At 43.7% G+C, this 71,354-nt stretch overlaps 2 protein-coding genes and 1 pseudogene across 7 annotated transcripts; 1 reads left to right on the plus strand and 2 right to left on the minus strand.

Annotated features, from left to right (window-relative positions):
• Nucleotides 1-16,232: 16,232 nt before the first annotated feature.
• On the minus strand, nt 16,233-50,391 carry HEXA (hexosaminidase subunit alpha). Of its 6 annotated transcripts, XM_027123533.1 has the most exons (15): nt 50,190-50,293; nt 37,957-38,153; nt 27,618-27,710; nt 25,835-25,900; nt 24,173-24,219; nt 23,510-23,620; nt 22,542-22,643; nt 21,923-22,055; nt 20,834-21,014; nt 19,806-19,892; nt 19,475-19,547; nt 18,628-18,811; nt 18,370-18,460; nt 17,569-17,673; nt 16,233-16,482 (listed from the first exon to the last, which is right to left on the minus strand). In XM_027123533.1, the coding sequence occupies exons 2-15, from the start codon at nt 38,111-38,113 to the stop codon at nt 16,419-16,421; spliced, it is 1,494 nt and encodes a 497-aa protein (XP_026979334.1). In that variant the 5' UTR covers nt 38,114-38,153; nt 50,190-50,293; the 3' UTR covers nt 16,233-16,418. The 6 variants fall into 6 exon arrangements, 5 of the variants coding, with proteins under 5 accessions (XP_026979334.1, XP_026979332.1, XP_026979335.1 ...); XM_027123531.1 differs by lacking the exon at nt 37,957-38,153 and having other exon boundaries at nt 50,102-50,391; XM_027123534.1 differs by lacking the exon at nt 37,957-38,153 and having other exon boundaries at nt 50,190-50,380.
• A 9,149-nt stretch (nt 50,392-59,540) lies between these two features.
• LOC113629356 (NADH dehydrogenase (ubiquinone) complex I, assembly factor 6-like) lies at nt 59,541-60,528 on the minus strand (annotated as a pseudogene).
• A 300-nt stretch (nt 60,529-60,828) lies between these two features.
• Nucleotides 60,829-70,440, plus strand: TMEM202 (transmembrane protein 202). Its single transcript, XM_027123537.1, has 5 exons — nt 60,829-62,818; nt 63,069-63,324; nt 68,644-68,793; nt 69,359-69,490; nt 70,096-70,440. Exons 1-5 carry the CDS (start codon nt 62,690-62,692, stop codon nt 70,290-70,292), a joined length of 864 nt encoding a protein of 287 aa, XP_026979338.1. The 5' UTR covers nt 60,829-62,689; the 3' UTR covers nt 70,293-70,440.
• The last annotated feature ends 914 nt before the right edge of the window (nt 70,441-71,354 follow it).

Genomic DNA, 71,354 nt, shown 5'->3' on the forward strand with positions numbered 1-71,354 from the left:
AACTTTTAGTTGCAGCATGTGGGATCTAGTTCCCTAACCAGGGATCAAAACCGGGCCCCCTGCATTGGGAGAGTGGCATCTTAGCCACTGGACCACCAGGAAAGTCCCAGGATTCTGGCTTGACAGTTATTTTCTTTCAGCACATAAAAAAATGTGCCACTTCTTTATGGCTTCCACAGTTTCTGAGGAGAAATCTATTATCATTCGAATTGTTTTTCTCTGATAGGTAAGGTGTCATTTCTTTCTCACTGCTTTTGCAATTCTACTCTTTGTCTTTAGTTTCAGAAGTTTGACTATGAGGTGTCTTGAAGTGGATTTCTTTGCCTTTATCCTGTTTGGGGTTTGCTAAATTTGGGTAGTGTTCAGCCATTCAAGTACTTTTTCATCTCTTTTACCTTTTTCTCCAGGACTATGATGACAAGAATGTTAGATCTTTTGTTAGAATCCCATAGGTCCCTGAGGCTCTGTTAAATTTTTCTTTTTAGATTTTTATTCATTTATTTATTTTTTGGATGAATTGGGTCTTCATTGCTGCGTGCAGGCTTTCTCTAGTTGCAGAGAGTGGGGGCTACTCTTCACTGCAGTGCACAGGCTTCTCATTGCAGTGGCTTCTCTTGTTGTGGAGAATGGGCTCTAGGAACGCGGGCTTCAGTAGTCATGGCATGGGCTCAGTAGTTGTGGCTTGTGGGCTCTAGAGTGCAGGCTCAGTAGTTGTGGCACACGGGCTCAGTTTTTCCACAGTATGTGGGATCTTCCTGGACCAGGGATCGAACCCATGTCCCCTGCATTGACAGGAGGATTCCTAACCACTGCACCACCAAGGAAGCCCCCATTCTAGTTTACTTTTCATTTCAGAAATAACTTTTAGTTTATTCTTTTTCCTGAGTTTTGTAAGCTTACTTTTTAAAATCTTATTTTTTTCCAATTATCACATTTCTGAATTTTTCTAATTCTTATTTATACTGATTTTTTAAGAGCTTCTTTTATTTTCTTAATGGTTTTCTTCTGTTTTTTTATTTTATATAATTTTTAAAAAATTTTTTGTCTCTGCTGGGTCTTCATTGTTGTGCTTAGGCTTTCTTTATGTGTGGAGAGCGGGGGTTACTCTTCATTGTGGTGCGTGGGCTTCTCATTGTGGTGGCTTCTCTTGTTGTGGAGCACGGGCTCTAGGTGTGTGGGCTTCAGTAGTTGTGGCACACAGGCTCAGTAGTTGTGGCTCGCGGGCTCTAGAGCACAGGCTCAGTAGTTGTGGTGCATGGGCTTATTTGCTCCATGGCATGTGGGATCTTCCCGGACCAGGGCTTGAACCCATGTCCCCTGCATTGGCAGGCAGATTCTTAACCACTGCACAACCAGGGAAGTCCCAGAAATTCTTTAGATATTGTAGTTCCAAGTTCTTTGTCAGTTATACTTTGTAAAGATTTTTCTCCCAGTCTGTGGCTTGTATTTTCATTTTCTTAACAGTGACTTTTCAATAGTAGTTTTTAGTTTTAATTTTTATGATGACCAAGTTATCAATTTGTTATTTAATGGGTTTGGTAGCATATCTAAAAACTGTTGCCTAAACCAAGGACACAAGGATTTTTCCCTTATGTTTTCTTCTAGAAGTTTTTATAGTATCAGGTTTTACATTTAGTTTTATGAATCATTTTTAGTTAAATAATTTTTTTGTATGGCATGAGGTATGGATCAAGTTAACTAAGAAAAATTTTTTTACATACGGATATCCATTTGTTCCAGCAGCATTTATTGAGAAAGGCTACCCCTTCTTTACTGAACTGCCTTTGTCAAAAATTAATTGTATGTTTATGTTATGTGATTACTTCCGGACTCTATTTCATTCCATTGACCCATTTCTTTCTTCTTTCTTTCTTTCTAATTTAATTTTATTTATATTTTTATACAGCAGGTTCATATTAGTTATCTATTTTATACATATTAGTGTATATATGTCAATCCCCATCTTGCAATTCATCCCACCACGACCACCACCCGTCCCCCCACCATTTTCCACCATTGGTGTCCATACGTTTGTTTTCTACATCTGTCTCTATTTCTGCCCTGTAAACCAGTTCATCTGTACCATTTTTCTAGGTTCCACATATATGCGTTAATATACAATATTTGTTTTTCTCTTTCTGACTTACTTCACTCTGTATGACAGTCTCTAGGTCCATTCATGTCTCTACAAATGACCCAATTTTGTTCCTTTTTATGGTTGAGTAATATTCCATTGTATATATGTACCACATCTTCTTTATCCATTCTTCTGTCGATGGGCATTCAGGTCGCTTACATGACCTGGCTATTGTAAATAGTGCTGCAATGAATATTGGGGTGCATGTGTCTTTTTTGTTGTTGTTGTTCTTTTTTGAGTACGCGGGCCTCTCAGTGTTGTGGCCTCTCCCGTTGTGGAGCACAGGCTCCGGACGCACATTTAGGAATCAGGCTCAGCGGCCATGGCTCATGGGCCCAGCCGCTCCGCGGCATGTGGGATCCTCCCAGACCGGGGCACGAACCAGTGTCCCCTGCATCGGCAGGCGGACTCTCTACCACTGCTCCACCAGGGAGGCTCCATGTGTCTTTTTAAATTATGGATTTCTCTGCGTATATGCCCAGTAGTGGGATTCCTGGGTCATATGGTAATTCTATTTTTAGTTTTTTAAGGAACCTTCATACTGTTCTCCATAGTGGCTGTATCAATTTACATTACCACCAACAGTGCAAAAGGGTTCCCTTTTCTCCACACCCTCTCCAGCATTTGTTATTTGTAGATTTTCTGATGATGCCCATTCTAACTGGTGTGAGGTGATACCTCATTGTAGTTTTGATTTGCATTTCTCTAATAATTAGTGATGTTGAGCAGCTTTTCATGTGCTTTTGGCCATCCGTATGTCTTCTTTGGAGAAATGTCTATTTAGGTCTTCTGCCCAGTTTTGGACTGGGTTTTTTTTTTTTTTGCGGTACGCGGGCCTCTCACTGTTGTGGCCTCTCCCGTTGCAGAGCACAGGCTCCGGAAGTGCAGGCTCAGCGGCCATGGCTCACGGGCCTAGCCACTCCACGGCATGTGGGATCCTCTCGGACCGGGGCACGAACCTGTGTCCCCTGCATCGGCAGGCAGACTTTCAACAAGTGCACCACCAGGGAAGCCCCGGGTTGTTTGTTTTTTTAATATTGAGCTACATGCGCTGTTTATATATTTTGGGGATTAATCCTTTGTCCGATGATTCGTTTGCAAATATTTTCTCCCATTCTAAGGGTTGTCTTTTCATCTTGTTTGTAGTTTCCTTTGCTTTGCAAAAGCTTTTAAGTTTCATTAAGTCCCACTTGTATATTTTTGTTTTTATTTCCATTACTGTAAGAGGTGGATCAAAAAAGATTTTTCTGTGATTTATGTCAAAGAGTGTTCTTCCTATGTCTTCCTCTAAGGGTTTTATAGTGTCTGGTCTTACATTTAGGTCTCTAATCCATTTTTAGTTTATTTTTGTGTATGGCGTTAAGGAGTGTTCTAATTTCATTCTTTTTCATGTAGCTGTCCAGTTTTCCCAGCACCACTTATTGAAGAGACTGTCTTTTCTCCATTGTATATCCTTGCCTCCTTTGTTATACATTAGTCGACCATAGGTGCATGGGTTTATCTCTGGGCTTTCTATCCTGTTCCATTGATCTATGTTTCTGTTTTTGTGTCAGTACCATATTGTCCTGATTACTGTAGCTTTGTAGTATAGTCTGAAGTCAGGGAGTCTGATTCCTCCAGCTCCGTTTTTTTTTCCTTCAAGGCTGCTTTGGTTATTCGGGGTCTTTTGTGTGTCCATACAAATTTTAAGATTTTTTGTTCTAGTTCTATAAAAATTGCCACTGGTAATTTGATAGGGATTGCATTGACTCTGTAGATTGCATTGGTTAGTATAGTCATTTTCACAATGTTGATTCTTCCAATCCAAGAACATGGTATATCCCTCCATCTGTTTGTGTCATCATTGATTTCTTTCATCAGTGTCTTATACTTTTCTGAGTACAGGTCTTTTACCTCCTTAGGTAGGTTTATTCCTTGGTATTTTATTCTTTTTGTTGCAACGGTGAATGGGATTATTTCCTTAATTTCTCTTTTTGATCTTTCATTGTTAGTGTATAGGAATGCAAGAGATTTCTGTGCATTAATTTTGTATCCTGCAACTTTACCAAATTCATTGATTAGCTCTAGTAGTTTTCTGGTGGCATCTTTAGGATTCTCCATGTATAGTATCATGTCATCTGCAAACAATGCCAGTTTTACTTCTTCTTTTCCAATTTGTATTCCCTTTCTTTCTTTTTCTTCTCTGATTGCCGTGGTTAGGACTTCCAAAACAATGTTGAATAATAGTGGTGAAAGTGGACATCCTTGTCTTGTTCTTGATCTTAGAGGAAATGCTTTCAGTTTTTCACCGTTGAGAATGATGTTTGCTGTGGGTTTGTCATATATGGCCTTTATTATGTTGAGGTAGGTTCCCTCTATGCCTACTTTCTGGCAAGTTTTTATCATAAATGGGTGTTGAATTTTGTCAAAAGTTTTTTCTGCATCTATTGAGATTACCATATGGTTTTTATTCTCCAATTTGCTAATATGGTGTGTCACATTGATTGATTTGCATATATTGAAGAATCCTTGCATCCCTGGGATAAATCCCACTTGATCATGGTGTATGATCCTTTTAATGTGTTGTTGGATTCTGTTTGCTAGTATTTTTTGAGGATTTCTACATCTATATTCATCAGTGATATTGATCTGTAGTTTTCTTTTTTTGTGGTATCTTTGTCTGGTTTTGGTATCAGGGTGATGGTGGCCTCAAAGAATGAGTTTGGGAGTGTTCCTTCCTCTGCAATTTTTTGGAATAGCTTGAGAAGGATGGGTGTTAGCTCTTCTTTAAATGTTTGATAGAATTCACCTGTGAAGCCATCTTGTCATGGACTTTTCTTTGTTGGAAATTTTTTTTTTATTCTTTTTGGTACGCGGGCCTCTCACTGTTGTGGCCTCTCCCGTTGCGGAGCACAGGCTCCGGACGCGCAGGCTCAGCGGCCATGGCTTACAGGCCCAGCTGCTCCGCGGCATGTGGGATCCTCCCAGACCGGGGCACGAACCCGTGTTCCCTGCATCGGCAGGCGGACTCTCAACCACTGCACCACCAGGGAAGCCCTCTAACTCTATTGATTTGAGTCTTCTCCCTCTTTTTCTTGATGAGTCTGGCTAAAGGTTTATCAATTTCGTTTATCTTCTCAAAGAACCAGCTTTTAGTTTCATTGATCTTTGCTATTCTTTTCTGTGCTTCTAGTTCGTTTATTTCTGCTCTGATATTTATGATTTCTTTCCTTCTACTAAATTTGGGTTTTGTTTGCTCTTCTTTCTCTAGTTCTTTTAGGTGTAAGCTTACATTGTTTATATGAGATTTTTCTTGTTTCTTGAGGTAGGCTTGTATTGCTATAAACTTCCCTGTTAGAACTGCTTTTGCTGCATCCCATAGGCTTTAGATTGTCGTGTTTTCATTGTCATTTGTCTCTAGGTATTTTCGATTTCCTCTTTGTTTTATTCAATGATCTCTTGGTTATTTAGTAATGTATTGTTTAGCCTCCATGTGTTTGTTTTTTATGTGTTTTTCCCTGTAATCAATTTCTAATCTCATAGCGTTGTGGTCAGAAAAGATGCTTGATATGATTTCAGTTTTCTTGAATTTACTGAGGCTTGATTTGTTACCCAAGATGTGATCTATCCCGGAGAATGTTCTGTGTGCACTTGAGAAGAAAGTGTAATCTGCTGTGTTTGGATGGAATGTCCTATAAATATCAATTAAGTCTATGTGGTCTAGTGTGTCATTTAACGCTTGTGTTTCCTTATTAATTTTCTGTCTGGATGATCTGTCCATTGGTGTGAGGTGTTGAAGTCCCCCACTATTATAGTGTTACTGTCGATTTCCTCTTTTATAGCTGTTAGCAGTTGCCTTATGTATTGAGGAGCTTCTGTGTTGGGTGCATATATATTTATGATTGTTATATCTTCTTCTCGGATTGATCCCTTGATCATTACATAGTGTCCTTCCTTTTCTCTTGTAATATTCTTTATTTTAAAGTCTATTTTATCTGATATGAGTATTGCTACTCCAGCTTTCTTTTGATTTCCATTTGCATGGAATATCTTTTTCCATCCCCTCACTTTCAGTCTGTATGTATACCTAGGTCTGAAGTAGGTCTCTTGTAGACAGCATATATATGGGTCTTGTTTTTGTATCCATTCAGCGAGCCTGTGTCTTCTGGTTGGAGCATTTAATTCATTCACATTTAAGGTAATTACCGATATGTTCCTACTACCATTTTCTTAATTGTTTTGGGTTTGTTTTTGTAGGTTGTTTTCTTCTCTTGTGTTTCCCACTTAGAGAAGTCCCTTGCCTTTGTTGTAGAGCTGGTTTGGTGGTGCTGAATTCTCTTAGCTTTTGCTTGTTTGTAAGGCTTTTGATTTCTCCATCGAATGTGAATGGGATCCTTGCCGGGTAATCTTGGTTGTAGCTTCTTCCGTTTCATCACTTTAAAAATATCGTGCCACTCCCTTCTGGCTTGTAGAGTTTCTGCTGAGAAATCACCTGTTAACCTTATGGGAGTTCCTCTGTATGTTATTTGTCGTTTTCTACTTGTTGCTTTCAATAATTTTTCTTTGCCTTTAATTTTTGTCAATTTGATTACTATGTGTCTCAGCGTGTTTCTCCTTGGGTTTATCCTGCCTGGGACTGTCTGTGCTTCCTGGAATTGGGTGGCTATTTCCTTTCCCATGTTAGGGAAGTTTTTGACTATAATCTCTTCTTGGGTCCTTTCTCTCTCTCTCCTCCTTCTGGGACCCCTATAATGTGAATGTTGTTGCGTTTAATGTTGTCCCAGAAGTCTCTTAGGCTGTTTTCATTTCTTTTCATTCTTTCTTCTTTATTCTGTTCCGCAGCAGTGAATTCCACCATTCTGTCTTCCAGGTCACTTATCCGTTCTTCTGCCTCACTTATTCTGCTATTGATTCCTTCCAGTATATTTTTCATTTCAGTTATTGTATTGTTCATCTCTGTTTATTCTTTAATTCTTCTGTTTGTTTTTTAATTTTTCTAGGTCTTTGTTAAACATTTCTTGCATCTTCTCAATCTTTGCCTCCATTCTTTTTCCAAGGTCCTGGACCATCTTCACTATCATTATTCTGAATTCCTTTTCTAGAAGGTTGCCTATCTGCACTTCATTTAATTGTTTTTCTGGGGTTTTATCTTGTTCCTTCATCTGGTACAAAGTCTTCTGACTTTTCATTTTGTCTATCTTTTTGTGAATGTTGTTTTGCTTCCACAGGCTGCAGAATTGTAGTTCTTCTTGTTTCTGCTGTCTGTCCTCTGGTGGATGAGGCTATCCCATTTCTTTATTTTTATGCCAATATCACACTGCCTTGATTACTATAGCTTTACCATAATTCTTGAAATTAGTTAGTGTTGGACCTCCAAGTTTTGTTCTTTTTCAGTGTTGTTTTGGCTATCCTAGGACCTCTGCATTTCATATAAATTTTAGAATCAATTTGTCAATTTCTTAAAAAAAAAAAAAGCCTGCTGAGATTTTTCCTGGGATTGTACTGAATCTGTAGATCAATTTGGAAGAGAACTGACATCTTACAAAACTGAGATTTCTGCCCCTTGAACAAAGTATATTTTGTCAAAGTACAAAATTTTGATATTATTATAAATTGTATCTTTTTTTTTTTTTTTTTGCCACACAATGCAGCTTGTGGGTTCTTAGTTCCCTGACCAAGGATTGAGCCTGGGCCCTTGGCAGTGAGAATGTGGAGTGTTAACCACTGGACTGCCAGGGAATTCCCAAATTATATCTTTTTAAAAATTGCAATTTATAGTAGTTTCCTGCTTGTATATAAAAGTATAATTCAGTTGGATTTTCTCCATAAAGAATCATGTCATCTGCCAATTAAGACAGCTTTACTGCTTCCTGTTTGATCTGTACTTTTTTTCCTGCCTGATTGCACTGACTAGAATTTCTAGTACAATATTTTTTTAAAGTGTTTTGATATTTCTTTTTACTTATATTTTTTAAATTATCAAGGAAATAATTACAGTTACAGGGCCCAACAAAGTGTAGCTACATCTAGTCCAGTTTTCTCTTTTTATATATATAAAAAATAAGACATTGATGGAATCCACATTTCTGATCAGAGTTCTTTCCCCTCATAGTGGCAACACTCATAATGATCATGTATAATATAAAAGCTCTACCTTAGGCACTTTAATTTGTTTTAGCATATGCTGTTTGTTTTTGTTGTTGTTCTTGCTTGTTCTTGTTGTTTTGCCACGCTGCGCAGCTTGTGGGATTTTAGTTTCCCAACCAGGGATTGAACCTGGCTGCTTGGCAGTGAAAGCACGAAGTGCTAACAACTGGACCGCCAGGGAATTCCCACATATGCTGTATTATTAATTTACGCAAATGTCTAAAGTACACAACCTCAGTAAGCAGTACCAAAGTTGAATTCATAAAACTCAGAAAACTAGGAACTGTGATTCTCCTCCAGTATAATCTTGAATATGAGAGGTGAAAATGGCAATCTTTGATTTGTTCCCACTATGGCAACTCTATTTTTAGTTTTTTAAGGGACTTCTGTACTGTCTTCTGTAGTGACTGTACCAATTTACATTCCCACCAACAGTGTAGGAGGGTTCCCTTTTCTCTACACCCTCTCCAGCATTTGCTATTTGTAGACATTTTAATGATGGCTATTCTGACTGGTGTGAGGTGATACCTGATTTTAGTTTTGATTTGCATTTCTCTAATAATTAGTGATGTTGAGCAACTTTTCACGTGCCTATTGGCCATCTGTATGTCTTCTTTAGAGAAATGTCTATTTAGGTCTTTTGCCCATTTTTTGATTGGGTTGTCTTTTTAAAATTTATTTATTTTTGGCTATGTTGGGTCTTCGTTGCTGTGCGCAGGCTTTCTCTAGTTGTGGAGAGCGGGGGCTACTCTTTGTTGCAGTGCACGGGTTTTTCATTGTCGTGGCTTCTCTTGTTGCGGAGCATGGGCTCTAGGTGCGCAGGCTTCAGTAGTTGTGGCACGTGGGCTCAGTAGTTGTGGCTTGTGGGCTCTAGAGCTCAGGCTCAGTAGTTGTGGCGCACAGGCTTAGTTGCTCCATAGCAAGTGGGATCTTTCCAGGCCAGGGCTCGAACCCGTGTCCCTTGCATTGGCAGGCAGATTCTTAACCACTGCGCCACCAGGGAAGCCCAGGTTGTTTGTCTTTTTTGTTACTGAGTTGTATGAACTGTTTATACAATATATTTTGAAATAAGCCTTTGCTGGTCACATCTTTTGCAAATATTTTCTCCCATTTCATAGGTTGTCTTTTCATTTTGTTTATGGTTTTCTTTGCTCTGCAAAAGCTTCTGAGTTTGATTAGGTCCCATTTGTTTATTTTTGCTTTTATTTCTATTGCTTTAGGAGACTGACCTAAGGAAACATTGCTACGATTTATGTCAGAGAAAGTTTTGCCTATTTTCTCTTCTAGTTTTATGGTGTCATGCCTTTTATTTACATCTTTAAGCCATTTTGAGTTTATTTTTGTGTATGGTGTGAGGGAGTGTTCTAACTTCATTTATTTACATGTGGCTTTCCAGCTTTCCCAACACCACTTGCTGAAGAGACTGTCTTTTCTGCATTGTATATTCTTGCCTACTCTGTCAAAGATTAATTGACCATAGGTGTGTGGGTTTATTTCTGGGCTCTCTATTCAGTTCCATTGATCTATATGTCTTGTTTTTGTGCCAATACCACATTGTTTTGATTGGTATTGTCTTTGTAGTATTGTCTGAAGTCTGGGAGGGTTATGCCTCCAGCTTTTTCCTTTTCCCTCAGGATTGCTTTGGCAATTCTGGATCTTTTACGGGCCATATCAGTTTTAGGATTATTGGTTCTAGTCATGCATAATTTAATGGGGATCACAGTAAATCTGTAGATTGCTTTGGGTAGTATGTGTAATGTCCCTTTTTTTCCCTTGACAATTTTCCTTGAAGTTGGCTCTATCTGAAATATAGCTATGCCAGCTTTCTTTAGATTAGTGTAACATGAAACATCTTTCTCCATCCCTTTACTTGTAATCCCTCTGTGTCTTTATGTTTAAAGTGGGTTTCTTGTAGACATGTAGTTGGGTCTTGCTTTTTTATCCACTCTGACAATCTCTGTCTTTCAATTGTTTTATTGAGACCAATCATGTTTAAAGTGATTATTGATAAAGTTGGATTATTATCTGACGTATTTGTTATTCTTTTCTATTTGTTGCCCTTGTTTGTTGTTTCCATTTTTGTCTTCTAGTCTTTTTTTTGCCTTTTATGGTTTTGAGCATTTTTAATGATTCCATCTTCTTTCCTTTCTTATCATATCAGTTATACTTCTTTTTTCACTTTAGTGGTTGCCCTAAGGTTTGTAAAATACATTTACAACTTATCCAAGTCCACTTTCAAATAACACTGTACTGCTTCATGAGTAGTACAAGAACCTTATAATAGAGTATTCCCAATTTCCCCCTCCCATCCTTCACAACATTGCTGTCATTTATTTCACTTATCCATAAGGTATCACAATCAATAACATCACTGTTATTATTTTGAACAAACTGTTATTCATTACATTAAGAATAAAAATAAAATTTGGTTTTAACTGGGATCCCAATGAATCTATAAATAATTTTAAAATCTTTACAATATTGGGTCATCTCATTTTTGAACATGTTACATATCTATATTTGGGTCTTCTTTCCAAAGACATCTGGGTGTTTTTGAAAATTTTAATAATTTACTCTATAAAGTTCTTATATGTCTTTCATTAGATTTATTCCTAGGATCATATAATTGTTGACTCTTGCTACATGAGGCATGCAGTTACATGAGGCAATGTTATTTTTTATTTGTTCATTATTTTTGCTTAAGCCAATTTGAGTTGTTTCCCTGCAACTAAAGAAGTCTTGACTAATGCAGGTAGTGTCAGGAAATGATGATGGAGAGCTCAAGAGACACATCACCTTGAAGTCGGAGACTAACATACCTTGCTAAGTGAATTAGACAAGGGGGCAATTTGGAAAAATTAAAATCAGGAAATTGACATAACCTGACTTGCAGCTTAAAAAGATGACTTGAGGCAGGTGCATCAGGATCCTCTTCCAAGTTCAGGGTAGATGTTATGTGCTTATAAAAAGATGGTGACAGTGCAGATGGAGGGGAGTAAATGGCTCTAAGATTTATTGATACAGAGTGGGTGTGACTTGGTGACAGATGAGAAGGCAATTGTGACAGATAGGGAGCAATTAAGGATGATTCCCAGATTTTGGCTCAAATGAGTGGCAGAAGAGTGGTACAGGAGTAGAGTAGGGAGCTATGAAGAAAGGTGATGAATTCTGTCTGGCACATGAGCTTCGGGTGATATGAAGTGGATGAGTTTGGGGCTCAGAGGATATAGATATAGATATAGATATATACATATAGTTAAAGATTTGGTTGTATGTAAACGAGATCACTGAGAAGAAAGTATAGAAGAGGAAAGAGGACAGACCCTTAAAAACATGATTGGTTGTGGGATATGAGTTTGCTGCAAGAGTCAGTGATGCAGGTTGAGAAACAATCATGAAAGATGTAGGAGAAAACTCAGGGAAGGATGGTGTCAGAGAAGTCTGGGAAGAATGAATATCAAAGGAGTGATCAAAATCTCAAAATACAAGGAAAGGTCAAGTAATGTTTTCATTATTATTGAGAAATGTCCCTCGACTCGGCAACATGTAGGTTATTGTTGGCCTCAGTGAGAGCAGCCTTCATGAGGACTGAATGAGAAGTGGAGAAATGGAGCCAAACTTGCAGTTGGTTCAGGCAACCTGACTGAGAAAAAGCAGGCCGGAGAGTTTTTGTTTAAAGACAAAGGAGATGGGGCTTCCCTGGTGGCGCAGTGGTTAAGAACCTGCCTGCCAATGCAGGGGGACACGGGTTTGAGCCCTGGTCCGGGAAGATCCCACATGCTGCGGAGCAACGAAGCCCGTGTGCCACAACTACTGAGCCTGCGCTCTAGAGCCCGCAAGCCACAACTACTGAGCCTGTGTGCCGCAACTACTGACGCCCGCGTGCCTAGAGCCTGTGCTCCGCTACAAGAGAAGCCACCACAATGAGAAGCCCGCGCACCGCAACCAAGAGTAGCCCCCTCTCACCACAACTAGAGAAAGCCCGCGTGCAGCAACGGAGACCCAACGCAGCCAAAAAAAAAATTAAAAAAAAAAACAAGGGAGATTGTGCACGTGTGTGTGCTGAAAGGAACCATTTGTAAGGAAGAGTTTGAAAAGTGGGAGGAAATTGAGCCCAGACATAGTTGAGTACCCAGCTTTATCTGTGTGTCTGTCTGAACGTGGAGCTCAAGAGCAGGAAGATGTCTGGTTCAGTTTGGGGCTGTGGCTGATGGCGGGCCGCAGGACAGGCTAGAATTAACTAGGCGAGCTTGGATCCATAGTCCCTGAGCACAAATTCCGACTCAGCCTAGCTATCTAACCATGAACAAATCATTTAAACTGTCTATGTCTGTTTCCTTATCTGTCAGGTGAGGATAATATTGATACCTACCTCACTGGTTGGGATGAGGATTAAATAAACTAACATCCAATCGAGTGCTTATAACAGCGCCTGACACAGCAAGCACATAAAAATGACAAAGCAGGGACTTCCCTGGTGGTCCAATGGGTAAGACTCTGCGCTCTCAATGCCGGGGGCCCGGGTTCGATCCCTGGTCTGGGAACTAGATCCTGCATGCATGCCACGACTAAGAGTCGGCATGCCACAACAAAAAGATCCTGCGTGCCACAACGAAGACCGGGCACAGCCAAAATAAATAAATAAATAATATTTTTTTAAAAAAAAATGACAAAGCATTTTTGTTCCCCTGGATGGATTTCCCCAAATATCTTCACTCAGATTTCTGACTTATGTGAGTATAGACAAACATTTGCATAGTTTTCTCTGAATATTTTCCTCTTAAATATCTTTTTTTATAATAAATAATTATCCAGATGCCCCCAACATCCTCTCTTAAGTCCAGCAGCACATCAGCACAGCACAGATGTCCCTCTTCCCATGTCTGCCTGCCAGCTGGTCTATCTATACACACACACACACACACACACACACACACACCCCTTTTCTGAGTGGCTTCCCAAAACATCCCTTCCTAATTTGCTATGAAGTGAGCCATAAAGAATTTATTAACAATGAAGAAAAATCATAGCTAAGTATCAGATATTCCAGAGGAAGTTAAGATTTGAAATAAAAGCTAGGAAGTGGTTATTTTGAGAAGCAAGAGAATGGAACTGGGAAGGGGGACATATATAATGTTTCATCTCTTAAAAAGAAAAATCTGAAGCAAATACAACTATTGAGATGTGATAAAGCTGAGTGGTGGTTATACTGTGTGTATTATTTTATTCTCTACAGTATTCTGTTTGAAACATTTGAAATCATTAAATAAAAGTTCTTACTGTGGCAGGGAAGACCTAACATGGATGTGGATAGAATATGGCTGTTACTGTGAAAATAAGCAAGGTTCATGGACATTTCCATTTTTAAAAACCTCACTGAAAAATGCAGGAAAATACACACACACACACACACACACACACACACACACACACACATACACACACACACAGGGCTACTTCAAAAAGGATTTTAAAAAACAACTGTGAAGATTCATATATAGTTAGAGTCAGCAGTATTGAAAAAAAATTAACAAGTAAATGTTTCACTGAAGGTAGTTTATATGTATTTATATTATTTATATATTTATTAACAGTATAAAGGGACACTGATTTTCAAACTTTCAGTGTTTATTTATAAAGGAAAAAATACAGAATGATTTTAAGACAAAGACAATTCCTACTTATTTTCTTTCTTAGTGGAAAAAAAAAAGCACATGATACACAATTGTCACAGCCTGTACTGATTAATCTTGCAAGTGATATTGACAAAAACTATAAAAATCTCAACTTTAGAGTGCTAGCAATGTTGCCACTAGGCGTGTACATCTACACTGATATCAGTTAAATTCAATCTATATCATAGAATCCTTTTTTCACCTGTCCCTTGGAGAGCCAAGTATCATTTGGCTTTCCTCGCCCCTTGCTGTGTCCCCCGTCACTAGTGCTATGGAGCACCTGTGCTCCCAAGTCCTCTGCTATCCTATTCCTATGCTAATCCACGGAGGTGCACCTCAAAACATCAGGTTTCCAAGAAGGGAGGGGTACCTGGCTCACTGCCTCAACTCCTACCAAGGAGGTGGATGTCCTCCCAGCCTCCATTCACTCCTTTACTTATATTCCCGTTAAGGCTGCTTTGCATCCTTAGGAGATTCAGAGGAGAGCAGGGGCGGACCCTTTGTGCCCAAAGATAACTAGAGCCAGGAAATCAGTCCAGGCACTTCCCCGCCCCCTGGTGGTGAACAGAGAACACAAGCAGGCCAGAGGAGCCTGGCCCAGCGCAGGGTGGGACAGGTTACGGGAGATGAGGTGGGGAAGCAGTGATTCTGTGCATCGGAACCGACTGGGCGGTTGCTACGGGCACTGTCTCTGACCTGTCAGCAGTTCAAGGTCTGATGATGACCTTCAGGTAAATGCTGTCATGATCAGTGGGCCCCGAGATGCAGTGGTGGAGGCTGGGGATCAGCACATCCCACCACTTGATCAGGCCACACTGATTTTTTTAATTGTAAAAATAACATTAAAGAAAATGTTTACGAGACGAGTAAGAAATCATAGACCTTTACTGCTTTAATACAAGTGTTTTCATGGTCTCTTCCTTCATTGACTTGAGACTTACAACTTAGTGTCTGATCTTTTTATCCCAAACAATAGCAATATTCCAGTTATGATCAGAAAGGAAGCAGGGGCACTTGAAGTATAGCAGCATTTCTGCAGGTCCTTGCCTGGGACTACCCCAAAGGCTTCTCCGGGTAATAGAGAGTAAGGGTGCTGCTTTGGTGGGTACAGATGGTAGAGCCTTAGCTCATGTCTCTCCAGGCCAGAGCCCTGGGCTCGGCTTATCTGGGCTGTGTGAATACCCCTTCCCTAGAGGATTCTGCAGGTAGAAGGTACCCAACCTGCCCCTATGGTAACAGTGCAAGAAGGCCAGGCTGGTGTATGTCCAACCAAGTCCCCAAAGGAGCATGATCAAGGGACTGAAGGATGCTATTTAAGGACCACATTTTACTGAGATCCCTTCTCAGGCCTGCCTTCCCCAAGTTTCTGTATCCACTAGATTGGAAACTTTCTGAAAGAAATGCCTGGGACCTCTCCTTTGTCCTTGCAGCCCAGGACCAGGTAGAAGAAAAAAACAATGGTCAAAGAAATCCTCATCTAAAACAGCTGCTGTCCACTACTGCCCAGCCTCTGGGCTGCACTGTCACTGGTGAACATGAAACCACTAGGGGGAAGTCTGGGTCCACGATGAGCCAGTTCCTCCTACGGAAAACTGGTCAACTTGTGCAAAGACACTCTTCCAGAGCCACATGCCCACCTCTTGGTCCCCCAGGGGCTTCCCTGTCATGGTCTCAGCTGCGCCATCAATTCTCTGAGAAGATGCTACTGGACTGAAAATGGGCGGGAGGAGGGGTGGAAGTTGCTGCCATTTTGGGGAGTTGAACAGGGCCTCTGGGGACTAAGTTCTTCAAATTCTTGGCACCTACCACAGTGCCAAGACCATAGTATGTGTTCAGTCTTTAATAATGGTTGCATGCAGTTGAAGTAACAAGAAACGCAAAGCAGAAGAGAAGCTCTAGGGGAGGGAAGTTTGTGAGTATGCATTGGGGAGGGGCTATTCTGTGACCAGGTTGGGGCTGGAGCCCCTGCTGCTTCCCAGAACTTCTTTGGTCCCCTATGGTGTCTTCTGTCTACAGAAGCCTTGGAGGTCTAAGTGATGAGTCTAAGGATGGGGTATGTGTCTGGACTATGTGTGGGGTTGGAGAGGCATCATAACTCAGGTGGAGCAGGACAGCACAAAGGCTACAGGTTTCATTCCCAGCTCTCAACTTATAAGATCCCTCCAGGGGCAGATACTGAGCCCAACCTGGCTGGGGCCCTGCTGAGCCCTATCACCCTCAGGGGCAGGCGGCCAGTTCTGGCAGCTCCCTTACCCGAGGGCCACTCACATTTTTTTTCACACAGGTAATCCACATTCATTATAGAAAAACACCACATCACTCTTTATTGGACACCAGCACCAACACCAGCCCCCTTGTCTCCAGGCACACAGGCACGTAGGCAAGGGGCCCCGTCCCCTGGGGGGGGCGGTACAGTGGAAGCCTGGCCCCGCTACCGCTCTCCTAGGGCCAGCACCCTCCTCGGTGCCTGGGGTACTTGCTCAGGTTTGTTCAAACTCCACGTCACAGTAGCCTACGCTGAGGGGCTGGGCCTGGACACCCCGCCTGCGAGAGGACGTAAAGAAACAGGGCGAGATGAGCCCCTCGGAAGGGGGTCGGTCTTGGGCCCCAGCAACACCTTCTCTACCACAACCAATGGTCTCCCCTTCCCCCAGTTCAGTGGATTTCAATCCGCCACTAGACACCAACATTCCTTGGGGGGGGGGTCTCACTTCCAGAGATTCTTGCTTGGGGTGGGGCCGTGTGTTGGCAAGAATCTGCAATCTGAACAGGTGCCCCAGGTGATTCTGATACAGGGACACCCCGGAACCTTGAGGAACACCTCTGTATTTCTAACTTGCCTGTTTCTGTGCCCCAGCTCCAAATAACTCAGTCTCTTTAGAAAAAAGCTGGATGCCTAAGGGGTGCCCAGTGCTCCTGGCCCACGGAGGCCCCATTAATGGCTCTAAAACTCTGTAAATGTGGTGAGGGGGGGAACCGAGGCACTGTCCAGCCCACGCACTGGGTGTGGACATGAAATCCCATCCTTAGGTCTCAGCCTCACAAGTTCCAGGACCTGACCAATCTCCTTAGGGTACCTCTAGGCATGCCTCCTTTATTACCCAAATAAGTTATGTGCTCAGAGATGGTAAGGAACTAGCTCAAAGTCGCCCAGTAAATTACAGACAGTTGAGGTTTAGACCCCACCATGCTTGGCTCTCAGCCTGGGACTCCCCTCTCTACTAGGCTATTTCCCCTAGGGCCTCAAGACCTAGTAAGTGAATGAATCAGGGAAATGACCATCTTACGCAGGCCCATCCTAACAGGGGCACAGGTGTCATGAGAACCCATAAAATCATGGCCATGGCTACGAGCGCAGACTCTGAAGTCAGCCTGGTTCATATCCTGGTTCTGAGCAACTTTGGGCAAGTTACTTAACTGCTCTGTGCGTCAGCTGCCTACCTCTGAAATGGGGATAAAACTACATCCCCCTCATAGGGTTATGGTAAAGATTCAATGAAGCAATGCTGGCAGAGGGCTGAGCGCACGGCTTGCCCCACACAGTATGCCCCTGCAAGTGTTAGCTATTATCAGTATTCTTTTCCTGTCAGTAGGGGTCCTCAGCCCCCAACCTGCCCATGGCCTGCGTACCTCAGCAGCTCACAGCGGAAGTGTGCCAAACGTTTATAGGCAAAGTCCAGGTTGGTCAGCATCTTGTTGCTCCACAGCCTCTCGGCAACAGCCCCTGCTCTAGGCCTGCAGGAAAGGGGACATGCACCAGGTTGGGCCCTGGATCCCTGGCAAGGGTGCTGGACACCCACAGCCTCTTGTTTAGGTACCCTGGACTAGCTCGGGGCCAAGAGACGTGATCAACACCTTAATCAGAGTGACAGCCGGCTGGAGGGCTCACAGGGACTTCTAGGGCCCAGCTCCATCTTCAGCAAAATGGGGATCGTGATCCCATCTCCTCCTCTCCCAAACACATGGGAACCAGAGTACGTCTTAAAGGCGTCGTGAACACGGATACAACAGTGGCCGAGCAGCTGTTCTCAAAATGTAAACTCTATACACCCAACCAGACTTGGTGAGGGGCTGCAGCCTCTGAGGAGACAGCATAGAGGAGTCTTATCACAGGGCCATGCACTTCAGGGTTGGATCCTGGGCAAGCCATCCCGAAAGCAACATTCTTTCAACATGTTCTCCAGGACTCCTCATCTCTATCTGTGAAATGGGGACAACAGTCTCCATCCGACACATCTATGGGCTGGAGGAGTAAATACGCAAGTCAGGCGGGAGGTGACTTACATACAAACAGGGGCAACACTGCGATGCCCCTTCTCTCCCAGGCCTGAAAGGAGGGTGCTCAGCTGGGTGAGGCTGGACGGGATTGAGCCTGTGAGGGAGAACCCACGCCCACAGGCCCAACCCTCCACGTCCCCAGGTAGCCCTTACCAGAGCCTGGGGACCAGGTTTGTGCTGTCCACATACTCTCCCCACATACAGGCCTCTCCGCCGATCACCAGAGCCTTCTGCTCAGGGCTACCTGAGGGAAAACAAGCAACCACAGGCCTCTACCGCCTTCCCAACATGGCCCACTCCTCAGATAGGTCATTTCGTCTCTTGACCCGCAATGTCCAGCCCAGAATCTCCTGCCTCCCGCCCTGTATCCCATTCAACCGCCTTTGGCAGCAAGGAGAGCTCCCTGTTTACCTTCAAATGCCAGTGGCTCCACCATGTAGATATTCTTCCAGTCAGGGCCATAAGTTATGTGGTTCAGGTACCAGGGGGCAGAGAGCAGGGCCCGGAAGCCGGCACTGGTGACCAGTTCCATCTCCTTCGTGTACCTTACAGGCATCTTTTCTCGCCATACCTGGATGACTGTGTCTGGCTGAACCTGTCAGGAAAGGTCAAAGGGCAGTAGGAGATTCCCGGGCCACAGTGTTATGCAAGCAACCCAGGCCAAGGGGTGTGTGTTCCCTCTGCTCCCCAGCAGCAAAGCATTTCTCTGTGACTCCTAATAACTGAGTTTCTAGCCCAGTGCAGAGGCCGAGGGTCCCACAGGCCCTAGGAGAGCTCCCTGCTGCCTCTCCCCCAGTCCTTCTGCAGCTTCCCTGTCTACACTGAGATAGTAACACCAGCTGTGAGCTAAGGGAGAAAAGCAGTGGGGCCCAGGAGACTCAACAGATCAGGAGCTACCATGTCCAAGCATCTCCAGATGCTTCTGAGGACGGGACGAGGTTCCTGCAGAGCCCCTGACGTGGCAGGAAGCTGGGATCTTAGTGCTCAACAATGAAGGAGAAGGTAGCCCTGCTCGCAGACCTGGAAGATCCTAGTCTATGACACAGGCAGGAAAACCCAACCCATCATGCCAGTCTCAGGAATCCCAAGTAACCTAGCAGCAGAAATAACTCGTTCAGTTCACAGTGAGGGAAGACAGATGGAGGCCCTGATACCCACACCCAGGGCTCAGACCTCTGTACCCGCACAGGAGCAGGGAAGGGATGGGAGACCAATGGGAGGCACCGAGGGTGGCCCCTTCTCTCTGCCCCTGGCTCACCTTTACTTTATTATCAAACACCTCCTGCCACACCACGTAGCCCTTGCCATAGGCAGAGACGATGTCCAGCAGCCTTAAAGAGTAAAGGGAATGTCTGCTCAGTTCAGACAGGCTCTGTGCTACAGGTGCCAGTGCCCTGGGGGCTGAGCCTGCTTAGGGGCCCATTCCTGACTGACCAGGTGGGAATCAACCACTCCAACGAAAGGACATGACAAAGGACCCCTTCAGGGGCCCAGAGAGTGGTCCAGCAGGTCCTGGTCCTGCTATGGAAAGTGAGGACTTCACAGGAGTTGACCCCCAGGGACCCTGCCCTCCCCCCCTCCTTCCTCACGTCTGGATGTAGAAGGACTCCAGCTTCTTGAAGTCGTCACCAAAGCCTTTCTTCTTCATAAAGGCCTGGATATCTGGGTTGGACTTCCTGAATCCCAAAAGAAAATGAAGATTAATTCTTTTGACATCCTCAAAGCCCAGAGCTTGGGGATGTATCACCTGGCCTCCCACAACTCCTTTTTTTCACCTGAAAAACCAATCGACTGAGGATCTCAAGAGGCCACAAATTTGGGAGGTGTGGCTAAACAAAGTTAAATGACGGGGGCCACTGACATAGGCTGAGAAAGGCTGAGTCTGGATCTGAAGAGCTTCAAGTTCACCCTCAAAGAGAACACATATCAATCTCTCTGGGCTATGACACGTGGTTCTGAGGTCTAGGCTTGGGGCTCCGGCACACTGGATTCTGTCTTCTGTCTCTTACCTCCCACACCCTGGGCACAGTCTGCTTTTCCCTTAGTATTTATTCTTTATTCCAGTTGGATACAAGCATTGCTGTCTGTCACCCATTGCAGCTCCCTTACCCCACAAGGTCTACATTTTGTTTTTCCCCTCCTCCACTCTTTCCTCAGATCCAGCGCTAGTGCCCACTTCGCCAAGAAGCCCCTGAGCCTCTTTTGAGCTAAGCAGATCTGAGGGTTGGAAGCTTACAATGTAATACTAACTAGACACTGTCATATATTAGCCTCAAATTCATATGTGTCCTGTCTCTTCAACCAGACTATTTTAAGCTGCCAAAAGCAGGGATTGTTTTTCTCTATCCTGATTTTCCCAAGACAATTCTGTGCCCAGAGCTGGTTTTTCTGTAAATATCTCAAGGCTATGACAAGAGGAAAGGAGAGTTTTACATTCACAGCCTTGCCAAAATCAGGTAGGGCCTCTCTGTAGGTGGAGAGAGAAAAGGCCAAAGACCTGAGCCATCAGGATGGAGACAGATGAGGAACACCTGAGACAGGTAGCTTCTCACGGGCTAACCTCTACTCTGAGTAGGCAGTTCATCAGGCCAGGATGGGAAGGTCACAGGGCTCATACCAGCAGGTGAAGTCAACCTCATCTCCTCCAAGGTGAAGATAAAAATCTGGGAAGACAGAGCTGATCTCCAAGAAGAACGTGCTCATGAACTCATAGGTATTGTTGAGAGCGGGATTCACTGGCCCAAAGGTGCCAGAAGGGTGAGACCCAGAGTAGCAAGGAGTTAATAATCCAGGGACACCTAAGGCAATAGAGAACCTCACACTAGTGTCACAAATACACAGACCCCACATACAGTCATATACATGATGACAATCACGTTCAGACATTACATGCACACAGACAGGAACACTCAGGCATTCACAGACACTGGTAATTATGAGCATTTAGTGACAATCAAAGAAATACAAGTATGTCCACAATCCTACACAGACAACTGTCACACACATACTCCTGCCTTGACACACTCTTCCAGCAGGGGTCACCCTTGGTCCCAAAATTTGCCCTCACATAGCCTATGGGCAGAAAAGCAGAGAGCCTGATCCAGCAAAACTGGCAAAATCTTTCTTCCACGCTAGGGCACAACAACCTACAAGGGCATCATGAGGCAAGGACGTCTGAGAAGAATTTGCCCTTGTTATTTATTTATTTGGCTGCATTGGGTCTTTGTTGCTGTGCACAGGCTTTCTCTAGTTGCAGAGAACAGGGGCTACTCTTTGTTGCGGTGCATGGGCTTCTCATTACGGTGGCTTCTCTTGTTGCAGAGCACAGGCTCTAGGTGCACGGGCTTCAGCAGTTGTGGCTCGCGGGCTCTAGGGCACAGGATCAGTAGTTGTGGCGCACGGGCTTAGTTGCTCCGCGGCATGTGGGATCTTCCTGGACCAGGGCTCGAACCCGTGTCCCCTGCGTCGGCAGGCGGATTCTTAACCACTGAGCCACCAGGGAAGTCCCCGCCCATATTTTAATAGTCAGAAGCGGCCTCCTTCACCCAAAGTAAATTCTGCCTATCTAAATTCCCAGTGGAAAAAGTTGATGGAAAACATTCTTCCAGAGACCAAGGCTGAGGCATGCTACATCCAAGAGCCAATATCCTAAAGTCCCGTTGAGGGGAATCAGTAGCCTCCCTCCACCTCCAGACATTATTCTTACCTGGTCCCCATGACAGAGTGTGGCCGGGAGTGTCGAACTCTGCCAACACACGGATACCCCGAAGCCGCGCATATTCAATCACCTCCTTCACATCCTGTGCTGTGTAGATGTGGGTGGCAGGGTTGTAGGACCCCTGGAAGGTACAGAACACCATTCAGGACCTCATTTCCTGAAGGCTGGCAGAGGAAAGGATACTCAAAATGCCTTCTGGACTCCCCTGGATATCAGAAAATCTACCAAGAGCCCTTTGGTATCAGGGGTCTTCAAGGAACTTTATCATAATTTCCCACAAGCTGTCACATCTACTATCTTATCTCAGTGCCGTGATGCCAGTGAGATGAATAAGGTAGTCATTATGCCCAGCTAACCAAATATAGATAAATAAAAAGAAGATGGGACCAGGAGAGATTCTCTCCTGAAGGTCACAGAGCAAATTAATGGTGTAGTTTGGACCTGAACTCAGGTCTCCTGACTCCAAATCCAGTGCCTGCCCCCTATATGTCAGTGTGTCCCTAAAACTGGCTGGTTAGGAGGAGAGCTGGTGTCCTTGCCAGCAGGGCGCCATAGCCAGGTTCAGACTTCAAGCCATCAACTTGGTCTGGGCGAAATTAAGGCATACCTTTTTGGTGAGGTTTGGAAAAGTGAAGCTCTCATATGGGAAGGAAGGGTCATCGACCAGATGCCAGTGGAACACGTTGAATTTATTGTACGCCATGACATCCTGTAGGTCAGAGCACGCACAGTTAACTCAGCACAACTTCTCCGGCTTCAGCCCCAAGCTTGGCAGGCTGCTCCACACACGTTAACAGGCTCGACCTGCCCAGCTTCCTGCTAAGTGTTCACGGGTTCTCCCTATCAAACCTTCGCATCGGGTTGCGCCTGGCATGGAGGGAAGGGGAAGACCCTGCACATGCAAAGATGGCCGACAGAAGTAGTATCTCCTCTTTGGGGGATGAGTTATGGTCACATCGAGAGGAGGGCTGCAGCTCCGTGGTACCCTGGGGTCTTCAGAAAGCCCCACAATACCCTGAAAACTAATATTTCCTCCTGCCATTTGTTTTGGGTTGTCTGACTAGTGTTTATCCAGACGGTGAGGTCTGTTGTGAATTTAGTAGCCCCATGATCCATAAATCTCAGATGCCAAAACTGGTGGATGTGTCCACGTCTTTGGTTCCATCAGGAGAGCAAAGGAAAAGTTAGACACGTGAGCTAGATCAGCAACTGTCAGGTCAGACTGCCCATCAAATTCAAGACAGTGAGGACCATCCCCAGCTAAGGCTTTTGGACATCTCTTTCCTATGACTTTATACTAACTAAAGTTAGCTCTGCTTAGTCAATTCCCCAAACCACTTCCTGCATCGCTGGAGATAGCCTGGACATTGGTCCTCAGTAGCCAAATGGGGTAGGTTTAAATCACTCTTGTTATTTTTTTGAATCTTAGAGCAGGTCATCTTTTACATTTTTCCCGGGAGCTCACTAAGTTATGCACATTCTCTCTGTAACTCTTTAAGAATATGGCACCTGATCTATCTGTTGTCCCATTACCCCAGAACCCTGAGGGCAAAGAAGGCCTTAAGGCCTGGTTACCAGAGTGTCCAGGATGCTAGCCAGTGGCAGGTAATGGCGAGACGTATCCAACAACAAGCCCCGGTGAGGGAAGCGGGGGAAGTCCTCAATCTCCGTCTTGTTGATGTAGAACTGTGTGGACCAAACACTGAACATGTTAAGATTCAAAGGAAATTCACCAGTGGGGTGGAGGGGGATGAGAAAAGTCTTCCAAGATCCCTGAAAAGCCAACCTGTGACTATTCTGCAGGGTAACTGTCTCCACAAACACCGCACACCTCTACCTCAATGACCATAAGCAGGTACCTGTCCAGAGAGCAACTGTCCCATGCCAGCCAAATACAGGTGTCCCACATACCACTCAGCCCACACATTCCAAATTTTCACTGACTGTTAATATTTTCTTCAAAGCAGTGTGGTCTCAAGGTCATGTCTAAACAATGACTCAGGGAAACTAAGTTATACCCCAACTGGCAAAATCTACCAAACCAGTTTCCATCCATATCTCCTTGAATACTCTTTTTTGGGGCCATCTTAAGCCACCAGGACTCTGTTTAAGGTAAAATAAGATATTTCCAGGACTCTCAACATTGGGAGCAAACCCCAGAGATTTTGTGTGTGTGTGTGTGTGTGTGTGTGTGTCCCAGAGATTTAAAAGGAGCCCTTTTTGAGGGCCCACACTCACCGTGCCCTCAGGAGATCTCCAAATAAGCTGGCTAAAAGTCTCCAGACCTGCAGGGAAGTAGAGAGGCAGATGGAAAGACTTAGGGAGGTGGGTAAAGAGTTGGAACCATTTGGAAGGTTCCCACGTGGCACGGCACAGTGCTTGGGCACACAGTGAAAGGGGATCTAGTGTAGGCTTGATGGTTCTCAACAGTTACGAAAAGGGGATAGTAGGAAGCCAGTCTCTATTTTTACTCTGTATTTTATTTGGGGAGGTGGCAGCGTGAGGGGTTTTTGTGCCCCTCGTAGCAATACACTAACCCACATGCCTCTTATCTATACTTCCTAAGCCTTGAATTTACAAAGATATTAAGAAGAGAGGCCAAGATGTGTGCCCATGAGGACAGACGCAGGGACAGGCCAGCTCACAAGGGGTTAAAGCTTTCCATGGATAATACCCATCAGGAGCTAAGGGAGCTGAGAAAAAGGGGCCCCCAATCTGCTGCCCCTTCACTTCTCCCAGACTGAATTGTGAGAATGTGATCATTGACTTGAGTTTCATAAACTCAGTCAGAAACTTGTGGGTCCACAGCTGGACTTAGAAGACAAAGAAGCCTCCACTTTTCCTCTTCAGAGCCTGAGAAGAGAACCAGCTATAGGGAGCTGAGGTGTGGCAGGCAGCAACTGCCCCAGAAGACTGGACACAGACTCCTAGATTCCAGCAAAGCCCAAGGGCAGGCATGCTGAGTCCAGAGCACTAGATGTTCTCAACAGCTGGGGCCTCACTTCTGAAAATCCAGCAGAAGCCCTGTGAAGGATTCCCAGAATCCTAAGTTTTCAGAATTTAAGAATTTGTGAGACTTTCATGGTCACTCAGTAGCTCATTTGAGGCAGACTTCCAGTGTACCATCTGGGCTTCTCTCCAGTCTGACTCTGACGCCTAGCACTCGGGGTCCCAGATCTCCCCTACCTTAACCTGCCTAATAGTTAACACCCACACAAAAGCTACAAGAGGTAGAAAGGGGAGTTGGCATGCTGTTTCTCCAAAACACAGGGGAGGGGAGGAGAAGCTGGGGAACAAAGACAAACCAAAACAACGTTTGGAGTTCAGTGAGAATTTCTCTCATCGTTCACCAGCAGACCTTTTACCAAAAGCGGTCAGAGTTGTTTGGCTAAGTCTGTATCTAGGGACCGAATACCTTTTCAGTAAGCCCAGAAGAAGGGCAGGGGGGCCTATCACCCGTTAGCTAGCAAAGTTCTCATTTTCTCCCCAAATAATAGAGTTCTACATATTTTACCACTCTTTACCTCTTTTTTGACATTTATCTATTCCTTTTGATCTAGTTTTTAAAGAACCTTTCCGATCATGTGTCTGAAAGGAGAGCTGAACAAGCAGTGCTTGTGGCAGAGTGGGCCTCTCTCCCCAGCTGCCTGCCCCCTGCTTCCCCAGAGCACCTGCCCAGGGGAGTGGCTGCCCCCGCACAGGCTGACACCTGTCAACTTCTGGAGACAGCGGTAAGAATACTCCCTTCAGGGAGCTGGGGAAATACTCCAACTGGTCCATAAAGCAAGCTTCCTAAGGTGGGGGTGTTCGCTGGGCCCCTAGTCCTGCCCCCTACCCCACCAGGGTCGACCTTCCCACATCATCCTTCTCTCTCTCCCAGTGTCAGCCCCATCTTGTTACCTCGGAGGGCGCCCCAGACAGTCTCTGAGAGGAGGAAACACTGCTCATCATTTACGGTCAGGGTGTCTGAAATGATAGAAATGACCCCATTTGGTTAAGGATTTCTACCCTCAGATTACAATCACATGTTCTGTGCAAATCCTTGGATTAGAAAATAACAACAAGAGAACAGTATGGAGGTTCCTTAAAAAACTAAAAATAGAATTACCATATGATCCAGCAATCCCACTACTGGGCATATACCCAGAGAAAACCATAATTCAAAAAGACACATGCACCCCAATGTTCACTGCAGCACTATTTACAATACCCAGGTCATGGAAGCAACCTAAGTGTCCATCGACAGATGAATGGATAAAGAAGATGTGGTATAGATATACTATGGAATATCACTCAGCCATAAAAAGAATGAAATTGGGTCATTTGTAGAGACATGAATGGACCTAGAGACTGTCATATAGAGTGAAGTAAGTCAGAAAGAGAAAAAACAAATATCGTATATTAACACATATATGTGGAATCTAGAAAAATGGTACAGATGAACCAGTTTGCAAGGCAGAAATAGAGACACAGATGTAGAGGACAAATGTATGGACACCAAGGGGGGAAAGCAGGGAGGGGTGGTGGTGGTGGTGGTGGGATGAACTGGGAGATTGGGATTAACATATATACACTAATACGTATAAAATAGATGAATAAGAACCTGCTGTATAAAAAAATAAAATAAAATTCAAAAAAAAAAAAAGATAAGCTGTCACCCATGTGGATTTTTCCGTTATATATGGATAGTTCTCTTTCATTTAGGAATAAAAATGCAATATATTATAAAACAAAAAATAACAACAAGGGACTTCCCTGGTGGTCCAGTGGGTAAGATTCCACACTTCCACTGCAGGGGGCGTGGGTCTGATCCCCGGTCGGGGAACTACGATCCCTTATGCCACACGGTGCGGCCAAAAAAAAAAAAAAAAAAAAAAAACCTAACATTTTTTTTTTCTTTCAAAGGGGAGGCGTTCCCTGAGCAAGCAAGGCTGCACTCAGGCCTGGGGCCACAGTGGGAGGGTGGTCACCCAGTGGCTCCGAGGCCCTGGAAGACAGTGTGTGAGGAGGGGCAGGCAGGTACAGATTCCTCTACAAAGCACCACCCACCCTGTGGGTCAGTTTCCCCACCGGAAACATAATTCCTGCCAGGCTTTAGCTCCAAGTATGAAGGGGAGAGGGATGCTTGGAGGTGTGAGTCCAGGTTACGACATTCCCAGAGCCTTTGAAATCACCCTCCTGTCCTTTTGTCTCCAAGCTTCAGCTACTCCATCAGGAATGTAAGGAAGAAGCCAAGACCTGAATGTTCGCTTTGCAGACTGAGACGTCCCCAAATGCCGCTGCTCAGGGAAGTCGGGTGGCAGCCACAGAACCAACGCCTTGACTTCATCTTGGTTCAAACGGCCGAAAACTCCTTCTCTTCCCAGGGTAGGGTCTCTTAGAGCAAATCAGCAAAGTGTACAAGTTCCTAAAATGCCAGTGGGATTATATTCAGTCCAGAAGGCAGGTGTCCTGTGGGACTCAGTGAATAGCCAGTGTGATGTTCACAGCCAACTGTCAGATGCTGGTTAGACTGCATAGGAAAAATTCACCTTTGACCGCTCTGGGCACTTGGTGAGCCCTGGTCCCCACACTCATGGAGGGCTCCAGGCGTAGCATCCACAACTTAGGCCAGGCCATCTGGAGTTACAGCTCCAGACAAGTGCTCTTTCTCTTCTCAAACAGGGAACAAGGCGGTACTTACAATTCTCCACAGACTCCAAAGAAGGAAACTGGTCACATCCAGGAGTGACAACAAGGATAACCAACGAATTCTTCTCTGACATATGCCATTTTCCTGCAAGGACAGGATGAACTCAGTGAGGCTGACCTGCCACCAGAAACAACAGGCAAAACTAAGGCCCTACAGAAGGGTTGCTGGCTCTGGTCCCTTCAGCTTGTGTGCCTGTGGTAAGGGGGAGGGGACGGATCTGCCCTTGGCACTGCCTAGTCATCTGTTCAACTTGGTCACTTTGGTCGTGCTCCGCTCTCCCCAGTAACCCGCCTGGCCCGTGTATGACTGACCTGGCAGCAGCTCTGTAACCGGGCTCTCTGTTTCTGACTTGTAGAGGCCAAGCACATGATTCCAAGACCTCAACAACTGCTTCTGAACTAAAGGTGGCTCTAGAGTACTGCTAGTCAAAGTGTGGTCTGCAGATTAGCTGCTGATCTGCAGACGGTGTTACTGGTGGGTCACCAGATAGGAAGCTTACATGACTCCAGAATGTGAGGCAACTATGTCAGGGCAAACACACTGTTTAGGTCTAACAATTTTTCATAACAAGGCTATCTTGTTGAAGGGAACAGTTTTACGTTCTGGTGCATATGCTTCTCATCTCATTGCAGACGGGCACTTGAAGTAGCACTGCTCTGGAGGGCTCCAGATGAAAGCTTCCAACTTTGTAAAGGCTCAGGAGCTAATGTGAGCAGATGAAGCAGATGACAGGAGGATCTCCTATGCAAAGGAGGCCTGAGATGACCTAGTGGGCACTCCAGCAAAGGCACGTGGCCACCAGCCCATCCTGCTTCCTTCCTTCCTCTTCCCAAACAGGTTCTCTGTCCAAGGCAGACTTCTTCCCAACAGCGGAAAGCCACCCAGTAGGAGACAACTATATACTATCTAATATCGTTAAACAGATCCCAGTCTACGCAGGAAAAGAAAAAAAAAAAAAGCCAAAACACGAATGTACTGTCTCTTCCCACCCTCCCACTGGTGCTTCTCCATGACCTTCAGGGTGGTTCTGATGGTACCACTCCAAGCCCGAGCCTCAGTGAACCCCCACTCTCTTATTCTTTTTCTGGAGCCACATTCATCCCCACTGGCGCCTCAACATCCCTGACTTCCTATGGAACTATAAAGTCAGGGGTAGGATGGCCTGGCAAAAAGCAGGGAGAGAGGATTCAAAACCAAACTGGCAGAAGGGACCCGGGAGCCTTGAACCATCTCAAGGAAGCCTGCTCAAATCTCCTGATCACGACACCACGTGGCTGCATCTTGGCTTTCAGGCCGGCCAGGAAGCAAGCCAACCAGGGGCCCTTTCCCACCATAATGAGCAAACATATGCTTTCCCCTGCCTGTAAATACCCTGTTGCCCCACACCAATACCTGCTTAAACCCTGGAGGCAGAAGAGAATTTGAGGCTATTCTGGGACGGGCCAACTCACAGCTCCATTCTAAACCCTGAAGACTCATCCCCACAACACAGGAGGACAACCAGACTTTCAGGGCAGAGAGCATGCTCAAAGCAGAATGTGCAGGGCCATCCCAAGCTCTCTAAGCAGACAGGCCATCTCTACAAACCCCAAAGACCAAGGAGGACTTCACTGAGAGGCAGGCGTGAAGAAAACTATAAAAGAATATCCCCTCCTTCAACCACGGCCTCATCCCTTGTCTCCTTATCCCCACCTGACCCCACACATTGTGGAGCCCCAATATCATTGTGTGGAGAGCTCATGTGCACATCTACCCAGGCGGGCATGCAAAAGAGGACAAAAGTCCTGAGCTGTATAGTCTTAATCCTCTGGACCTCAGTCTACCAAACTGAGGAGAAATCACAACTATTCATATGCAACTGCCACGGTCACTGTCCTGATGACGAGAGAGGCTGCACAAACACCAGGTTTATCTGAACTTACTTAGAAGACAAGAAAACATCTAACTGCTGTTGTTATTATATTTTTGTTTTTCTAAAACACACCTATACTCCATTCTCTAAATCCATGGTCTTTTAGTGGGGAAGGTCCCAGACTCCTTTGAAGATCTGACAAAAATGAAAGGATTTTTCCCCTAGAACAATGCCCTTAATTTAAGGGCTCATCCCTCCACCCCTGACCACCAATCTCATGGTGAAGAAGCCCCGTCCTAAGTGCTCTCAGTGACTCACGTGGGTTTGGGCTGATAAAGAAGACACAGAGTCATGGCTGCTGCTTAAACAAGCTCTGAGGAGGAAGGACCAGGGGACGCAGTGATGTGAGAGCTGACAAAACAGGAGGGACACTGGGTCATTTAAAGGATGTAAATAGAGACCATCATTGTGGTTTTCCGCCTCCAAGTTGCCACTCTGAAGAGAACAGGAAATAGGCAGGGGACAAGCCAGCCGCCTCTACAAACACCCACACACCCTGCGCTGGGAAGAACTGAGGTGTGGGAAGCAGGGTCTGGCAAAGAGCCTGCTCACCAGCGATCGCACGGGAACGCTTGCAATGAGCCCGGGTGGGACAGCAGGAAATTCTGAAGCCTCAAGTGCTCAGGAAGCAGCATGGAAAACAGAGCACTGAGCTGGGAGATCAGGAAGGGTTAGTTCTGGTTCTGCCCCTGCCGCTGCCAAGCAGAGCGAGTCTCGGGGCTCCCACTTCCTCCCTGATAAACAATGGCAGGGTGGGACCAGGTCCCAGCTGCTCCTCAGAGCCCATACTTCGTGATTCCACAGACAGATCACATACTCCGGGGTCCCATTCTAGACCACTGCTCCCATCTCTGCAGCTCCCTCATCCCCCATGCTTTCATGGAAGCCTGCTCTTTTCTTTGGGTTCACTGAAAAGTTTGTATTTTTTTTAATTTAAGAAGTTAAAAAAATTCAAACAGCCCAGAAGTGTTTACAGCAAAAAGAAAAAAAAGGTTATCTTTGGCACCCCTCTTGTTCTCTGAAGAGATAACCACGGTTAGTCTTCTACCCTTGTGCCCCCTTTTTAGCACAATTTAGCCTTATTCATCACAGGTCAGCTCTGGATGTGGAACTCGAGAACAAGGGAATCCTAGACCCTTTTACTACCAAAATCCCGCTGTTGAACTTTGTCCAGATGCCAGTACTATGATCCTTCCATTCCCTTTCTGTTCTCAATCCTCTCCCATCCTCACTTCCTTCACTGCTGCCCTAGATGTGGTGACCCATCACCTCAAACACAATCTAGCCAATACTCACAACAGCCTGTCCCTGTCTTCGGTTGCACACAGTGGGCAAAACCCTCAACCTGGATCAATCTAACATCTGCCTTCCGTGCACCTATCCTGGTCTCTCATCTTGGCTGGGCCCTTGATGCCAATCGTGAAAATCTGCTTCTCCACCACTGCTTTCTTCTATTCTCTGCAACAGCTATTTCAGACTGGTACCACTTTCTTCAAGTCCATAACTGGATCACAACCTCCTTTACTCTCAGCTGACAATCAGCAATCATCCACCTCTACCTTCCCTGCTCCTCCCTGACAAAAATACCTGCAACTCACACCTGGTCTTTACCTTCTCCTTTTCCTACCTTGGTGGAAGGGGCTTCCCTTCACCTGTGCTCTGCAACTCTCCTCAGGCTCCTCTTGTATAAGTTATCTCCCTTTCCCCCCAAATCTTCAAATTATTTCTTTTCGCTGATTCTCTCCCATCAGCATTAAAATCTTTGCAAGTCTTCCTAGTCTTGACTCCAGGTCATCTCAAACAGTCACTCTTTCTCTCTCCTTCCAGTTACAAAAGAAACTCTAGAGGAAATGGAGCCTGAGCAGTTCAGTGCTGAATTTCAAAGTCAGACAGATCTGGGTTCAAATTTGGGTTCTAACACTTCCTAGCTGTGGGACCCTGAGCAAGTTATTTCCCCTCTGAGCTGGAGGTTCTTCATCTGGTGATCATGACAGTACCTACCCCATTGGGCTGTTGAGAAGATTAAATGAGTTAAAGCGTGTGAAGTGCTTAGCTCAGTGCCCAGCACACGAGAGGTGCTCATGAAGTTGGCCATCCTTAGTCCTCTCTTTGTAGCCACTTCCTGACCTGCTTTCTACTCCTCAGTCCACTATAATCTGGCTTCCTTCACCATCACTCCTTTGAAAATGCCTTCACCAAGGGCCTGTAGTTCTGCAGCTAAATTCAAGGGATCCTTTTCAACAAATTCATTCATTCATTCAAGTTATTTACTGAGCGCTTACTATGAGCCAGGCTATTCTGTGCTGGGGACACAACAGTGATCAAAACACACAAAAATCCCTGCTGTTCAGAGGCAGCACGGTACTAACACTTTCAGGACCTCTTGGCAGCATCAGACAGCAGACAGCCCTGACCTTCTTGAAACTAAACTCCCTTAGCTTAAGGGACACTGCTCTGTCTTGGTTTTCCTTCTAACTCCTTGAACATGCTTCCTCATTCTCCTTTTCCTTCACCCACCCCCACGTGCTGGTATCCCCAGGGTTCCAGACTTCTCTTTTTCTCCTCACTTTATACGCTCTCCGGACAATGTCATCCACTCCCATGGTAGACTGATGATTCTCAGACCTACCTTTCCATGCCAGCTCTTCTGGAGCTCTAGAGTCATACAGTACCTCCACTCAAATGTCTCAAAAGCACTTCAAATCTTAAATACGGAATTGAACTAACTCTTCATTCCTCTTCCTGGCTGACCTTCTCTCTCAGTTTGATAACAGCACCATCTACTGATTTACCCAGACCAGAAACCTCTTCCTTCTCCCATCCTTCTGAGTAGAGCGCAAGTTTATTCACTCATACTTATTGACTGTCTATGTGCCAAACCCTGTGCTAAGCACTGAGATTACAGCAGTTAAGAAGAAAGACCCAACTAAGTGTTATAACTACAGAATCCTTCCTGGCTCTTGACGTCACCACCATCTTCCCACCCACATTGGGTCAATGCCTTAATTTAGCCTCTTGTGAATTTTCACCTGGACTGTAAAAAAATCTCCCAGTTGCTCTCCCTGCCTCCATATATATCCCATTTCCATCTCTTATCCTTTGTGATCTTTTAATATGAAAATCTCTGCTCAAAAGCCTACAATGGTTCCCCACAGCTCTCAGGATAAAGTGCAGAATCTGCTGGATGATTATACGAACTCGACCCTCATCTTTCTCTGCTCCTGTGGGGGAACTCTCACACGAGCACGATGAACTCTTTACAGAACTCTGAAAATGCCACATTTTCTCCCTCTTTTTCTCTGCATGTATTGCTTCCTCCAATTGAAACAAACTTTTCATTGCCTCCACATCTCACCTGATTAAGAAACAGCTCTGCTTTTCCTTTTCTAAAACTTTCTATCAGTCCCCCACCCTTTCCTAAGAGACCTTCCTATGTGATCATGAAGCAACATATACACACATTTTTCATAAAAGATATCTTAATATAGGCTGTTTATTTGTCTGTCTCCTCCCCAAGGCTGTGATTTCCTCAACAGCAGGGACCTATCTCAGTGTCTTTGTATTCCCAGTGCCTGACACACGGTAGTCATTCAATAAATGTTTGCTGGAAAAAAAATGAATGACGCTAGAACTTTTAAATGCATATTTAATGCTGCATATCATAATGATTGTGCTATACAATAATCAGGTATAAATGGCAAACAGTTAATGTAGAGATTACTTTTATACACCCAAACCTAGTATTTCTGAAGTTCTGGGACTGGGGTGGGGAATAGTAAAAAGACACTCAGACATCCAGAAAGAGCCTTTTCAGACACTGCTCTGAAGACTCCTAGGTCCACAGATCCGAAGATTCAGGTCTTTCTACTTCTCTGGAAGGGAGAACTCATTCCTGCAACAGGGTACCCAGAAGCCACGTCTTTACCTCAGTGCATAATAGCCTGTCCCTCGACCCACCCTGCTCCTCTGTGAATCAAAACATTTCCACCATATCAGTGTGTTTAATTCACAGAATCTCAGCAGCATAAAGAAAACACCACTCACTTTGGTTATAAAGTGGCATGTGGTTTGGCTTCTGGTGTGGAAACTAGGGAAGTCAACCCAGCCTTTGGCACATCCCACTCTTTCAGGTCTATCCTGCCCCGCAGTCCTGGCACTCTCCTCACTGGGGCCAACGCTGGTTCTCCACGCCTACTTTGCCCCCACCCCTCCCCCTCCCCCTCCTCGCCACTCCCAGCTTCATATGCGTGGCCTCTAGGCTTCCTCGCCCTGTACTTGGCCTAATGAGAGCCCTTGGAATCATTCATTTCCCACTCATTCCAACCACGATACATGGAGCACTTACTGTGCATCAGGACCTGTTCTAGGTGCTGGGGCAGTTAAAAGGAAAAACAAGCCCTGGTCCCTGCCCTTGAGGAGCTCACAGTCTAGTGGGAGAGACGAATATAAACAACAATTACAAAACAGTGTGATAAAGGCTACAGTAGATATTATAGCTGCCTCTTTCCGGAGGCAGAGAGGGAGACTTAACCTTGGAAGGGGACCTACGAGCAGGACCTTGAACCCTGAGTTGGTGTTTGCCAGCTACCAAGAGGGGAAAAGGTATTCCAAGCCTGGGAAGCAGCTGATACACAAGAGCATTGGTGTGTCTAGGGAAGAGGCAAGACCACCCCTGTCAGACTTCTCCCTGTAGAGTGGGAGTCTGAGAATCCAACTGCCCTGAGCCTGGAGCCCCTCCATAGTGCTGCTGGATTCAGTCTGGACCATGGTGCCTCTTCCCACAAGTCCTAAGATTCTTCACCCACCAGAGACTACTAATACCTACTCAGAAATATTGATACAATCCATCTAGCCCATAGGTGAATCCTGAATATTCTCCTTTCTGTCTTCTTTTGTAAAAGTTGTAGTTAAAAGTTTTCTCTTTTCCTTTACTTTTAAAACTTAATCTGGGGGGCTTCCCTCGTGGCGCAGAGGTTAAGAATCTGCCTGCCAATGCAGGGAACACAGGTTCGAGCCCTGGTCCCGGAAGATGCCACATGCTGTGGAGCAACTAAGCCTGTGTGCCACAACTACTGAGCCTGCGCTCTAGAGCCTTCGAGCCACAGCTACTGAGCTCATGTGCCACAACTACTGAGCCTGCGCTCTAGAGCCTTTGAGCCACAGCTACTGAGCTCACGTGCCACAACTACTGAAGCCCGCGTGCCTAGAGCCCGTGCTCCGCAGCTAGAGAAGCTACGACAATGAGAAGCCCGCGCACCGCAACGAAGAGTAGCCCCCACTCACCGCAACTAGAGAAAGCCCATGCACAGCAACGAAGACCCAATACAGCCAAAAATAAAAATAAATAAATAAATAAATTTATTTAAAAAAAAAAGGTGAAAATCCTAACTTCTTTCTCTTTGTGGACATTTGGGAATGCTTCTAAGTTTTCAATATTATAAACAATGCTCTAGTAAATATTCATATATATATTCTTTGTTAAAGCAGTTGTGAGAGATTTTGGTAGGAAAATTCCTAGAGATGGAAATTCTAGGCCAAAAATATTAAAGTTTTTAGTTTTGATGCTGCCAATTACTCTTCCAAATTACTGTACTAGTTTATCTGAGCCAAAATATATGGGCCCATCTTTTCGTCCTTCCAAAACTAGACTACATCACTTCTTTTTCATCTGTGCCAGCCTGATTGATAAAGAAATACAGCATTGTTTTAATTTGTATTTCTTTAATAATGATTGAATTTGAGCATTGCTTTGTCTTTACTGGTCATATTCTTTGTACTTTTTTTTTCCAACAGAAACATTTTTTTAATTGAAGTACAGTTGATTTACAATGTGCTAATTTCTGCTGTACATCAAAATGACTCAGTTATACACATATATATATGTACATTCTTTTTTTTACATTCTTTCCCATTATGGTTTATCCCAAGAGATTGGATATAGTTCCCTGTGCTATACAGTAGAACCTTGTTTATCCATTCCATATGTAATATCCAAACATATGTAATAGTTTGCATCTACTAATCCCAAACTCCCAGTCCATCCCTCTCTCCACCCACCCCAATTGGTAACCACAGGTCTGTTCTCTATGTCTATGAGTCTGTTTCTGTTTTGTAGATAAGTTCATTTGTCTTTGCACTTTTTTTTTTTTTCTGCAGTACGCGGGCCTCTCACTATTGTGGCCTCTCCCGTTGCGGAGCACAGGCTCCGGACACGCAGGCTCAGCGGCCATGGCTCACGGGCCCAGCCACTCCGTGGCATGTGGGATCTTCCAGGACCGGGGCACGAACCCGTGTCCCCTGCCTCGGCAGGCGGACTCTCAACCACTGCACCACCAGGGAAGCCCCTTTGCACTTTATTTATTTATTTATTGATTGATTGATTGATTGATTGATTGGTTGGTTGGGTGTTCGTTGCTGCGCACGGGCTTTCTCTAGTTGTGGCGAGCGGGGGCCACTCTGTTGCAGTGTGCGGGCTTCTCATTGCGGTGGCTTCTCTTGTTGCAGAGCATGGGCTCTAGGCGCGTGGGCTCAGTAGTTGTGGCTTGCGGGCTCTAGAGCACAGGCTCGGTAGTTGTGGCGCGTGGGCTTAGTTGCTCCATGGCATGTGGGATCTTCCCGGACCAGGGCTCGAACCTGTGTCCCCTGCTTTGGCAGGCAGATTCTTAACCACTGCGCCCCAGGGAAGTCCTGCTTCCCTTTTCTTAAAAAGTCATGTTTGCCACTTGGCTGGAGGAGCCCAGGGGCAGGGTGCCTTGTGGGATAACCACACCATAAGAGCAGCTTCCCTGAGGGCTTTTCATGAGCTTCTTACAGAAGCCTGAGGGCTCCACTCCTGTGTGATGCCACCCTGTATGGCAAACAGGCTGACACTCCAACATATAAAAGGGACATGGGCTTGGAACTCTGAATCTTCCTCATACTAGGATTGTGGCCCTAGTCAAAAGACCAAAGCCACAAATGTGGGTTCCTAGTTACTACTTACTACCAGGACAAAGTTGAATAGGACAGCAGTTAAACTTTTCATCCAGGACACAGTGTACCTGGTGAGCCATCTCCCTTGCTCCCAACCCAAAGCTTTACAAAAGAAAGGGAGGCTACTTACTGACACCCGAGCTGACAAGCACCCTGCCATCTGAGCATACACTTCCAGAGGAGAGAGCTCCACACCAGACCCAAGCCGCAGCCAACCTCAAGATGTGGATACAGCGATAGCACCCCACTGCTGGCTAGAGATCAGGGTTGAGTGCATGGCCAGAGAGCTTAAGCAATAACAGCAGCTTAAAACGGATGCAGGGGAAATAAAAGAGAGAAGTTCCTGACCCAGTAAAAGGTCTTATTCACTACAACCAGGGATAGAGAAGAAAAGCAAACCCATTTCTCTATTACAACAGATTACAGAACCATAAGCCTTGAGGAAGATCATAGAAAATCCTTCACATATACACCTCTCACCTCTCACCTCTACAGACCCAACCTCCTCGTTTTCTCAGAGCACAGAATGCCTCATTCCAGATCTCTGCTCTGAACTCCTATCAGGGTGTGTTGAGAAGGTCAGCGACTGCAGTGGCTAATCACCCAATCCTTGTAGAGCTGGATGGCGAGTGACATTCTTTAGGTAACAATTATACGGCTGACCTTGTGTTCAGTGGCCCCACAAAGGTGGGAGAAAGCTTCTCATCCGATTGGTTACACCTCTAGGTGATGCACATTGACTCTAATCTTGTCACTTGTTTCTAGGGCCAGCAGAAGAAATTTTGGAAAATGCAGAAACGTAAGAGTAACCTCTTTCATTTCTAAAAGTATTGGTTGGGCAGCAAAACTCCTTTCCTTCTGTATAATTGTTACCTGAAGAATGTCACTCACCATCCAGCTCTACAAGAATTGGGTGATTAGCCAATGCAGTTGCTGACCTTCAACACACCCTGACAGGAGTTCAGAGCAGAGATCAGGAATGAGGCACTCTGGGCTCTGGGAAAACTGGCAGAACACGGCTTCAGATAGTTAGATATTTTCAGGAGAAAATTTTATAAATCCAATTTCTTGCATCTTTCCACACTTAGAAAAGCACTAAAATCATTAAGATATCTGTTCCTCATGACCAACAGCAACCTTCTACCGAGATGTGTGCTTGACTGCATGTACCCCTTTCTCCAAAATCACATATATGCCTGCTGACCTCCCCGGCTACCCCTTTGGAGCAGTTCCTCAGAGCTATTAGAGAGGCTGTCTCCTGGGCTTCAGTCCTCAGTAAGTCCCCAAATAAAACTGAAACTCACAGCTCTCACGTTGTGCATTTTTATTTCAGTTGACAAATCATTAGGAAAAGGACTGAGGTTTATGCCTTCAACAGGCTAAGGAATCGACAACATGCCCCAGAAAGACTGAGTAGCTATAAGGAGAAAAAAAAAAATCCCACACCTGCTGTTAAAAACAAAAACGAATCAAAAAAGAAGGTATCAACTGGAAAAAGCTGCCCTGCTTCACTCTCCTGTGTGGAGGTGAGGAAGTGGAGTGGAAGGAGATGGGAGGAAGGGCAGCTCTGGGGCTTAGACGTTTTATTTGTATTTTGTTTCATTTTTAAAATCACCAAGTTCTTCCTTCTGCTGTGTATCCTCCTGCAAAGTTTGTAAAAACACTCATCATTATCTCCTTGTTATCCTCAGAAATGCTTGGAATGTAGGCACGTAAAAAAAAAAAAAAAAGCAGCAGTAGGTGCTTGCAAGTTAGGCGATTTGCCAAGGGCACATAGTTAAAGAAGTGATTAATAAACATTCTCTGGCTGACTCCTGAATAAATCATGTTTCAGACCCTGAGTCCTCTACTGAGATAGGTCTTCAAGCAGGGTGAGGGGGAAGCAACGATAGATCAAGGAAATAAGACTGGAATTTTTCATAAACCAGGCCCAGACTACCCACACACATCTTGACCAAGCTGAGCTTCTTGGGTTCAGCGGTGAGAAGAGAGGCTGGTTGAGGACTGCAGGCCTAGCTAATCTAGGCCCAGGAATTCAAAATGGAACACAATTATTTTGCCCCTCACTAAAAACGATGCTCCTGCAACCTATTCTTCCCAAATCACTGTATTTTTCCTCTTTACGTATCCCTCCATCCTCCGCATACCCCTTCACAAGAAAAATAATTCTACTCCAAAACTCTCTTCCTGCATTGTATTCTTCCTCTTTGCTTTTAAGACAATATATGTAAGGCTTCTGCAGGACTATGCCTTGCCCTTGTCATGGGAAAGGTTAAAGTGTACACAGCCACTAGTCCAATTAGAGCGGAGAAAACTAATCAGCATTACTCTTCTCCCCAGCCAGTCTGCCCCTTATCGGTTTTCTTCCTACACTCTCTAGACGCATTTCCAATGCACCTCCAATTCTGTGATGGGTTAAGGGCAGCTTGAGTTAGGACCACAGCATAGTGTGATCCTCCTTTCCGTGGAGTCACATGCTAATATTCCAAATTTGAAACTTGAAAGGAAAGACAATCAATTCTAAATGAAACCTGCAAATCATCTCCTTTTTGATGATCTTAGAAATAAACAAAAACCATGACGCATTTTTACAAACTTTTATACAAAGCAGCCCTTTTAAGTTAATTTTAATATATCCAACAAATAATTAAGTATCTACTATGTTCCGGGCGTAAGTATAGAAGGAATGGCCAAAGGAGGTATTTTAGGAGATTCAAATTATAATGAATTATGCCACTTATTAACTTGGTCACTTAATATCTGAGGATGAGCAAATCAAATATTGATAATGGCTGCAGAAGGATACAGATACTCATACAATAATCTTCCTTCCATTCTAGAATAAAAGGGCTGGGGAAGGGTGGTGGGAATTATTTTGTTCAGGGACAATGGCATCCTAAGTAACTCATATGGATGTGCGTGTGAACATCAGAACAGGATTGGAACTTTATAATAACCATTAAGGACTATGGATTCAATCAACTAGTTTCAGGAAAAGCAAAGAAGAATGCAGTCATATGACATAATCAGATTTAGTCACTTTACCTGGGCTTTATCAACTCCATCAAGCACCCCAAAAAGTATCTGGGGCAACATGAGTTGGGTGCAATCCCAAATAATCAGATCTTTGATTTGCAAACATGATGTGGCTTAATAATCAAAACAGAGAACTAGGCTTATTCAAATATCTAAAATAATTCCATTTAACAGGTTTAACAACATGCAACACACACCCTCCAGTTGGCAGACACACCTGTCAATTACAAAACAGGTAGCAAATACTAAACACTTCCACAAATCATTTACAGTTAATGACTACAGCTAACCCTTGGAGGAAAACTCAGAATGGAACTGAACCTCAACACTAGACTTGTTTTTTAGAAAATGTTAAGTATGAACTTCACTGAGTTCCAGGATCAGATCAAAACCAGAAGCTGTGCTGAATTAAGAAAGACACTGGCCCATGGGACTTCCCTGGTGGTGCAGTGGTTAAGAATCCGCCTGCCAATGCAGAGGACACGGCTTCGAGCCCTGGTTCGGGAAGATCCCACATGCCGCAGAGCAACTAAGCCCGGGCGCCACAACTACTGAGCCTGTGCTCTAGAGCCCGTGAGCCACAACTACTGAGCCCATGTGCCACAGCTACTGAACCCCATGGGCCTACAGCCCGTGCTCTGCAACAAGAGAAGCCACCGCAATGAGAAGCCCGCACACCACAATGAGGAGTAGCCCCCGCTTGCTGCAACTAGAGAAAGCCCGCACGCCACAATGAAGACCCAATGCGGCCAAAAAGAAAAGGAAAAAAAAAAGAAAAGACACTGGCCCATGGGACTTCCCTGGTGGCACAGGGGTTAAGAATCCGCCTGCCAATGCAGAGGACACGGGTTTGGGCCCTGGTCCGGGAAGATCCCACATGCTGTGGAGCAACTAGGCCCATGCACCACAACTACTGAAGCCCGCGTGCCTACAGCCCATGCTCCGCAAAAAGAGAAGCCACTGCAATGAGAAGCCCACGCACTGCAACAAAGAGTAGCCCCTGCTCACAGCAACTACAGAAAGCCCATGTGCAGCAACAAAGACCCAACACAGCCAAAAAAATAAATAAATAAATAAAACAGACACTGGAGGAGAGATTCGTTCAAGATGGCAGAGTAGAAGGACGTGCACTCACTCCCTCTAGCGAGAGCACCAGAATCACAACTAACTGCTGAACAATCATCAACAGGAAGACACTGGAACTCACCAAAAAAGATACCCCACATCCAAAGACAAAGGAGAAGCCACAATGAGATGGTAGGAGGGGCACAATCACAATAAAATCAAATCCTGTAACTGCTGGGTGGGTGACTCACAAACTGGAGAACACTTATACCACAGAAGTCCACCCACTGTAGTGAAGGTTCTGGGTCCCATGTCAGCCTGCCCAACTTGGGGGTCTGGCAACCGGAGGAGGAATTCCTAGAGAATCAGACTTTGAAGGCTAGCGGGACTTGACTGCAGGACTTCAACAGGACTGGGGGAAACAGAGACTCCACTCTTGGAGGGCACACACAAAGCAGTGTGCACATCAGGACCCAAGGGAAGGAGCAGTGACCCCATAGGAGACTGAACCAGACCTACTTGCTAGTGTTGGAGGGTCTCCTGCAGAGGCGGGGGGTGGCTGTGGATCACCATGGGGACAAGGACACTGGCAGCAGAAGTTCTGGGAAGTACTCCTTGGTGTGAGCCCTCCCAGAGTCTGCCATTAGCCCCACCAAAGAGCTGGGCAGGCTCCAATGTTGGGCTGCCTCAGGCCAAAGAACCAACAGGGAGGGAACCCAGCCCCACCAATCAGCAGACAAGCAGATTAAAGTTTTACTGAGCTCTGCCCACAAGAGCAACACCCAGCTCTACCCACCACCAGTCCCTCCCATCAGGAAGCTTGCACAAGCCTCTTAGATAGCCTCATCCACCAGAGGGCAGACAGCAGAAGCAAGAAGAACTACAATTCTGCTGCCTGTGGAAGGAAAACCACATTCACAGAAAGATAGACAAAATGAAAAGGCAGAGGGCTATTTACCAGATGAAGGAACAAGATAAAACCCCAGAAAACAACTAAATGAAGTGCAGATAGGCAACCTTCCAGAAAAAGAATTCAGAATAATGATAGTGAAGATGATCCAGGAACTCGGAAAAAGAATGGAGGCAAAATCAAGAAGATGCAACAAATGTTTAATAAAGACCTAGAAGAATTAAGAACAAACAAACAGAGATGAGCAATACAATAACTAAAATGAAAAATACACTAGAAGGAATCAGTAGCAGAATAAGTGAGGCAGAAGAATGGATAAGTGACCTGGAAGACAAAATGGTAGAATTCACTGCCATGGAACAGAATAAAGAAAAAAGAATGAAAAAAAAATGAAGACAGGGCTTCCCTGGTGGCGCAGTGGTTGAGAGTCCGCCTGCCAATGCAGGGGACACGGGTTCGTGCCCTGGTCTGGGAAGATCCCACATGCTGAGGAGCGGCTGAGCCAGTGAGCCATGGCCGCTGAGCCTGCACGTCTGGAGACTGTGCTCCGCAACAGGAGTGGTCACAACAGTGAGAGGCCCGCGTACCACAAAAAAAAACAAAAAAAAAGACAGCCTAAGAGACCTCTGGGACAACATTATACACAACAACATTCGCATTATAGGGGTCCCAGAAGGAGAAGAGAGAGAGAAATGGCCCAAGAAAATATTTGAAGAGATTATAGTTGAAAACTCCCCTAACATGGGAAAGGAAATAGCCACCCAAGTCCAGGAAGCGCAGACAGTCCCAGGCAGGATAAACCAAAGGAGAAACACGCCAAGACACATAGTAATCAAAGTGACAAAAATTAAAGACAAAGAACAATTATGAAAAGCAACAAGGGAAAAATGACAAATAATATACAGAGGAACTCCCATAAGGTTAACAGGTGATTTCTCAGCAGAAACTCTACAAGCCAGAAGGGAGTGGCACAATATATTTAAAGTGATGAAAGGGAAGAACCTACAACCAAGATTACACTACCCAGCAAGGATCTCATTCAGATTCGATGGAGAAATCAAAGACTTTACAGACAGGCAAAAGCTAAGGGAATTCAGCACCACCAAACCAGCTCTACAACAAATGCTAAAGGGACTTCTCTAAGTGGGAAACACAAGAGAAGAAAAGGACCTACAAAAACAAACCCAAAACAATTAAGAAAATGGCCATAGAAACATACATATCGATAATTACCTTAAACGTGAATGGATTAAATGCTCCAACCAAAAGACACAGGCTCGCTGAATGGATACAAAAACAAGACCCATATATACGCTGTCTACAAGAGACCTACTTCAGGCCTAGGGATACATACAGACTGAAAGTGAGGGGATGGAAAAAGATATTCCATGCAAATGGAAATCAAAAGAAAGCTGGAGGGGCTTCCCTGGTGGCACAGTGGTTAAGAATCCGCCTGCCAATGATGGGGACATGGGTTCGAGCCCTGGCCCAGGAAGATCCCACATACCGTGGAGCAACTAAGCCTGTGCTCCACAACTACTGAGCCTGCGCTCTACAGCCCACGAGAAACAGCTACTGAGCCTGCATGCCACAACTACTGAAGCCCATGCGCCTAGAGCCCGTACTCCACAACAAAAGAAGCCACCACAATGAGAAGCCTGCACACCACAACGAAGAGTAGCCCCTGCTTGCTGCAACCAGAGAAAAGCCTGTGCACAACAACAAAGACCCAATGCAGCCAAAAATTAAAAATAAATAAATCAGAAAAAAAAAGAAAGCTGGAGTAGCAATACTCATATCAGATAAAATAGACTTTAAAATAAAGAATGTTACAAGAGAAAAGGAAGGACACTATGTAATGATCAAGGGATCAATCTGAGAAGAAGATATAACAATCATAAATATATATGCACCCAACAAGGAGCACCTCAAAACATAAGGCAACTGCTAACAGCTATAAAAGAGGAAATTGACAGTAACATGATAATAGTGGGGGACTTTAACAGCTCACTTACACCAACGGACAGATCATCCAAACAAAATTAATAAGGAAACACAATCTTTAAATGACACAATAGACCAGATAGATTTAATTGATATTTATAGGACATTCCATCCAAAAACAGCAGATTACACTTTCTTCTCAAGTGCACATGGAACATTCTCCAGGATAGATCACATCTTGGGTCACAAATCAAGCCTCAGTAAATTTAAGAAAACTGAAATCATTTCAAGCATCTTTTCTGACCACAACGCTATGAGATTAGAAATCAGTTACAGGGAAAAAATCTTAAAAAACACAAACACATGGAGGCTAAATAATACGTTACTAAATAACCAAGAGATCACTGAAGAAATCAAAGAGGAAATCAAAAAATACCTAGAGACAAATGACAATGAAAACACAACGATCCAAAACCTATGGGATGCAGCAAAAGCAGTTCTAAGAGGGAAGTTTATAGCTATACAAGCCTACCTCAAGAAACAAGAAAAATCTCAAATAAACAATCCAACCTGACACCTAAAGGAACTAGAGAAAGAAAAACAAACAAAACCCAAAGTTAGCAGAAGAAATCATAAAGATCAGAGCAGAAAGAAATGAAATAGAAACAAAGAAAACAATAGCAAAGATCAATAAAACTACAAGCTGGTTCTTTGAGAAGATAAACAAAATTGATAAACCATTAGCCAGACTCATCAAGAGGGAGAGGACTCAAATCAATAAAATTAAAAATGAAAATGGAGAGGGGCTTCCCTGGTGGCGCAGTGGTTGAGAGTCCACCTGCCGATGCAGGGGACACGGGTTCATGCCCCGGTTCGGGAAGATCCCACATGCCCCAGAGCGGCTGGGCCCATGAGCCATGGCCGCTGAGCCTGTGCATCCAGAGCCTGTCTCCGCAACGGGAGAGGCTGCAACAGTGAAGAGGCCCGCATACCGCAAAAAAAAAAAAAAAAGAAAAAGGAGAAATTACAACAGACACCGTAGAAACACAAAGCATCCTAAGGAACTACTACAAGCCACTCTATGCTAATAAAATGGACAACCTGGAAGAAATGGACAAATTTGTAGAAAGGTATAGCCTTTCAAGACTGAACCAGGAAGAAATAGAAAATATGAACAGACCAATTACAAGTAATGAAATTGAAACTGTGATTAAAAATCTTCCAACAAAGAAAAGTCCAGAACAAGGTGGCTTCACAGGTGAATTCTATCAAACATCTACAGAAGAGCTAACACCCATCCTTCTCAAAGTCTTCCCAAAAATTGTAGAGGAAGGAACACTCCCAAACTCATTCTTTGAGGCCACCATCACCCTGATACCAAAACCAGACAAAGATACTACAAAAGAAGAAAATTACAGACCAATATCACTGATGAATATAGATGTAGAAATCCTCAACAAAATATTAGCAAACAGAATCCAACAACACATTAAAAGGATCATACACCATGATCAAATGGGATTTATCCCAGGGATGCAAGGATTCTTCAGTATAGGCAAATCAATCAATGTGATACACCATATTAACAAATTGAAGAATAAAAACCATATGATCATCTCAATAGATGCAGAAAAAGCTTTTGACAAAATTCAACACCCATTTATGATAAAAACTCTTCGGAAAGTGGGCAGAGAAGCAACCTACCTCAACATAATGAAGGCCATATACGACACACCCACAGCAAACATCATTCTCAATGGTGAAAAACTGACAGCATTTCCTCAAAGATCAGGAACAAGACAAGGATGTCCACTCTCGCCACTATTTTCAACATAGTTTTGGAAGTCCTAGCCACGGCAATCAGAGAAGAAAAAGAAATAAAAGAATACAAATTGGAAAAGAAGTAAAACTGTCACTGTGTGCAGATGACATGATACTATACATAGAGAATCCTAAAGATGCCACGAGAAAACTACTAGAGCTTATCAATGAATTTGGTAAAGTTGCAGGATACAAAATTAATGCACAGAAATCTCTTGCATTCCTATACACTAACAATGAAATATCAGAAAGAGAAATTAAGGTAATAATCCCATTCACCACTGCAACAAAAAGAATAAAATACCTAGGAATAAACCTACCTAAGGAGGTAAAAGACCTGTACTCAGAAAACTATAAGACACTGAGGAAAGAAATCAAAGATGACACAAACAAATGGAGAGATATACCATGTTCTTGGATTGGAAGAATCAACATTGTGAAAATGACTTTTCTACCCAAAGCAACCTACAGATTCAATGCAATCCCTATCAAATTACCAATGGCATTTTTTACAGAACTAGAACAAAAAATCTTAAAATTTGTATGGAGACACCAAAGACCCCAAATAGCCAAAGCAGTCTTGAGGGAAAAAAACGGAGCTGGAGGAATCAGACTCCCTGACTTCAGAATATACTACAAAGCTACAGTAATCAAGACAATATGGTACTGGCACAAAAAGAGAAATATAGATCAATGGAACAGGATAGAAAGCCCAGAGATAAACCCACGCACCTATGGTTGACTAATCTGTGACAAAGGAGGCAAGGATATACAATGGAGAAAAGACAGTCTCTTCAATAAGTGATGGTGGGAAAACTAGACAGCTACATGTAAAAGAATGAAATTAGGGCTTCCCTGGTGGCGCAGTGGTTGAGAGTCTGCCTGCCGATGCAGGGGACGCAGGTTCATGTCCCGGTCCAGGAAGATCCCATATGCCGCGGAGCGGCTGGGCCCATGAGCCATGGCCGCTAAGCCTGTGCATCCGGAGCCTGTGCTCCGCAACGGGAGAGGTCACAACAGCGAGAGGCCCGCGTACCGTTAAAAAAAAAAAAAAGGAATGAAATTAGAACACTCCCTAACCATGCACACAAAAAAACCTCAAAATGGATTAGAGACCTAAATGTAAGACCAGACACTATAAAACTCCTAGAGGAAAACACAGGAAGAACACTCTTTGACATAAATCACAGCAAGATCCTTTTTGACCCACCTCCTAGAGAAATGGAAATAAAAACAAAAATAAACAGAGGGGACCTAATGAAACTTAATAGCTTTTGCAAAGCAAACTACAAACAAGACAAAAAGACAACCCTCAGAATGGGAGAAAATATTTGCAAACGAATCAACGGACAAAGGATTAATCCCCAAAATACATAAACAGCTCATGCAGCTCAATATTAAAAAAACAAACATCCCAATCCAAAAATGGGCAGAAGACCTAAAAAGACATTTCTCCAAAGACATACAGATGGCCAAGAAGCACATGAAAAGCTGCTCAACATCACTAATTATTAGAGAAATGCAAATCAAAACTACAATGAGGTATCACCTCACACCAGTCAGAATGGACATCATCAGAAAATCTACAAACAACAAATGCTGGACAGGGTGTGGAGAAAAGGGAACCCTCTTGTACTGTTGATGGGAATGTAAATTGATACAGCCACTATGGAGAACAGTATGGAGGTTCCTTAAAAAACTAAAAATAGAATTACCATACGACCTAGCAATCCCACTACTGGGCATATACCCAGAGAAAACTATAATTCAAAAAGACACATGCACCCCAATGTTCACTGCAGCACTATTTACAATAGCCAGGTCATGGAAACAACCTAAATGCCCATCGACAGACAAATGGATAAAGATAATGTGGTACATATATACAGCGCAATATTACTCAGCCATAAAAAGGAACAAAATTGGGTCATTTGTAGATATGTGGATGGATCTAGAGACTGTCATAGAGAGTGAAGTAAGTCAGAAAAACAAATATCGTATATTAATGCATATATGTGGAACCTAGAAAAATGGTACAGATGAACCGGTTTGCAGGGCAGAAATAGAGATACAGATGTAGAGAACAAACGTATGGACACCAAGGGCGGAAAGTGGTGGTGGGGGTGGGATGAATTGGGAGACTGGGATTGACATGTATACACTAATGTGTATAAAATGGATAACTCATAAGAACCTGCTGTATAAAAAATAAATAAAATAAAATTCAAATATTAAAAAAAAAAAAAGAAGAAGAAAGACACTGGCCCAAAGCCTACAAGGAAGGAAGTTATCTGGAGGAGAAGCTTTAGCTAAGTTTTAACTTGCATATGTTGTTTTCTTTACTAAAATCAACCCCATAGGGAAATACACTACAGTCTGGGCTTTGTTGATGTTGTTTTCCTCCACAGATTCTTCCTTCTTTTTGCAGAAATAGGATTATGGCTCAAGTCATTTGAAAGCCTCTCCAGGAACCTGTATTCCAAAGAGAAGACTCCATATGAGGAACATCAGAGAAAGAAGTTACTTGTCTATCTTTGGTAACGTTCATCCAAAACACCTTTCATTCTGTCAGTGGATAAGACCCCTCAACTAACAGAGCAAATTCATTTACAGGGAGGTAATAAATTGAAATAAACATTTTATTTAGTTTCTTGTCTGTCTCTAAATCTGTTTCATTAGGGAATTTACAGCACACCATTGTCACATAACCTCCCTATTTCTCTTTTCTTGATTCAACTCTAGTCCTATAGCAATGCAGGTAAAGACTTAATTTTTAGAAGTATAGGAATTATCCTAATTTATATAATACTAGTAAACATTCTAATTACCTTTTAAGCCTTTTATTTTAAAGTATATTTGATTTACAATGTTGTGTTAGTTTCTGGTGTATAGCAAAGTGATTCAGTTATACATATGTATCGATACATATATTCTTTTCCATTATGGTTTATTACAGGATATTGAATATAGTTCCCTGTGTCTGTTAAGCAATTTAAACACACTGTATCCTTTTGCTTCATATTCCCCAGTTGGACTGCAAAGCTTGGGACTGGGTCATATATTTTTCCTGTAACCACTGAGTGCCCAGCACTGGAATAGGCAGATACCAAACCACCAATTAGGTGACAGATTTAAGTCAGTCCCTAACTTTTCTATACCAAAATAAACATATTCTGAGTGCCAGTTTTATGTGAAGCATTCTATTACTTGTCATGAAAGATTCAGAGAAGTATGTGATCGACCATGGACACAAGAGCATACCTTTTATCCTCCTTGGCCTAATGCATCTTACTAGTGAAGAACTACCTTTGATGCTATTTCTTTACCTAAATCATCTGTCACACTCTAAGTGCCATTTTTTTGATTAAATACTTTTAATTCTACATATCAAATGACAACACTTTTTCAACATCTTTTTAAAAATTAATTATATTTCTTGGCTGCATTGGGTCTTCATTGCTGTGTGTGGCCTTTCTCTAGTTGTGGTGAGCGTGGGCTAATCTTCGTTGTGATGGGCGGGCTTCTCGTGGTGGATTCTCTTGTTGCGGAGCACAGGCTCTAGGCGTGCGGGCTTCAGCAGTTGTGGCACACGGGCTCAGTAGCTGTGGCTCGTGGGCTCTAGAGCACAGGCTCAGTAGTTGTGGTGAACGGGCTTAGTTGCTCCGCGGCATGTGGGATCTCCCTGGACCAGGGCTCGAACCCATATCCCCTGCATTGGCAGGTGGATTCTTAACCACTGCACCACGAGGGAAGTCCCTCATATGACAACTTTTGAAAGTAATTTAAGCATACTTAAAATGCCAGAAAAAATGACACTACCATACGGCTCAACCATAAATATGGCTTCCCTCCATAAACACCTATACCTCATAACCAGAGAACTAGATTCCAGGAGAGTTTCGAGAGAATTCTAAATGTTAAGCCCATAAGCTAGAATTTTATTTCTTTGCATTGCTGACTCTATTCATGAGTCTACTCTTCTATTCGCTGTGAAATAACCATCCTCAAACACAATTTTCAGTAGCTGCCTTAAAGAAAACTACCAGCCCCTGCTATTTCAGATGAAACCCATATCCAAAGCACTCCCGACTCTTCATTTCAATCCCACACTCGCCCCAACCTCACCCCTCCCGAGCCCCACCCCACCCTCATTACACACACCAGCCAAGAACTTTGAGCTCAATCATAACCCTTTGTGCTTCTGCCTAAGCCTGCCTTCCTTCCTCGAATACCATCCTTTCCGTCCTGGCCAATTTCTGTACATACACCACCTCACTTTAAGTGGCTGCTCAAAACACATTTCCTTATGCAAGCGTTCTATGATTTTTCTCACAGTTTAAACATTTACCTAATATGTTATGTGTCAGATACTTTTATGTAATTTTGCTTATCTCTCTTGTCTTAACCAATTTTGAGTGTCAGCTCTGGTCTCCTCTCCCCAGCCCTGGTCACAGCCTCACTAGGACCCTCGACACTTGAACATGGTCAGATGTCTACTGGCACCGTATTTTCAGTAATTTGCTATCCTGAATGAACTGCAGTCCTAAAGCAGACATTTTTGGTGAAATACATAGCCCGAGGACAGGATTCCGGATAAGCCCTGGCCGCAGAAGTCAGCTCAGTGAATGGAGGTGGGGGACTAATCCTTGGGGAGGCTGACAGGACAGCTGGGGAAAAAGGGCAGGTGGAAGTGGAGGCTAGAGGACTGGGATAGACTAGAGGGTTGGTCGAATGGCGTTTCAGGAGGTCTGGGGGAGTTGTCCCAAGGAAGGCCCTCTCGGAGCCCGGGAACGAGACGGGACAGGTCCGACTCACCCATGGGTTGGGGAAAGTGGAAGGACACGGAACCGAAGAGCAGGTCACGGTAGCGTTGGAAGGCCTCGTCGAGGACGGAGCAGCCTACCTGCGCGGCCGAACTGACGTGGTACTGGAATTGGAAGGTGTGCGGGAAGATGGCGTAGCTCTGCTCGGAGGTTTGGATGTACTGGGGCCATGGCCACAGGGCCGTCGCCCGCCCCGCGAACGCTGCCGCCAGCAGCAGCGAAAACCAGAGCGCGGAGCCTGCCATAGCCCGCCGGTCTCCTCTCCCCCAGCGGGCCGGGCCACGTGACACCCTGGTCAGGTGAGCCGCCCCCGCGTGATAACAGGCGCGTCACGTGACCGGAGGCAGCTCTTCATCGGCGACCCCGGAAGACGGATTACCAGTCCCTGCAGTCCCGGCGTGAGCCGGGAGCTCCTGTGGCGTGCAGTGGTTGGGGCGGGGTATCGGTGATGGTTCAGGTGCAGGCGGTTCACGGGCCTGGTGGAGCAGTAACTAAATGCACCACCGCAGGTGTCAAGCCTGCGGTCACAGAACTTTAAGCGCACCAGAGGGTAGAAGCCCCACGTGGGGAGGCTGAGTGGGCGAGCGAGAAAGGAAAGTTTCCCGAATCGTGAACACGGAATAAGGGCTCGTGAGGCCTGCTGGGAGGTAAAGGACGGCCCAGGCCCAGGGAACTTAAACAAAAAAATGGAGGCTTAAAAGCACAGCTCCTTTTGATGCTGTGGGTCAGAAAGGGTCTGGAATTAGGTAGTGAGAATGGCTCAGCTAAAGAGGGCATTATAAGATCACAAAAATGGGATCTACTTACGACTGGGGAAAAAATGTGTACTTTCACGGCAAGCTTGAGGCGTCCCATTTCCAGCCTCTAGTGTAGGCTCTTCCTTTAATGGTTGATAATCTCCTAGTAACCGCCCCCAGATCCTCTCCTCGCAGACAAAACTCCGCGAAAGGTAGGTCCTGTACTTACTGCAAGCAGTAAGACATTGCTTGAACTTTGGGTGCAAGTTCGACAATACCCAGAGATAAGACAGGTCTTATACCCAGAGAGAAGTTCCGCAGGGGTTTACATAGAAGTCCGAGAGTCAGGACTTAATTTTGTGGGCAATTGAAAATCAGCCCAAAGATTTGCATTTTAGAAATCTCATGTTGAATAGTCGGATGGATAAGAAACCAGTTAGGCAGAGCTTTTCTTTTTTTTTTTTAATTGGAGGTGGAAGATAATAAGACCTTGAACTATAGCAGTGGGAAAGGAAGAGAGCTGTAGATCCAGAAAATAGTGGATCTGCTCAGAAGCAGAGGGGTTAATACACGAGAGGCTTGAGGGCTGATCAGTGAGAACACAGTTACTTACTGAGTCAGGGACCCTGTCTTCCTTGCTCACCACTATATTATCAGAGCACAGTACCAGGAGAGAAGTAATTTACATAGAAGAGTCACAAAATGAAGGAACTGGACCCAAATAAAGAGACTGTAAAAATTACTAATGAAAATACTTAGAGATTATTGTTGAGAGAATATTCCAAACATATTATTCCAGTTATCCTCTCTCTGACAGTATGTCAATCAGAAAAGTAATGAACAACCATTAAAAGTTAAAAAAAACATCATAATACAAGTAAATGTTCAGAGCCTAGCATAGAAATAGTAGCAAAAATTAAAATGAAGTTATTTAACATTATAAACTGTTTAGATTCGTATATACACAACATTGCCATCAATTTTGACAGTAGATGAATAACAAAAATAATGACACAGATAATATATAGTATATAATATCTGGTTGTTTTCTCTGTTTTTCTGTTTACTAAAGACAACTTGTTAAATGAATAAAACATGATTTAATTTCCGTTATCTATAGCATCTAATAAAATTACATATCAGAAAAAGAATTCACTGTCAGACAATGTGTCCAGATTTTTGGTTCATAAAGTAGAGTCATCAGCGTAGGAGAGAGGAGGGAATGACTAATTTTGCCTGGGGAAGTCTTTCAAAGAGGAAGTGGCTTGAGCTGGCTTCCAGAACATGAGTTGGCAGGGAAGGGGAGCATGGGCAAAGCGTAGAGGTGTGGATGAAGATGGCATATTGAGCATAGGGTTTGGGGGGATAGCAAGGTGAAAATGTGCCGTGATTATCTCACTTCTACCATATTCCCTTCTCCTTGGAATGCCTTGCCCACCTCCCACTCCCACCACTTACTTGAAGGTCTAAAGTTAAATTTTACCATCCTGTAAATCTCTGACTTCTCACGCCTGGGTAAGATCCCATAGCCCTCTGAGCTTATCTCCATCAGAGCACTTACCTCAATATTGTAATTGCCTGTCCATTTGTCTGTATCCCTTAAGTAAAAGTTCCTTAAAGGCAGGTTCTGTGTTCACTGTTGTATTCCTAGCCCTGGGCACAGTGTCTGGCACATAGTAGATTCACTAAATAAGTAGAAAGTATTTATATAATAAAATATTTATATAATAAAGTATTTATATAATAAGTATTTAGTAGATTCACTAAATAAGTGAAAGGCCCGGAATATCTCTTCTCCTATTTAGCATCTACTTATCCTTCAGGTGTTAGCCTAGACCAGACCAACAAGTATGTTGTGAATGGAGTACCAGTGTGTTGAGACAGTGACCACTCCCTCCCCTCAATCCTTGGGGTGGCCAGGCAGAGCCTGGGGTAGCTAGACATCCTGGTCAGTCATCTCCAGCCAAGAACAAACACCTGTGTGTGCTCTGATGTGAGAAACTCTGGGAAGCACTTAGACATCTCCTCTAGGATGTTTCTTTATGGCACCCTCATTGCAGCCTCTTTACTTGTCCATGTTCTCCACAGACGACATGCTGAATGAGTGGCATCTTTTCCACAGTTGTATCCTTACTGCCTGAGTCAAGAATCTGCACATAGTAAGTGTTCAGCAAGTATTTGTTGAATGAATGAGGAAGCATTTGTATTAAATTTTGAAAGACAGAATTTCATTGTGTAGGGGAAAGAGCAATCCATGGAGAAGAACTGCAGTCTAGAAAGAAAACTCCATCTAACTTGTTCACTTTAAGATCCCCAGGTTCTGGAACAGCACCTGGCACATCATAGTCATTTAATGGATATTTTTGAATGAATAGAATGAAATGGCAAACGAACCTAGGCAGAGATCTCTGAAGAATCTGGTGTGATACCAGGGATGTGAGCAATTCTGTTTTACTAGAACCAATAGTGCATAAAGAGAAATACGGATAAAAATAATTTTAGAAAAAGTAAGTTGAAGCTGGGTAATGAAGTAAGGAAAGGAGGAAATTATTGATCAAGGTACTGTGTACTAGATACATGTTATCTTCTTTATCTCTCACAACAACTGTGTGAAATTGAGTATCATCTACATTTTACAGATGAGGAAGCAGGCTCTGATAATTAAAATAACTTGACCAAGGCCCCATAGATAGTTGTCAGAACCAGTATTTGGACCCAGGTCTTCTACGCCAAAATCTATTGCTTTTACATCTATCATACTTCCTTGAAAGCTAGTCTGAAGATTGTATTGGGATTTTACTCTTGAGTCTGTGGGAAGCTAGTGAAATTTCTTTAACTGAAGAGTGACAAGACCAGAGCTGAAATTGGCTAAGATTAATCCGTTAACGTATATAGGAGGAATCAAATGGGGAAAGCCGTGTGCAGGTAGATTGGGGCTGGGGCTGAGGCTGAGGTTGAGGCTGAGCCTGTTGGCTCAGAGCTCTCTAAAACAACCTGACCATTCTCACATGCTATGGGGCTCAGGAAATGCAGACCCCAATTCACCTGAGATCGATGGCTTCATTTTTCCTCTTCCACATCGGCTAGCCAGACCAGTGAGACTTAAGCTTTGTTTAATTTGTCAAAGTTTACAGAAGTGGAGATGGTCCAAATTATCTATGCTCCCTGACTCTCTTTAGACCCATCGCAATTCACGTGGAGCCATCCCTACCTCTGCTGTACCCTGTTACCTCCAGCTCCTCCCATGCTGTTTCCAGAATTACAGAATGCTACCCAATTTACCACTACTAAACATGTACAGCATTCCTTGGGGATACTAAAAATATTTCTGTGTCCAGTTTATCTTTTCTTCGAGCCTTATCCCCTCTTCTCTCCTATTTAGTCGTATAACTATTCTAGTTATCTTTTCAGGCTTACTCCCTAATTCTTTTTTGGTTGCACCAGGTCTTAGTTGCAGCAGGCAGGCTCCTTAGTTGTGGCTCGTGGGCTCCTTAGTTGCGGCAGGTGGGCTCCTTAGTTGAAGCTTGTGGACTCCTTAGTTGTGGCATGCGAACTCTTAGTTGCGGCATGCATGTGGGATCTAGTTCCCTGGCTAGGGATCGAATCCAGACCCCCTACTTTGAGAGCGTGGAATCTTAACCACTGCGCCACTGGGGAAGTCCCTCCCTAATTCTTAACAACTTTCCCTAACTCTAGACATACATTTCTTGCAATAACTGGCCTTGTCCTATATCTATCCAATCCTAGCCTACACATAGACTTTAAAAAAAAAATTGCCTGGATATTTACACAGGTGGTTTTCTATGGTCAGATAATTAGAAAAACTAAAGCCCTGAGGGAACTTTCAATAGATCTGATGGGACTTCCCTGGTGGTCCAGTGGTTAAGACTGTGCTTCCAATGCAGGGGGCTCAGGTTCAATCCCTGGTCAGGGAACTAAGATCCTGCATGCCACGCAGCATGGCCAAAAAATTTTAAAAAACAAAACAGATCTGAGCAAAAGGAGTGACAGTGGGAAAGGGGGATATGGGTCAAATGCAGTAATGTTTCAGATACAAAATGACAGAACTCAGCAACTAACTGGGTGAAGTAGGGATGGGGTCAAGGGAAAGAGGAGAGGAAAAGGTGTACCAGTCTGGTTTCCTGAGGGAATCATGGTGCCATTAACTGAATACAAAAGGAAGAGCCAGTTTTGGAAAAAAGATAATGAGCTCTGAGACATGCTGCTTTGGAGGAGGTGGAAGAACAGCGGAGTTGGAATGTCCAGCAGAGCCAAGGAAATACAGGCTGGGAGCTCAAAAGAGAGCTCTGGGCATCGTCTGCTCAAAGATGACAGTTGAGATCATATGAAATAGTCAAGGGAAAAAGGAAGGAAGGTTAAAAATTAGGGGGAAAGAGGACTTTGGTGAGAGAGAAGTTTGTGAGGGACAAAAGGAGCACAGAGGAGGGATGGCAGCTAGTAGAGTAGGCTGAGCTCAGAGATGTAGATTAGGATAAAGGGCTTACCAGATAATTTGACTTGCCTCTTATCTTTAAATGCAGGTCTGTCATAAGCCCTCACACTGTCACAATATGTTGATTTTATCTCCATGACATGCCTTTTGCTTGCAAGGAATAGGGACTCATGTTATTTCAGGGAAAAGGAGGTCTACTGAAGTGATACACGTAACTACCCAAAAAAACAGAAAACCAGACCTCAGAAAGAGCAGAAATCAAGGGTCTGACTACTCATGACTTTTCTGTTCCTCTCTGAATATCTGCTCCTCTGGTCAGTTTTCCTCTTTGCTTGTCAGTTACTTGAACTTCCTTATAATATCTATTCCCTCATGACTTGACATTCATTGCACAAGACCCAAAATTTTCCATGACTTTCTAGCCCCAGGGTCTTCTTATTCTCCTATCTATGCCTCTGGAGACCCCACTATCTTCCAAAACTCTGTGCAAATCAAGATTCTATTAATTTTGGCCGCGCTGTGAGGCATACGGGTTCTTAGTTCCCTGACCAGTGATCAAACCCGGGAACCTGGGGCCCCGGCAGTGAGAGAGCTTAATCCTAACCAATGGACCACCAGGGAATTCCCAAATCAAGATTCTCTTGATCTCCCCAGAAGAACAAAAGAAGAGTGCGCATGTTCCATAATTTAACCAATTCCCTATGATGCACGTTTAGGTTGCTTCCAAGTTTTCTCAGTTGTAAACAATGCTACAATGACCACTGTAGAGGGTACTGGTTGCCATGCCAACATCTGTTTTCATCCTTTCTCACCAAGAATACTTGGCTTTTCATTTGGAAATTTCATCGACATTGGTAGCTTGGATGAGACTGAGATAGCCCCAGGCCCTCCCTGGTTTAAGCCACGTAATCAGGGCTACTTTCCCCACCCCCTCACTATAAACACCTGGAACCATGGGGTAAGATTTTACATTCCCACCAATAATGTGTAAAAATGCCCATTTCATTACTCTCTTCCAACATTAGTATTTATCTTTTTATTGCTACTGTTGATGCCTAGAAATTAATTTTTTAGATGTATCTAATAAAATTGACAGATAAGCTCTAGCAAGATAGAAACAGGATACATGACTTCCACATCATTACAGAAAAAGAAGCTGGATCATTCTGGAAAAATAAAAGGTACAGGAGGAAGTAACATGAATATATAATTAACCAAAAATACAAAGAATAAGAGGGTAGAAATAAGCCCAATCTATCTAAACTATCACCCTATATGTAAATAGGTTAGATCCCCCCATTAAAAGACGAAGACTCTCAAATTGAGCAAAGAACAGTCTAAATGTTGTTGATAAGAGACATTTTAAGTGAAACCAAAATGATGACACTAAAAGAATGGTCTGAGATGTACCAGAAAAATGCAAACAAAAAAGAGAGCGAGGAAGGCATTTATTAACATGTGAAAAAACCCAAGACACACAGAAGTTAAATGGAACAAAGAAGAATATTTTTAATGATAAAAGGTACAATTCACAAAGAAGAGAGACATCATAAACCATTAGACACCTAACAAATATATATATATAAAGCAAAAACCAGAAGAAATATAAGGGAAAAGAAAAAATTATAATCATAGTGAGACATTTAACATTTCTCTGAGAATATTTTATCAAGTGCAGAGAAAATAAGAATAGGGACATCTTGAATGATATCATTAATAACTTAATTATAATAGGTTTAAAAACTTATATCCCCCAGAAATACATTTAAAATTTTGTGTCTCATAAGTTGTTATTAAATGTCCGCAGGACATTTAGAAAAACTGGCAAAAAGGCAAACATTACTTTTTTGAATTCTTATAGGACATGTTCTTTGACCATAATGTATCAAAATTAAGGGGAAGAAACAAATCTAAACATGTAGATATACTTTTAAAATTCTAAGTACTTCTTGGGCCAACTATAAAAACAAATACTCCTAGAAGTATATCAGAAGATTAATATATCCTGTCCAAACATATTTTACTACAGGAATGCAAAACTAGTTAAACAATATGAAACATACTAAGGCAATGTTTATGTTAAATAGGTTAAAAAGAAAAGACCATATGGTCTTTGATACAGCTATTCTAAATTAGAAATCTTGATGAAATAGAAATAGAATGAAACTTTTTTAACATGAAAATGAATGTACATATGAAACAAAAAGCAATAGAGTTCATTCCACTAAAGTCAAGAGTAAGATAAGCATGCCCACTATCCTTAATAAAACTGTCTAATCAGGGCTTCCCTGTTTGCGCAGTGGTTAAGAATCCGCCTGCCAATGCAGGGGACATGGTTTTGGGCCCTGGTCCGGGAAGATCCCACATGCTGCGGAGCAACTAAGCCCGTGTGCCACAACTACTGAGCCTACACTCTAGAGCCTGCGAGCCACAACTACGACTAGAGCCCATGCTCCGCAGCAAAAGAAGCCACCGCCACGAGAAGCCCACGCACCGCAACGAAGAGTGGCCCCCACTCACTGCAACTAGAGAGAGCCTGTATGCAGCAACGAAGATGCAACGAAGACCCAACGCAACCAAAATAAATAAATAAATAAATTTATTTTTTAAAAAAAGTGAGTTAATGTATGTAAAGCACCTAGCACAGTTCCTAGTAGATAAGGTTATATAAATAAGCTATAACAATAAAATATTGATTTTATAGATTCCTAGAGGTGAAATTACCAAGACAAAAGATACATTTTTAAGATTCTTCACTTAAAAAAAGATTCTCGATATATGTATCTAATTTTTTTAACTCTTTGTTAAAGTATAGCATAAATATAGAACTCTGGTAATCAGTGGCCAGATCAAGAAATAGAACATCTCCAACACCCCAAAAGTCCCTTGCATGTCCCCTCCTAGTCCTTAGTCATTTTCCTCCCAAGGGTATTTCTGACTTCTGACAACACTGATTTGCCAGGTTTGCCCTTCATTTGAGTGGAATCATACATATGTACTCTTTTGTGTCTGGCTTGTTTTGCTCAGCATTACGTTTATGAGATTTATCCATACTTCATGTGCTTGTAGATTACTCATATTGCTGTATAGTATTTCCTTGTATGAATGTACCACAATTTTCCATTCTTCTGCTGCTGGGCAACTGGGTAGTTCCCAGTTTGGGGCTATTATAAAAAGTGTTGCTGGGAGCACTATACATGTCTTTTGGTGGACATAAGGACACTTTTCTTTTGCGTACCTACGTACATTGAAAAGGGCATGTGTTTATTCAGCTCCAGCAGATACTGTCAAGTAGTTTTTCAATGTGATTCTACCAATTTACACTACCAAAAGAAGAGTATGAGAGTTCCAGTTGCTCCACATACTTTCCAATACTTTTTCATTTGAGCCATTCTGATGGAAGTGTAGTGATATTGCATTGTGGTTTTAATTTGCATTTCCCTGATGACTAATGAAATTGAGCACCTTTTTATATGTTTATTGCCCATTTTGATGTCTCGCAAAGCATTAATTAAGGACTTCGCTCATTCTCCTAGTAGGTTGTTTTCTTTCCTATTGATTTGTAAGAGTTCTTAATATATTCTTGCTACAAGCCCTTTGTTAGATATAAACGTTGCAGTATCTTACCCCACTCTGTGGATTGTCTTTCTACTCTCTCAATGGTATCTCCGGTGAACAGAAGTTCTTAAGTTCAGCATAATTCAATTTATCAAAATTTTCCTTTCTGGTTAATGCTTTTTCATGTCCTGTTTAAATAAGGCTTTGATAGCTAGCCTTTCTTCCTTCCTTCCTTCCTTCCTTCCTTCCTTCCTTCCTTCCTTCCTTTCTTGGCTGTGTTGGGTCTTAGTTGCGGCATGTGGACTCTTTGTTGCAGTGCATGGGCTTCTCTCTAGTTGTGGCATGCAGGTTTTCTCTCTCTGGTTGTGGTGTGCAGGTTCCAGAGCACGTGGGCTCTGTAGTTTGCAGCACGTGGGCTCTCTCGTTGAGGCATTGGGGCTCAGTAGTTGTGGCGCGCAGGCTTAGTTGCCCCACAGCATGGGGGATCTTAGTTCCCCAACCAGGGATCTAACCCGTGTCCCCTGCATTGGAAGGCGGATTCTTTACCACTGGACCGCCAGGGAAGTCCCTTGTGTCCTGTTTAAAAAAAGAAAAAATCTTGGTCTACTTCAAGATCACAAAGATGTTACATTACGTTTTTTCTAACCAAAATTGCTTTTTTTTTTCAGTACCATAAAATTATTTTAATATCTTTTTCTCTATGACTGAGTATACAAAGATAATGGAAGTAATGTATTTTTCTGCTATCAAGATGGGTAGAATATATCAAAATCCACCTATTGAATTTTCTTTAAATAGTCCTCCAAAGCATCCTGAAGAAAGGCAGGAAGTTTTCACTTTCACTTTGTGGAAGGACCTAGCATGCTTTAAGTACAAATATGCCCGGCTAGTAATGACGTATATTATGTCTCTCACATTTTTATCATTGGTTCTTCTGTAGAAAACCCTCTTGTGAAACACCATGTGCTGTATTTGTCAAACACACAAATATCTGAGGGAAGGAACACCGTTTTTCGGCCACTATGATAGGACATTGCTCTTACGTATATGACAATTCCTTGTGCTTTTCCAGGGTGACTTGTGGCATGACCTGCACCAAGATCCTTTATACCCAGTACTTCTAGTCTTAAATAAGGAAGAGAGCTCTGTGTGTTTTCTGCATAACTGTACAGTTTCTGTGTATTATGATATGCAGTGTCATCCAAACTTTTTTCTCCTTCATCGATGATTTGGAGAAGCCATTTTTTGGTCAGATTATGTCTTTTGACAGCAGCTTCCCATCGACTTTTTCTTCTCAGTCCCTCATGTGGGGCCCTGGCTTTCCATCTTCCTGGGGCTCTGTGAAGTCAGTCTGGGGCCCCTGCTCTGCTGGTGTGCAGACCTGCTGCAGTTCAATAGCCACAGGCTGATGGGGCGGATTATCACAGTATATTTAGTCCACAGTTTTTTTTTCAAAACTGCATTCACATCAGTCCAATTGTTTTCTCAGAGGCTGAGTCTTTAATCAGCCTGAGCCAGTTCCACATCGAAGGCCCTCAATGCAAGAGCAGAGCTTTGGGATTCTGCAGGGAGCAGCAGGGAACATAAATAGCCATCATGATATTGTTTCTGCAGCATCTCCACACAGTATCATTCTGTGCTCAAAGCACTCGGTCCACTGTCCACGGCCATGCTTCCCCTGGGGCACCACCGGCCTGGAAGCGGAGGTGGTGGCACAGACTGGGGACCCCAAATTGCTTTTTTTTTTTTTTTTTTTTTTTTTTTTGTGGTACGCAGGCCTCTCACTGTTGTGGCCTCTCCCACTGCAGAGCACAGGCTCCGGACGCACAGGCTCAGCGGCCATGGCTCACTGGCCCAGCCGCTCCGCTGCATGTGGGATCCTCCCGGACCGGGGCACGAACCGGTGTCCCCTGCATCGGCAGGCGGACTCCCAACCACTGCGCCACCAGGGAAGCCCCCAAATTGCTTTTTAAAGTAGGTGAATCACAATATACACAGCCATAAGATGTGAATAAATGCTTGTTTTGTCATATGCATCCCAGGCCCTAGCAAGTTCCAAGCTGGCCTGAACATCTGCCTTTTTGGTAGTGCTGAAATAGGCCTTGAAATAGGCCTGGGAGTTGAATGGTGCCTGACCTATTCCTTTAATAGCCAGAGGGTTGCATCATTTGCCAAATCAGACACTGTTCACAAAATGACCTCCTTACATCAGTATCATCCCTTTGGTAATGTGCTTGTTTAGTGCTGCTACTAGAGGGGTGAGGGGTGACGCATCCTTTCCATTAACACGAGTATTTCATCTATCTCACGGTGGCCTGTGCCAAGGCCATGCTCGAGCAATCTTGGAAAGACAGTTAAAACATAATAATAATAGATAGTATTTAGCAAGCACGTATTAATTGCTCACCATTGATAGTATATTTATCAATAATATCAATATCCATCAATAATAATATTTATTGTGCAGTTATGAAGGCACTGTGCTAAGAGCGTTATGTGTGTTATCTCATTTCATCTTCACATTAATTCTATGAGACAGGAATGATTATTATCCCAGTTTTAGAAATGAGGGAACTGAAGTTCAGTGAGGTTAAGGAAATTTCCCAAAGGAACTTGGCCAGTAAGTGTCGGAACTAAGTAAGTGCTCAACCAGGATGGAAACACAGGCCTGTCTATTCACAGCCTATGTTAGCTCTCTAGCCATACACGTGTATCTAACAGATATGCCGTACAAGTCAGTTTGATGCAGCTGCAAAATCTTTCTTGTAATCATGCCAGTAGGGCTAGAGTATTCCAGCAATTAAAACTTCACAATATAATTGCATAGCATGGCATAAGACTCTTTGTGATCTAGCCCGTACCTCTATACACAACCCTCAATCCTCATCTTTGATTTTGCACCCAGTAGAACCACCCTGCTTCTAGTGCCCTGAGAACTTCATGGTGTTCATGGCTTTCTGCCTTGAGACATACTATTCTCTTTGTTTCACATTCCCTTCCACTTGTTTATTTGTCAAATTCCTTTAAAATCCAGCTAAGACATTGTCTTTTCCAGTAAACCTTCCCTAATTTCCCTCTGACAGTGCTAAACGTTCTGTTCTCTGTATCAACCTCTTCACTTCCACACAGAACCCAACTCTGCTGCATTATCTTGAGGGGGTAGCCTTCTGCACGTTGGCTGGTAGCCCCCTGGGATAGGGATACTGGCATTTTTACAGGCCCTGTGTCAGCAGTGGCCTTGGCAGAGGCTGTACCCTTGAATGGCTTCATGGGTAGAGGGTATTGAAGAGGGGGAACCAGAGCAAAAAAGGAAAACAAAGGTGGATGCCGAATGAAGGCCTATGGCTGACAGACTGGTTCTTCCAACTATGAGACACACCTGGGGTCTTCCACTTAAAACTGGGGCAAGAACATGAATTCTGGGCTGCTGAGATATATCTATATACATAAACATATTTGTATTTATATATCTTGGTAGATTAAGATCATATAATCTTAAATTATAACCACAAACTATTGAGTCCTGGAGACATCAGAGTTATCCTTTTTTATTTGCTTTTAGGGAACTATGTCTTATTTATCTTTATGTCCCAGGACCTATCACAAAGCCTGACTGACACACAGCAACTGGTGACAAAATATTTGTGGATTTATTTAATAAAGGAGTTAGGAGGAGTCCGAGAAGGAGGGTGAAGAGCATCACACATACATGCACATGCTTAGAACGTGACGATTTCTTCCTGGTCTGACCAGACCCAGAGTATGAAGCAGAAATGGGATCCATAGATCCCACTTTCCAACCCCTTTGGATTCTGTCCGTGTGTATGAGGACATGCTGAGACAAGTTCCGTGGCAGTTAGAACGTAAACTGGCTGCCAAGATGGAGAGGAAGGAGCAATTAACCTTTACCTTCTACTGTCCCAAGGTTCCCAAAGTCAAGGGGTACCGGAAATACCAAAGGGTGAGGAGGTACCCAATTGTAGTTCAGATGGGAAGAAGAGGACTTGTTTAAAGGCGGGTCTAGACAGAGTGTCCTAAAGATAGGGAAAAGATGACCCAGAAATGTTTGTTTTTTATAGAAGGGGTAGGGAAAGCTATCCACCAATCGAACACACGTGGGGGTACTTGAGGCAGAAAAGAGCAGGAGACCCTGGGGGTCAAGGGTTATCTTTTTGGGTAGGCAATATCTCCCTCATCCCTCATCCTTGTAGCCTACCCTCCCCACCAACCAACATCCGAGTGCCTCGATGCCACCCCAGAGGCTGCAGCAGCACGTGGATCAGACACACACCTACATCCGAATGTTCTGTGGCAGCCTCTGTGGCTTTAGCCTCCTAACGCTGATCTGCATGTCCCCACTGAACTGGGTGCAGTTCCTGGTGATCAACAATGGCCTTGAGCTCTACGCAGGACTCTGGATCTCATGCAACCATGAGCTGTGCTGGAGCCACACACCCAAGCCACCCTGTGAGTGCCACTAAATTGAATGCCACAGGCCCCACAGTTCCAGAGTTTTCTGCCACAATGGCCCTTCATCTTTCTTCCTCCAAGATCTTTTGCCCCTCACCTCTCCAAGTCTAGGAGGGATCTCAGCCAGACTGTGAACATGGCTGTTCTTCTCTTTGGTGTCCTTGGTGTACCCTTTCTCCCTCCTACCCCAGGTTGTTTCCTCTCCCAAGTTATGAGTTGATAGTCTCTTTACCCTCTGGGAAGAACTCGTTTGTCATTTATGATCTGTTCCTGTGATGCAAAGAGATTGTTATTCTAATGTGGTTCGCAGAAACAGAAGTGATTGATCATAGCTGGGAGATAGAGCAAAGTGTCTCAACCTCCATCAGATTTAACTTTCAAGGTCAGTTTGTTCTTATGCTAGCAACAGAAGAGAAGTTAAATGCATGTCAGATATGTAGTATAACAAATGCCAGCTATTTAGAGACTAAATTGTCAAATTTTATGTGAATTTAAGTAAATCTGAAGTTGCAACACATAATATTTAAAAATAAATGTCTGGGGCTAGAAGATACCATATGCATGAGGTTTTTCAACCAGAACTAAGACTTACAGGAAAGCTAAAACTACACTAAAGGGTTTCCCCAACATCCGCAAGAGAAACATTTACACAAAGAACAGGTATTGCGAAAGAAAACATACATGAGTCAAGTGTTTATTTCACTTCTTAGATAAACAGGAGTCCCAGATTTGGGGGGAGGGGGGACCTAGGCCCAACCCTGAAGTGGAGCATCACTTATTTGGCCTGGGCTCACGCTTTGTATTTGGAACTAAGGAGCGGGATCGTAAAGTGAGATCTTCGGAAGAAACTAAACTCCAAGGCAGGCAGAGAATTCAGCTGCATCTTCAACTGAAAATAAAAACTAGAGAAAGTAATTGCAACAAATATGAAAGATAAAAGGTTAATGGCCTTAATATTTATATATATATTATATACAAATTATTATTACAAAAAAGACGAATACCCCAATAAATAAATTTTTTATAAACAATTCACAAAACGGAAACTACAGATATCTAATAAACATGGGAAAAATGACTTCAACCTCAGTCAGCCATTAAAGAATGGCAAATCAAATGAACGATGAGATAGGATTTTTCAGCCATGACATTAAAAGAGATCTGTAAATGGTAATACACAACGCTGCACACTCCCATACACACAGAGGACACATAAATAGGAACAACCAAAGCAATATGATTATGTGCATTCAGAGATTTACACTCACTGATTCCATTTCTAGAGAAATGGAGTGAGAGATATAGGCCTAAAAATTAAGCTGCAATTATATTTATGTAACCCAGGCTAAACCTCAGGCCTTGAGATTATTATTTAAGTCTTTAATGAGTCAGAATCTTGAAATGTTGTCACTTAAAGCAGTTTATTTCTTGGAGCCTTAAATTCACCTGTGAAGCCAACTGTTAATCGTTTGGAGAATGTCAACTAAGTGAGTCCTTAAGTACACAATTGTAAGTCAAGCATCCACCCTGTTTCCAGTGTTAACTAGTCCTAATTCTAGGGTCAGTTATCAGTCTGCAATACAGATCTCATAAGGAACTCCCCAAATATAATCAGTATGTCCAGGCCTCATCAGCCTGTAACAATAATATGTTACTATTGTCCAAATAGATTATTGCCCAAGTTTAAGAACTTCAGACTTTTACCTACTGGATTGCAAGAATTTAGCCCCCTCTCCCATGGAGTCCCCAGTCATTTCTTTTCTTTTTTTTTAAATAAATTTATTTATTGGCTGCATTAGGTCTTCATTCCTGCGCGGGGGCTTTCTCTATTTTCAGAGAGCAGGGCCTACTGTTTGTTGTGGTGCGCGGGCTTCTCACTGTGGTGGCTTGTCTTGTTGCGGGGCATGGCCTCTAGGCGCACGGGCTTCAGTAGTTGGAGCACGCAGGCTCAGTAGCTGTGGCACAAGGGCTTAGTTGCTCTGTGGCATGTGGAATCTTCCCGGACCAGGGCTTGAACCTGTGTCCCTGTCCCCTGCATTGGCAGGTGGATCCTTAACCACTGTGCCACCAGGGAAGCCCCCCCAGTCATTTCTGAGACTTTCACTGGGGCTATCTCAAGTGGGCTCAAGTACATGTGTGCTTATGTTCCTCTGTCCTGGACTTACTTCAGGCCATTGTTCCTCTGCCTCTGTCTTCCCCTGGTTCTAGATAACTGATAGCCTCTGTGCCGTAGCTATTGGTAATGGGATGAAGAAAGGATGGGAGTAAAGGACACCATCCTTCACTTTTACTACTAGGTCACAGCATGGAACAGACCTTTCTGCTAATTTCCCCCATAGCATAGGTGAGATCAGACCATAATGTAAAAGAATGTGTTGCCACAGAGAGTAACTTGAACTGTCTTTTTTGCAGAGGGTGGGGAAGAAAGCATAGGTCTTTGGTCCAGAGCCAGGACCCCAGGAACCATCACACAATAAACACCCACAGGCTATGTAGGGATGATTTATTCTGATGTACCAACTGGTTACAAGGGAATCTAAATACTAAGAAGATTTCAAAGCTTCCTCTCCAGGGTTCTGGGTATCCATCCAGGATCTTTTCTATTCTTACTGAGACATACAAGTAAGGCCTTTTATTAATGGGTAAGCTGCTATAAAGATTGCTGTTTAAAAGCTGAAATAGGATTTGCTCTTACAGGAGGTAGAGGCTTGAATTCACCTTTCAGACCTTTGTTTTGTTTTGTTACATGAATTTTAAAAGACTATGAAGTTAGCCAAATGCAGCCGTTTTAGACTCTGAAGGTAAGTGTTTAGTTAGTTTGGTTAGATAATTTTTTGCATATCATTATGACTGGTAGACTTGGTTCCTTTGAGGCGTTAGACTGTACTATGCTGCAGATATTTAGTTGTTCCTGTGGACGTGTGAGTGATCTTGTTTATGGGGTTTTCAGGAGGTGAGCAGCTAAGACTGAGAAGATTGTAAGAAGAACGTGAAGGTCCATTCTTCCCCTCATGATAGAAGAAAGACTGGACTGTAACATATCTTAGACAGGAGTTGGACTGGATATCTTAGTACTCTTTTGTTTTCTAAATATCAGAACCCATTTGAAATAGCATAAGCTAAAGAGCGAACTTCTTTATAATGACTCAGAAGCATCTCATAGACTCCCAAAGGCAGGAAGTTTTCTGGACCTCAGGGAATTCCAGAAGAGGCTGTGATCTCAGGCAAAGAAAATCAAGCCAGACAGTCACTCAGTCTCTCCAGAGCTCCTTTGTCACTCAACTTTGTTTATGCTTTATTTTATCTCTACAGCTCAGCTTTTCCTGTTTATTAGTATGTAAGTGCCTGAAAAAGGGGATATACCAGGCTAGCTTTATATCTTCTTGGTTCAAGCAAGCAAAAGAGGAAATTAACATCAGTCAGTCCCAAATCCAGATATCCAAGGATCAGAGTTAAATTGGTACCCTTCCTTGGTCCTACTAGCTATAGTCAAGGGATCTATAGGCAAGGATCCAGGGCTCTAGACAGGGACTGCTAAGGCCCATGGGGGACTGGGGGCTCAATACTGCAAAAGATACCTATCACACTGGGCTTCATGCAGCTCGGTCTAGGCTGATGGTTCTGACTGGCTAATTCTGAATGACCCAGTTTTCAGAAAACGTGCTGCCCTTGGGTTATCATGTTTTAATGTGGCTAACTTGTTGGGGCCACATAACACCTGACCTCTGTGGGTAGGAGTGTGGTTTCTCTTAATGGAAATTACTGTTATCGATTGTGTTAGCCAGTGATGTGTTCTAGAGAACAAAATAAAACTTAAGAGGCAGTTTGTCAACTGGGATAAGCTTGGTACTCTTCTCTCTGGGTTACTTGGAAGATGGACTTGGATTCTTAGACATTGAAGTGCTTAGAGAACTTTCAGTGGTAGGGATGACCTGGCTCTTGTTACACTGAGACAGAAAATAAGCTAGACCAGGAGGCACCCTATAAAGCAGCGGTCCCCAACCTTTTTGACATCAGAGACCGGTTTCGTGGAAGACAATTTTTCGAGGGGGGGAATGGTTCAGGCGGTAACGTGAGCGATGGGCAGCGGCAGATGAAGCTTCGCTTGCTCGTCTGCTGCTCACCACCTGCTGTGTGGCCTGGTTCCTAACAGGTGCCCGGGGGTTGGGGACCCCTGCTATAAAGGATATTGAAGATAGTGGCGGATCCGTGGTATCTCAGAAACATACATCTACGTGTAATTGTAAGTTACTCTATTTCTTAAATCTGTAAAACATTGCTGGGGAAGTCAAGGGAAGGATCTATTCCATGTTAGGGATATGGTAGCCAAAAGTATGGGCTGGCATGCTCCCTCTTCTGCCAAAGAGAGCAGAGCTCTGGAGCCAAGAGATAAGAGAGAGAAGGAGTGTTGTGGCACTAGGGTAAGGGCATTGGAGCAAAATAACTTTAGCAGACCTGTCCTCAAACACATGTGAGACGGGACCTTGAGAGACTCTCAGGAAAAAAAAGGAGATATTTGTGGGGTGTTAAATTCCTGCAGTCCAGTAAATTGGGTCTTGAAATCATTACAGTATGGGAGTTCAGGTAAATATGACTTCATTTTATAGTCACAGGCTGACAGGGACTGTACACGCCAGATACATTTGAAAGAGAAAAAACAAATAGAAACAAACTCCAACAACGATAAAATCATTAAGCAAAGTGTGTTGATATGATAGACTATCTTGTAGCTATTAAATATGATGTTTACAGCAGGTGATCTAGGGAAAATCTTACCATATAGTCCTCTTAAAAATCACGAAATTCAGTATCATATCCACTGTGTACAGAGGATAGAAAAATACCAGAAAGAAGCCAAATAAAATGCTAACAACGGTTGTCTTTGGATAGTGGGACTGTGGCTGATATTCCTGCTGCTTCTTGGTACTTTTCTAGTCTCTCCAATGCTTATATTGAACATGTATTACTTTTAGAATTAGAATTAGGAGCAAGAAAAAGGTTAAATTTGTGTTGTGATGTTAGAGTCACACCTCTTATAAGCTAGTTTACATCTAAGTTAATGTGTTAATGTACCCAGAACTATATGTATAGTACCTTTAGTTCTACAGTGAAGGTTTTGCCTTCATAGTGAAAAATTCCAAGTATCAATGAAGAGCTGGGAAAGAAGATCCTTATTTGTGCCCCGGATGCCACATAGCAAGCTCAGCTTCATCCTCTTTCGTCTTCACTCCCTTCTCTAAGACTCTGTCTGGCTTTCTTAAGGAGAGGTCCCCCACTGGACTAACCAGGCCTTTCCTTTCTCCATCTCCTTGGCAGATTACCTCCAATATTCCAGGGCCTTCTTCCTCATCTCTGTCCTCACCATACTTGTTGCTCTTGGCTGGCTCTTCAGAGCTTGCCTCCCTAGAAGAGGAAGAATGACTCCTAACTTGGATCTGAAGGTATCCATGCTCAGCTTCATCTCAGGTACAGACCTAGATGGCAGGGTAATACTATGGTAAAATTGTTGAGGGAACATAGTTCCTCTGTGTGGGCTTTCATCCTCTTTTTCTTGTCCCTTTTCTCTTCTTCATTATTACATCAAGTTGCCAGCTACCTGCCTTGTCTTATTGTATAAAACATCCATTAGTGGGCTTCCCTGGTGGTGCAGTGGTTGAGAGTCCGCCTGCCGATGCAGGGGACACGGGTTCGTGCCCCGGGCCGGGAAGACCCCACATGCCGCGGAGCAGCTGGGCCCGTGAGCCATGGCCGCTGAGCCTGCGCGTCCGGAGCCTGTGCTCCGCAACGGGAGAGGCCACAACAGTGAGAGGCCCGCGTACTGCAAAAAAACAAAACAAAACAAAACAAAAAAAATCCATTAGTTAACTTATGCCAGGCTCCTTCTCTCTCCCACCTTGGTCAGTCCTTGAATTCTTATCTTCTTGATCCTTTCTATACAATATGGTGTCTGGAAGTAGACGAAGAGTTGGGGGTGGCTGTTGAGGCAGATTGAAGACACTAAGGGATATGACGTATTTTCTTCTGCTCCTAGCCTCCTGCTTGCTCCTCTGCCTCATCCTATTTCTGGCACAGGTTCACTGGCATTCTAGAGATGCCATGGAATCAGATCTCCTATGGACCTATCATATTAATTGGGGGAGTGACTTCTTATACACGTTTGCTGGTGAGTCAGTCCCCTCCCTGCTTTATGCTAGAAGGATAGAAGGGGAAATCACTTCTTGGAAGGGACGTGGAATCTAAGAGAAATAGAAACACTAACTGTTCCTGTTAAGAACACTTATACATCTAGAAGCAGAGTGGTATGGTAAAGAAAGCACAGATTGGGAATTCCCTGGCGGTCCAGTGGTTAAGACTCTGTGCTTCCACTGAAGGGGGTGCGGGTTGGATCACAGGTTGGGGAACTAAGATCCCGCATGCCGCATGACGTGGCCAAAAAGCATGGATTTTGGAGTCTGAAAAGTTAGAATTAGTAAACTGTTCTACCACTAACCGAGGCACAGACAGGTTGAGTAACTTGCTTAAGACAATACAGAAAGTAGTGAAACTATGATTTACATCCAGGAGGTTCTAGCTTTGTTCCAACCATGTAAGAAGTACAATAATGAAATGGAAGCACAGAAGGATAATGGAAGCCTGCTGGGGGAAGGAGGGTTGGCTTCACTGAAAAGAGGCATTTTGAGCTGAGTATTTAAAGAATGAGTTAGAATTTTAAAAGCCAAAAGGCCATCTGTCTCTTGAAACTCACCTCGAATTCTTCTCTCCCCCTAGGGATTATCTCCTTCCTCAACCACATAACTTCCAGATCTCCTCCCCTTGATCAAAATGTCACTGCAGTTCCCATAGACAAGTCAAGGCTGGGGATTGGTCCAGTGACTACAGTACCGCCTGCTGAAGATGCTGAGTCAGGGTTTCAGACAGAATCTACACGTGAGGAAGAGAAAAAACTATCAAGTACAGAACTGTGATGGTGATAGGATAACCCAACTACTTCCTGTCTTAAAACAGGGGAGGAGAAGCTAACTGAGTAGGGAATGATTGTGCAGATTCGAGGAAACTCTCCTAATACCATGGCCATATTGCTGAAGGAGAGAGCATTAAAGCTGATGAAATGTCCTTTGTGTATGTTGCATCTAAAATATGTATGGTAGTCATAAAGAAAATAATGAAAACTCACCCGAGAAAAAGTTTCGAAAAGAAAACATCAGTGTTTAGGGTCATGAATGAAAGAAACTAGCAATAGATGCAGTGCGTGGATCAGAGCTCTCTTTGGGCATCAGGGATTTCATAGACCAGAATGGTCAATGTAGAAAAATGTCACCAAATTTTGTTTGAAGTTTTCTTTATCGTGTGTGGCTTTGGGAATACCCAGGATGGAAGGCATCTGAATAATATTGTTGAATCTAATTGGCGATCATTACCAGAAATGGAATGAACAACAATGGCGATAATACCTACCACCCAAAGGAGGTGAGAGGTGCTGGGTAGATTCTGGGGAATCCATGACATCCCACTTCTTATGAAGATCGGTCATTTGAAAACCTTACAGTCTATTAGGTAAACCAACTGCTTCTCCCTAAGCTAGAGGTTATGTTAACCAAGCATCCATAAACTCTCTGAAATTCTATACAAAACTTGTGTATGCTCTTTTCTGTGAAGAGGGCCATACATTCAATCAGATTCTTGATAGGCCTATGACTCTTTTGATTCCTTAGATTATGTTTTACTGAACGAAATGAGGCTAAAGGACTTTCTTCAGCCTAAGTATATACGTGGACAAAGTTAAAATTTTTTCCATGTTTTGTATACTGTTTAAGACTGAGTAAGGGTGGGGGAATTCAGGCAATCACATGGATCTTTTGATGGCTAAAGATCCCTTTTAAACTTAGACCAGATTCCATGCAGAAGGTCCCTGACCTTCATGTTGTCCTTTATTCCTTTAGTAGCTGCCACTACTCTTTTGTTTGTTGAGGTCCATTCTTCTTCTTCTCAAGCCTGGCAATGGAATGGACTATAGTGTCCAGTTTCAC

The sequence above is a fragment of the Aethalodelphis obliquidens genome, unplaced genomic scaffold (assembly GCF_003676395.1).
Source record: "Aethalodelphis obliquidens isolate GAN/ISIS:26980383/991018 unplaced genomic scaffold, ASM367639v1 scaffold26, whole genome shotgun sequence".
NCBI lineage: Eukaryota > Metazoa > Chordata > Mammalia > Artiodactyla > Delphinidae > Aethalodelphis > Aethalodelphis obliquidens.

Excerpts from the sequence above, each read along its gene's own strand:
- HEXA (XM_027123531.1), bottom strand. The coding sequence starts at position 50,354 with ATGGCAGGCTCCGCGCTCTGGTTTTCGCTGCTGCTGGCGGCAGCGTTC. Across the intron at positions 27,711-50,101 it reads CCACTTTCCCCAACCCATGG|GAAAATGGCATATGTCAGAG; the intron begins GTGAGTCGGACC and ends CTGTCCTTGCAG. Across the intron at positions 19,893-20,833 it reads GAGGTTGACTTCACCTGCTG|GAAGTCCAACCCAGATATCC; the intron begins GTATGAGCCCTG and ends TTTGGGATTCAG.
- TMEM202 (XM_027123537.1), top strand. The coding sequence starts at position 62,690 with ATGCTGAGACAAGTTCCGTGGCAGTTAGAACGTAAACTGGCTGCCAAG. Across the intron at positions 62,819-63,068 it reads GGTACCGGAAATACCAAAGG|CCTACCCTCCCCACCAACCA; the intron begins GTGAGGAGGTAC and ends TCATCCTTGTAG. Across the intron at positions 69,491-70,095 it reads CTTCTTATACACGTTTGCTG|GGATTATCTCCTTCCTCAAC; the intron begins GTGAGTCAGTCC and ends CTCTCCCCCTAG.